The sequence below is a fragment of the Tenrec ecaudatus genome, chromosome 6, assembly GCF_050624435.1.
Source record: "Tenrec ecaudatus isolate mTenEca1 chromosome 6, mTenEca1.hap1, whole genome shotgun sequence".
Classification (NCBI taxonomy): domain Eukaryota; kingdom Metazoa; phylum Chordata; class Mammalia; order Afrosoricida; family Tenrecidae; genus Tenrec; species Tenrec ecaudatus.
Genome location: NC_134535.1, coordinates 20,094,572 through 20,156,142, shown reverse-complemented (window position 1 = coordinate 20,156,142; position 61,571 = coordinate 20,094,572). Strand labels below are relative to the sequence as shown.

At 44.5% G+C, this 61,571-nt stretch overlaps 2 long non-coding RNA genes across 2 annotated transcripts; both read left to right on the top strand.

The window, feature by feature from the left end:
- The first annotated feature begins 42,463 nt into the window (after positions 1–42,463).
- On the top strand, positions 42,464–43,895 carry LOC142450738 (uncharacterized). Its single transcript, XR_012784956.1, has 3 exons — positions 42,464–42,726; positions 43,111–43,196; positions 43,610–43,895. It is a non-coding gene; the product is annotated as an uncharacterized LOC142450738 (long non-coding RNA).
- Positions 43,896–53,578: 9,683 nt separating this feature from the next.
- LOC142450737 (uncharacterized) lies at positions 53,579–60,518 on the top strand. The gene is made up of 3 exons (XR_012784955.1): positions 53,579–53,787; positions 56,496–56,587; positions 60,223–60,518. It is a non-coding gene; the product is annotated as an uncharacterized LOC142450737 (long non-coding RNA).
- The last annotated feature ends 1,053 nt before the right edge of the window (positions 60,519–61,571 follow it).

Sequence of the window (61,571 nt, the reverse complement as noted above, 5' to 3'; positions counted from 1 at the left end):
CATGTTTCCCTATTGTATCCAGAACTTCTGAAGTGACCCCCTTCAGAATAGTTGCAAGTAGCAGCTTGGTACCATCTCATTCTTCTGATTTCAAAGTTGGGGAGAGTGATGTTCCCATCGTCCATATTGGACAAACTATTTCCAGGCGCTTTGATATTCAATGCTCTTGCTTCCAGGAGACACCAGTCATTGCACCTAGCTGGCCACTCATGAGCGTTAGGAGTCCATCCATCACTCACTGTAGAACATTGTCTTTGTGGTCGATGTTACGTCAGTTGACTTAGGTGCCCTCCGAGGGGATGGTCTGGAGCCCTCAGGCCCAGTGACTCATTCCCTCTAGGATTTTGCTTCTATCTGAGAAGTTTTCCTAAATTTGTCCCCGTATGTTTCCCCCACATTCGTGGATATATTTGCAGCCGGGTAGCCAATTCATCTTTCTTTTTAATAAGCTAACCATTTTTGGTTTTATGTTTTGGATTTGTGCCGTCCCTGAGTTTCGAACTGCAGGCCTTCTTCGACGAAAGGCCTGCATTTTCCTTTTCTCTCCTAAGACAGGCTAGCCCGCTCATGGCCTGGGCCACCATCAGGACAGCCCCCAGCACAGTCCCCTCGATAGGACTTCGTGCTTCTTTAGCAGTTGCCTGTTGTCTCGGCGTTCGTTCTGGTTTGTGTTGACACCATGCATGCCACAGCAGGGTTGCCAAGGGCTGAACTTGGGGAAGTAGGTTCTTAGACCTTTCTTTGGAGGCACCTCTAAGTAAATTCCAATCTCTGTCTTATGGGTTAGCGGCTGAGTACATCAATGGTTTGCACCACTCACCCCGATGTTTCCTGACAGGCTTCGGGACGGGTGGCATCGGATGGTTTCGGGCAGTTTCACGTTGCCGTGATGGTTTGGTTTGGGCAGTTGAAAAGGCATTCTTGAAAGCTGGTTGAAAATGAGATCTTTTCATTTCTCTAGCTCCATCTTGCCCTGCCGTGTCACTCACTTGAATTTTACCAGCGTTAGTCGGTACCGCCAATTGTGTGACATGTTGCTTAGGGGATAAGTTCGTCTACACAACTTCCTCCCTGAGCCTGTATGTGGCCTTTTGGGAAAATGGTCTACTGTTAAGTTTGAGCTGTTTCATTCCTACCACCTTTGCGTCACAGGGACCCTTGAAGACAGAGCAGAACTGCCCGTGGGCTTTCCAAGACTGTAAGTCTCGATGGAAGCAGACTGCCTCGTCTTTCTCCCAGGTAGCGGTTGGTGGGTTCAAGCCACTAGATTGACAACACGAGGCTGGCCTCACTGTTCCACCGGGATTGTCCAATAGCCTTGAGAACCAGTAAGTGCTTGGCTTTGGCAAACAAGAGCGCTTTGTCTTTTAAAACTGCATTTCGCTGAAGCTATTGCCACAGGTGCGAGTTGTTTGTCACACGGGCTGCACCCTGGAATAGGACAGCTGAGATCCCCAGCCAATGTCAAACCCACTGGCGGCAAGCTGCAAAGAGGGATGTTTTGTGTGGGCCAGCGGTTGCAGTCACGCAGTGAAATGACTCAGAAGATTGCAAGGCTTCATCATTACGCTTATCAGAACTGTTCCTACACACAGACTTGGAAAGCTCGTATGGAAACACAAACATGCAATAATGGCCAGGAAAATACTCAAAAAGGAAAACTTCAAGGGGAACAAACTAACCCTACCAGACATTGAAACATACTATAAAACCTTCTATAATTAGAGCAGTGCAGGACTGACACAGGAATAGATGAATTCCCATACAGAAGCAAAATAGAACGGAAGGCCCAGAAACAGACTCATGTGCTTGTGGAACTTGCATTTACAGGAAAAAGATGGCATCTCAAACCACTGGGGTAGACATGAACTTTTTAGAAAAACAATGCCAGGACAGTTAATATCAAGAGATGGGACTTTCAGAAGCCAGACAGTCTCCCCGAATTGGGGATCGGACCGTGGAAGAGAGATTGCTGCCGACAGGTGCTGGTAGCTTAGAGAGGGTCCATGAAGCTGTCCTGTTTCGATTGGCATGTGCTGTCAAATGGATTCTGACTCACAGCGACCCCAAAGCACAAGGTAGAACTTTTAGTGGTGCCAAAAGAAACCAGGAGGTGGATGAAGGAAATGGGAAGAAATAAGTCCCACTTAATTCCTTCCACCCACCCATCTGCCTTCTCTCCTTCCTTCCATGGTCTACTTTCCCACTAGGAAACCAACTGATACAGGAAAGCCCACTGGAAACAGGCAATATCTAGGTGGCAGTGTCTCAACAGTGGCATCACAGAGTTGTAAGAAGGTAGGTTTGGAGTTGAGCTTCGCATCGGACACAAATGTAAACTATGTGCACTTCGTGAGCGCACTCGGTCCTGTGCCTAAACCTGGATGGATCGTAACTATTCTACAACTGATCTTGGAAATAGTGCAGGCCCAGAGAAAGTTTGATGCCATTGGGCATGGACTCACTGTGAGCTGAGGGACAACTCTCTGGCTGCAAACAACAAGAACAGCATTGAGAGGAAGAAGCAAGGGCAAATGAGTCCACAGGCTGCGTAAGAGAGCGAATACTTCATTTCTCCCCAGTGTGAACTTAAGACAATGCCTCGCACTGAGAAGTCCAGAATAGCAGTATATAAACACTTTTTTTAACATATGATTTTTAAATGTTGGGGAGGGGACTTGAACATAGATTGAATTTTTAAACATAAGAATTAAGCCGAAGCATAACCACAAACAGGGAAAGACTGTAGCCCGAGGGTGACTTCTGTCATTTAAGAATATATAATCCAATATTAAAAGGTGCTCTTGTGTTTGGAAACAGAAAGGAAAAAGAAAAAAGAAAGAATTATAGTTTTTAGCACACTACTGGATGTAAAACTGAACACCTTCCCCTCCCCCCCCCCTTTTTTTTGCGATTGTGCCAGGTGAGAGATGGATAAGAAAATAGCTTGTTGGTTTTATAAGGACAGGTCCATTTTGCTCACTAATTGTGTCCAGAATCCACGAACCCAGAGGTGACAGAAAGCCTGAAGGAGACAGCACCCAACACAACAGAAAGAGAGGTCGCCCCCATTGGCATCAATACAAATCATCTTGAGGGATTCCCGAGTCCAAATGGCTTCCTTCCTGCCTTTGAATTTCTGGTTACAGATAGGTGAGCTGATGATCACAGTGCCGTGCAGTTGGAATTATTTCAGAACTGAGACGCAGGGGACCAGAGCAGGTATAGAAAATCACTCTGGCTGGCAGCAGCTGAAGGTGACCTTGAGGGTTGAGGAGTCATGGCTGGCCAGTCTTAAAGGAGGACTAAGAGATGGAGTGACACCATGGCTGCAACAATGGGCTCAAACACACCAAAGGCCATGAAGTTGGCCTGGGCTGGGCAGCCGTCCATCCTATGATACCCAAGTGTGCCAGCAGAGAGAGGAGTCTCCATGGGAACTAATAACAGCATGCCTCTACCAGGTCAGGGAAAGAGAGGGGAGAGAGTAGGAGAGGACCCGGGAGGGCATGGGCCCTGCTGTAGCCCAATGAGCGCTGCACCTCCCATGGAGGCCAAGCAGAAGGTGGAAGAAGATGTATGGTGGGCATTGAGACTAGAGAGAGAGCTAGATTTCAGCAGCATCCACTGAGTTGTATCCTGTCAGCAGTGGGGAACACACGGGAGAGGGGGCAGAAAAATCCATTTGTCCCATGTTTTAAAATGGAGGTGACATTCCCTCCATATAAAATGAGCTGGTTTAAGGTGAACCATCGTCCTTATGTCATTGTTCTGCCATCACTTCCATCCCGTTCCATGACACCCTCGTCACCCTCGAGGTCAGGTTTGTGTTTCAAGCAAGATCACTCTGATATGAGTGTGGAGGCCATGCCCAGAGCCAAAAGGACAGACATGAGGTCCCCAAAGGAACAACAGCGAGAACAACCATAAGACAAGAAACAAATGTTTGCTACATATTTAATGTGCCCCGGACTATGCTAAGGCTCTACCTGCTTTGTTTCATTTAATCCTGGTATTATGAGGTGAGATGGAAAGTTTTCATCCTGAATTTACAGACGGGGGATGCTGAAAAATACAAGGCGGGGTTTTTATGTAAGGACAAAAGTATTCTTTAACTGGGAAGCTTCTGATGTTTTCTGCCTGGGCAGGAACCAATCACCACACGAGGCTGGCCCACGTCCAGCAGGTGTGATCACCTGGCAGAACAGGAAGCGTTGGAGCAAGACTGAAGGCAGTTTCTGACAAGTGCAGAGTGACATGTATTGAGAGAGAAGTAGGGTCAATGCCTAAATATGGTGATTAAAGAGATGGTCAGAAATCTGATGTCAGAGACAGCCAACCAGCCTCCTGACATGCAGCCATCCCTATGTGCTGTCCATTCCAGCTCTGAGTTATTTAATCTCTCCATTAAGAACTAATCATTTCTTTCCGATAAATTGCCATATGTAAAAGCCCATGCATCCTATCTATTCAGTATATTTTCTTTTCTTTTGCTCACTCCCTGTTCCCTTGAATTCCCCCTCTCACTCTCAACATAGACATTCTCTCTAGTTGATGCAATTCATCATTCTTCTCCCCTTCCAAACCAGTGCCCCGTTCCAATTTCAATCATGACTTCACTATCCACCTACATATTAGCCAAGGGCAAGTTGCAATGGCATGTCGTTGTCAAGTCTGCCTCTTCCCTTTCTCCATCCTCAGTCATCAAGTTCGATGTTGATCTGAATTCCTGGTGTTTTTCCAGCCATACTCCCTTCTCATCCAATGCCCTCTGACTTATATGGTCATACAGACCTCTTTATGGGCTGTCCATCCACCAGTACTGCACATGCCTGCACAGCCTGCCTAAGCAGTTCCAAGGTTTACTTCTAAGATACACATCGGGTCACAGCAAGCTCTGCTTAAAAGCCCCACAATAATGAAAGCGATGTGTTCTCCGCTGCCATCAAGTCAGTTCTGATCCATGACCGCTCCATGCACAGTGGAAGGAAAAGGTGCTCGGTTCTGCACCATTCCCATAATTTGTTGTAGATTGGCCCATTGTTGCCAGAGGACTTTCATTCGTTGATTTTCCACCTTTATTCCAGTACATCTGACTCTAGAAGCTCTGCAGTAACCTATCCAACATCCTGGGCACACAGACACCTCCTCTGGCACATATGTACAGGTTACACATGATACACACTGGCCGAGAATCAAACCCAGGCCTCCCACATGGATGGCACGAATTCTACCACTGAACCCCTATTGCCCCTGTAAAAACGTAATAAGTTTTACTGAGCACCTAATGAGAGCCAGATACTCCACCTTCATGGTATCTTGCCTTTCAACACCCTTTGAAAGAAGGCATTAATTATCATTCCTCATTGCTCAGTTGAAGAAACTGTGCTTTTCAAAAAGCCATTTGCCAAGTTCACATGGGTAATAAGCAAAAAAATTAAATTTGAGGTTTGAGTCTCTTCATGTCCCAAAGTTAGTCAGGTTCAGCATTTGGTTTGTTTTCTCTGTAAAAGACCAGATAGAGAGTATTTTAAGTTTCGCGAACTGTATTATGTCAGTCCTAATACTACTCAGCTCTGCCATGTAGTAAAAAAGCAGTAACAGATAATATATAAATTAATAGATACAGCTGTGTTCCAATAAACTTTACTTACCTAAGCAGGTGGCAGATCAGGTTAGACCCACTGGCCAGAGTTTGCCAAACCTGGCACTACAGCGTTAGTTGTGGGATATAATCCCAGGTCCTGGACACACTGTTGTTAGGTGCTGTCCAGTCAATCAATTCCAACCCCATAGAAACCCTACACAACAGAATGAAATACTACCCAGACCCGCAGCACGTCCACGATCACTGTAGGGCTGGTCCCTGTGTCAATGCATAGATCATCGAGGGTCTTCCTCTTTTTATTGACCCTTTACTTTCAGAAGCATGATGGCCTTCTCCAGGGATCGGTCCCTCCTGCCAACCCCTCCGAAGTATGTGAGATGAAGTCTCACCATCCTCGCTTCTAAGAATCCCTCTGGCTGTACATCTTCCAAGATAGATTTGTTCATTCTTCTACGACACCATAATTCAAATGTGTCTACGACGCTTTGGTCTTTCTGATAAGTTGCCCAGCTTGCACTTGGCTAGAACGCAATTACAATGACCATGGGCCTGGATCAGGAACACGTTAGTCTTCAAAGTAACATCTTCACTTTCAATAGCCATTTTAAAGAGATCTTGCGCAAATTTTCCCATGAAACGCATCATTTGATTTCTTGATTATGCTGCCTCGGGTGTTGATTGTGTATATAATCATAGATCCTTTGACATAGTAAATATTAATCATCATGAGCTCATTGTATACCAGGTTGTGTTATCAATTTGTTCAAATCCCAACTATTATTAAACTTACTATAGATGACACATGCTTCTCAGGTCTCCCGGTTAATGTAAGAGGTGGGATTCGAAATTGGGCCAGCAAGCTTCAAAGTACATGATCTTTTAAAAAAAATCATTTTATTGGGGGCTCGTACAATACTTATCACAATCCGTACATACATCCATTGTGTCAAGCACACAAGTACATGATCTTATTGTCTACAGAGGCCTTCACGCCTTCCTCTGACCATGTAGCACACTGTGTTTCTCCACCTCCTCTCTTAACCAGACACCATGCCCTTCTTTGAGCAAGACCAGAGCTGAGGAGGGGTAATGGGGGAAGCTGACGGGGTGAACCCAATAGTCTGCTCTGAAATGAACATCTGGCCCAGGCCAAAGCACTGGCTTTCCCAGAGTTCTCACTGACAGTAGGAATAGAAAACAGGGAGTGGGAGGAGGGTGTGCCTACCTGCTTCACATGGTTGTTGTGAGAATTTAGGGAGATTAAGTTCAGTAACTGAAGTGAAAGTACCCGACACAGTGTTTGGCATTTTGCCTAAGCTTGTTTTTAAAATACATGTGTTACTCAACAAAATCAGAGCTGGTGTTGTAGCTACTTGCCTCCAACAACCAGCGTCTCCTTTTTTCTTAACAAATCCCTGATTTTACTTAGGGTGGAAGTGAGAGGGAACCGTGTGACACAATTCTGGTTAATGACACATAAACAAAAATCTGTTGGGGATAGCAAGGAAAGTTTTATCTGATATAAAAGCAGACAACAAATAACTGTCATCAAGTCCATTCTGACTCACAGCGACCCTCTAGGAGCTTTCCCTTAGGGTTCTGGGCTGTAAATCTTTCCTGGGGGAGACAGTCCCATCTTTCTCCCCTATGATATACAGTGCCTCCTTTGAGCTCAGCAGCAAACTGAAAGGCTGATCATTTTAATCTACCCAGAGGCTCATTGGAAGAAACACCTGGAGATCTACTTCCAAAAGGCCATTGAAAACAGTACGAAGCACAATTCTCCTCTGAAATGCATAAAGTGACCATGGTTGAGAAGCCTCTCACTGGCAACTGCTTTCACTTTGTGCTTATTTCTTCTTGCTTTCATTCTCCTACTTCTTTCTGCCTAGACCATGCACACAGCTCACAGCCTCAAGGGACCGTGAGAGTGAAGGCAGTCCGAGTAGAAGGGTAAAAGTCACTTGGTGTACAGATGAAATCACAGAGTGTCTACAGTCTGCATCCACACTCCCAGGCTCCAAATGTGAAGACATAAGAGAAAAAGAGCCCTCTCGACAATTGTCCTTGCATTGCCAATACACGTAGACTTCTGTAATCCTACCTGGGAGCCCTCAGCCACTAGTGCTATGACGGCTTGATTGTTGCTGCCATGTTTGGGTATTCAAATACCTCACAAGATCACCCAAGTTTCACAAGTTTTAGTATAGCTACTAGACTAAAGCAGACTGGGAAAAAGGAATAGGTAGACCACTTCCGGAAAAAGAGCGATGTAAACTTTATGAATGGCATCGGATCATTTTCTGGTAATAATGCCAGGCGATGAGCCCCTCAGATGGGGAGGCATTCAAAATGCCACTGAGGAGCAGCTGCCTCCTCAAAGTTGAGTGAATCTTAATGTCATGAATGAAGCAAAACTTTCAAGACATTCATTTGCTGATGACGCATGGCTCCAAAAGAGAAAAGGGAGCAGCAAAGATCACTGGCAATCAGAACAAAGGATGCATGAAGTATGAATCTAGGAAAATCAGAAGTCACCATAAATGAAATGGAACAATCAATGATCAATGACCTAGGTATTAGTGAGCTGAAATAAACCATCAACTGGCCGTTTCAATTGGACAATCATATGTCTTCCTATACCAGGTGTGCTAGTTATATAATCTGTTGTCAATTTGAGACTGAAGAGTCAAGGGGTAGAGTTTAGCCTGTCAATCAGGTCGCAGCTTGATGACCTTCTTTGGAGGCACTAAGGAGATAAATAGCTCGCTGGAGGCAGGACACACACTCACTCCCTGTGAGACATTCCTGCAGACAAGATACATATGAGTCTCCCTTGGATTTGTTTCTCTAGTCTACCCAGACCAACACATTATGGTATCTTGGGAATGAGGTACTAGAGAAACAAATCATAAAGATGGAGAGTGGGTGCTTGTTTGACCTTGACCTCAGGGTAGTTTTTTCTTTTTTTAGCTAGCCAAAACTCAGATATGTCCATGCAGTTTCCTGTGCTGTTTTCTGGAGAGAATATGGGAAGTTAACGTTTGGATTACTCTGTTTGGTTGTTGTCTTTGGCTATTCCTGTTTGAGATCATGGAAATGAATGTTCTTCGTGTATATTTTGAGCTCAGGGGTAGAAATTGCCCCCTGAGTTTCTCAGAAATCATGCTGCTTAGGGAAGATGGCTGACAGACGGTCAAAAGGCTGACAGAAAGCCTGGCTCTGTCTTGATGCTGTTAGAGGCCTCCTCCCATATTTTGTATCAATAGAACGGTTCATATAAGGATTAAGATAAACTGTGGTAGTTATATAACCTGTTGTCAATTTGAAAGGAGTAAGAGTGAAGGGGTGGAGTTTCACCTGTCAATCAGGTTGCAGCTTGATGACCTCATTTAGAGGCGCTAGGAGAGAAATCGCTCACTGGAGATGGGACACACACTCCCTCCCTGGGAGACATTACAGCTGACAGGACACGTGGAACGACACTGATGCCCTGAGCTGGACGAGCCACGTGGAGACCCCTGCCAGCACTGAGATGCTTACAACTCCACTAGATCCACAGATTTCCCACCCACTGGCCTGTGATCTACCTGCATTTGGCATCACTGCATGTGTTTCATGAGTCTGAAGAGGACTTTTTATAGTCTGTCATCAGACATATGGGCTAATATCGAATTTATGGACTTGATCTGGATTGGGCTGGGATATTTTTTCAACATACAATTACTTTTTATATAAAGCTCTTTCTTATATACATATGAGTCTCCCTGGATAAAACATGAGCCAAATAAGGATTGAACTGGACTGTTTTATGAATTGAGATTAATATCTGATTCTACCTTGTTTAAACTGATTTCTTCTGCATATTGTTGTTAATATAAGGCTTGATAGAAATTATTTTGGGGAAGTATGAAAATAGAGAGTTTATTAGCCTTGCCTTCGGTCATTAAAATTTTAATTTTTAAATGGGTTAGGATACAATTGCAAAGAAGGCTCTGAAAAGATAAACCCCACTCAAGACATCTGCATTCCAAGAGAATTGTCTAGGGGCTTGTTGACAGATTGAAGGGGGAAAAGGAGCTCTTTGGATTTTTGAATTTTGAGCAAATGGCTTGCACTTGAGGCTGGAAGAATATCTGGATCCATGAAGAAAATTCCTCTTAAGGACTAAAATTCCTCTTTAAAGGAAGCCTGTGGGCAGGCTGAAATGCTCGCTAGGTGACCACCTGGATCCATTTGTTGAGTGGAAGTGGAAGAAATGTAGCAATAAAGAGATGATTTGTGTCTGGCCACTGACACCGTGGACTTAGTTTACAGGAAAAAAAGGAGAAGATGAGAGCAGATTGACTGGTCTGAAGTTCATGACCTAGCACAAGGGGGCTAGAGTTGTTGAGAATTTGTGATGGGTCTGTGGTCTAAAGGCAAGGTGATCAATGTACATCCTGGTGAGGCTAAGTGAGGCAGCCTGCATTGAGTTGACCAGAACCCAACCAGATGAAGTAAAGATGGTGAGCCTGTGGACTGCTGCATATTGCTATAGACTTTATGGACAGCCTGTCCTGATTTGACTTTGCTTATGGATGCTGATTTCACAAGGTCCTAACTGGAATGAACATTCTTCACATCAAAGAATATGATTGTCTCCTCAGAGCACCGGGTTGATGTAAGTGAGCAGTATAGAAACTGGATACGTAAAATGGGGCGGATAAAGGCATGAAGTGGCTGGCTTACAAACTTGCAAAGATGGGGGAGTATATTCATAGGAATATGTTCATAGGATTATTGGTGTAGGTGTTCACATAAATATAGGATATTTTTGTTTTGTTCACTTATAGAAATGCTATGTTTAAATGGGGTGGCACATATTGAATTGTAAGATTTTTAGTTTTATCCTGTTAAGTAAAAATATGATTTTATTATTGTTTGTTTGAAAATTATATATGGCCAAAGAGTTAGATGAAATCATTAAATTGACACAGGGTGGTCTGTGGTAGTTGCATAATCTGTTGTCAATTTGAGATTTAAGTGTAAAGGGGTGGAGTTTAGCCTGTCAATCAGATCACAGCTTGATAACCTCATTTGGAGGCGCTAAGGAGATAAATAGCTTGCAGAAGGTGGGACACACATGCTCACACATGTGAGACATTCCTGTGGACAAGACACATATGAGTCTCTCTGGATTTGTTTCTCTAGTCTATCTGGACTAACACACCGGGAATGGCTAATTGAAGAGGAATGGGGCTTCATTCATCATCAACAGCAACATTGCAAGATCAAACTTGGTGCACAGTGCTGTGGCAGGACAATACTATATGTCTATAAGGAACAGCAGTTAACATGAAGATGACTCAAAGTTACACATCAACCATTAAGGCCAATGATAAATAAACTGTATTTGTCTACCAATTCTGCTGTCTTGAAATGGATTAAACAAGCATCAAGATGACAATTCGCTATTAATAATAAACAGTAACTTGGAGAATTGGAAACAAAGAGAAAGGATCAGTATTTGGAAAAATATAACCTTGGTGATAGAAATGAAGATAGAGATTGCATGATGTATTTTTTGAAAGTCCAATGAGTTGTTTATAGCAAATACTTTTGTTCAGCATTATAAATGGTGGCTATACATACAAGTGGATATGGCCAAATAGAAATCAAATCGACTACATCTGTGAAAGAGACCAAGGAAAATCTCAATATTATTAGTCAAAACAAGTTCAGTGCTAAATATGGAACAGATCATGGATTTCTCATTTGCAAGTTCAGGTTGAAGCTGAAGAATATTAAAACAAGTCCATGAGAGCCAACATATTCTCTTGAGTACATCTCACCAGTTTTTGAAATCATGTGAAGAAGAGACTTGACTCATTAAAAACCAATAATGACAGAAGACCTGATGAAGTTGTGGAATGACATCAAGAACATCATACATGAGAAAAGCAAAATGCCATTAAAAGACAAGAAAAAAGAAAAGATCAAATGCATGTCAGAAGAGATTCTGAAGCTTGTTCTTGAATATAGAACTGCTAAGTCAAGTGGAAGAAATGGTGAAGTAAAAAAGCTGAAAAAAAGTCCCAAAAGGCAGCTCAAGAACTCAAAGTAAAGTTTTATAATGAAATGTGCAGACTCAGAACTCCAAAAGGGGGAGAACACACTCAACATTTCTCAAAGAATTGATTGGAGAAAAAGTCTAGCCTCAAATCCCACTATTGAAGGATTTTATGAGCAAAATATTGCACAACACAGAAAGCATCAAGGTCAGATGAAAGGAATACAAAGAGTCACTGTACCAAAAAGAATTCGTTGGCAGTCAACATTGCAAGAGGTAGCAGCACATGATCAAGAATCAATGATATCGAAGGAAGAAGTTCTAGTTGCTTTTGGCATTAGTGAAAAACAAGGCTCCAGGAATTGACAGGATACCAACTGGAATGTTTTAACACAAGGATACAGTGCTAGAGGTACTCCATTGTCTGTGCCAAGAAATTTGGAAGACAGATACCTGGCTACCAGACTAACAGAGATACATTTTTTGTCCATTCCAAAGAAAGGTGACCCAAGAGAATGAACATACTATTGATATCATTAATACCACCTGAAATAAAATTTTGCTAAAAATAATTCAAAAATGACTGCAGCACTACATCAGCAGTGAGCTGCCAGAAATTCAAGCCCGATTCAGAAGGGGACGTGGAAGGGGGAGATCATTGCTGGCATCAGCTGGATCCATGCTGAAAGCAGAGAATACCAGAAAGATGCTCAGGTGTTTTACTGACTGTGCAAAGGCATGTGGATCATAAAAAAATAATTATGGAAAACATTTGGAAAATGGTGATGCCAAAAACTTAGCTGCGCTCATGTGGAAACTGTACATAGATTAAGAGGCAGTAGAGTGGTTTAAATTCAAGCAGGGACTGCCTCAAGGTTGTATCCTTTCCCCAGAGTTAGTCAATCTGTAGGCTGAGCAGACAATTCAGGAAGCTTGACAATCTGAAGAAGAACGTAGCGTCGTGACTGGAGGAAGACTCACTAAAAACCTACAAAATGCAGCTGGTACGACTGCTCGACGAAAGCAAAGAAGACTTACAGGACTTACGATGGTGGATGGAGTGCAACTCAACCAAAAATCCTCATAGCTAAGCCAATAAACAACATAAGGATAGCCAGAGAGAAGATGGAAGATGTCAGGGATTTTATTTTGCTTGGATCCAAAATCAACCTTCAAGGAAACAGCAGCCATATTACAGTGAGCAAATATGCTCCCAAATACCTCTTTAAAGTATCAAAGAGCAAAGATATCACTCTGAGGACTGGGGTGTGCCTGACTCAACTATGATATTTTCAATCTCCTCCAAACCAAAGACCTCCAAACCACTGCCATCATGTCAGTGCTGACTCATAGGACCCTCTAGGACAGGGTATAACTGTCCCTGTGGGTTTCTGTCACTCTTTTTTAAAAAAATAATTTTATTAAGGACTTTTATCATAATCCATATATACATCCATTGTGTAAAGCACATTTGTATATTTGTTGCCATCATCATTCTCAAAACATTGGCTTTCTACTTGAGCCCTTGATATCAGCTCCTCATTTTCCCCCTCCCATCCTGATCCTAACTCCCTCATGAAACCTTCATAATTCATAAATTATTATTATTTTTTCATATCTTGCACTGTCCAACATTTCCCATCACCCACTTTTCTGTTGTCCATCCCCAGGGAGGAGGTTATATGTAGATCCTTGTAATCAGTTCCTCCTTTCTACCCCATCTTTCTTTATTACTCCTGGTATCACCACACTCACCACTGGTCCTGAGGGGTTCATCTGTCCTGTATTCCCTGTGTCTCTAGTTTCTATCTGCACCAGTGTACATCCTCTGATCTAGCCGGACTTTTAAGGTAGAATTGGGATCATGATAGTGGGGGGAGGAAACATTTAAGAACTTGGGAGTAGAAAGCCCAATCTTTCACCCTTGGAGAGGCTGGTGCTCTTGACCTGCTAACCTTGTGGTTAGCAGCCAACTGCCACTAGACCCCCAGAGCTCCGCTCAATCTCCTCGGATGCAGGAAAGTTGTACTATTAGTACGGAAGTGCAGGGAAGAAGTAATACATTTGAATTATGGAGCTGACAAAGACTCCCGAGTACACTATGGACTGCCAGAAGAACAAAGGATTTGTCTTGGAAGAAAATGCAGGCAAAATGCTCCTTAGAAGCCAGGATGGTCAGACTTGCTCTCACAAACTTTGGACACCTTATCAAGACCAGGCCCAGGAGAAAAGTAGCATTCTTGGCAAAAAAAGAGGGCCAGGGGAAAAAAAGAAAACTCTTAATCAGATGGCTAACCACACTGATTGCAAAGGAGGGTGCAAGACGAGTGGGAAGTGTTTCATTCTGTTGTACGTGGGTCACGATGAGTTAGCACTGACTTGACAGCCCCTCACAACAACGGTGAGACGTGGTCAAGGTACTGGACACACTCTCTTCACCATGGCATCCTCAATTTAAAAATGAATTTTCAAAACATGATCCCAATATGTACGAGATGCTCAGTAAATGTTTAATGAATGAATCAATGAGTGAATGAATATTCTAACAATGAAGATGAAAGCCCTAGATTAGATTATAGAGAACAATGTTCCAAGAGGGCTGGTGGGGGCATCATAATTCTCACTCACTTGCTAAGAACTCAGTTCTCTCAATAACCTTCCTATCTCTTTGGAACTTTATGTTGGTATTCCCATTTCACAGGTCAGGCACTGAGGCTCCAGGAGTCTCAGCTAACTTGTCCCAGAGTCACAAATAGTAAGTCGGAAGACTACCATTTACATCTAGAACTGGCTGGTGTTAATTCCTATGCTCCTCCCCTTAGACCAAGACGCCTGTCACAATTAATCCTTCACTGGGCACTTGGACTAAGGCTAGTAGATGGTTACAGAGAGCCATGGGAACACAAATAATTCGTCCTCATTTATAGAAAGGTTAGCAGTAGTACCTCCCTCCCAGGCTCTCAACAGACTGCAACCCGGCAACCATCATCAAGATGGTGCAGGACTGGACACTGCTTCATTCTGTTACACAGAAGGTTACTCTGAGTCAGTGTCAGCTCCATGGCAACTAACGACAACATAGGCTTGGCCTATGTACTGAATGTGACATGTACTTCAGGCATTTATCAGTGTGCTTGTGAAGGCTCGACACATGTCAATCACTAGCATGGTTAGCATCATCATTTTACACAACACTTGAGAGGATCAAGGACAATAAGGGGGCTTGTCTTTCAGAATGGAGGCCTTTCAGAGCATGGGATTTGCAGTCGGTACATCTCGTGTGGTTCCTAATTTTGAAGAACTCATCCCCACTTCACACTACCTCCAGTCGTCATTACCTTTAGAGCACCGATCCCAACAGATCTCAGAAATGCATATGCGGCATTCTTCCTCCCTGGATACACAGATACTGCACCCTATGGGAGTGTCCGGGAGGCTGGAGGCTCACCCAGCCTCCTCCGCAGGTGTCAGACAATGCCCGTGGGTGGAGAACACTGCGCTCCTGTCTGGCTCTCTGCCTGCTCCATCTCCGCTCCACGGGAGCAGCTGGGAATTGGACAGGACTGAGGCGATATGCGGGGGTGGATTTGAGTCTGAGATGCTAATCTGACACACTGAAGGTTTCACAGCTGTCTTGGCACACCCACGAGCACACAGAGTCTAAAGAGAGTCGGTTTCAGCTTTCACCAGGTGAGATGGGCTCCTAGGCATAGAATACAGGTAGGGCTAGGTGTCTGCCTTGGTGAAGCAGGCTGGCAAACACCCCCCTCCCCCGAGATGCCCTGGGCCACTCAAGAGATTTAGTGTGGGAAAGAACGGAGCAGGAAAATGCTGCATACGTACAGTCTTTGGACTCGGGGCTTTGTTTGAATGCCAGATCTTGGGGTAATTAATTGTGTGGCTTTAAGCACATTACTTACTTTCTCTAGGACACTACTTTCTCATCTGTAACGTGGAAACATAAAAGTATCCACTGTTGCTATCAGGACCCCTGGTGGTGCAATGGTGCTAAACGGAAGCTCTGCAGGAGAAAAGACCTGGGGATCACAGCCTCTGGAGTGGGGCTACTCTTCCCTGCTGGGTTGCTAAGAGTTAGCACCATTGAGACATCACCACAGCAAGATTCTTGTGAGTATTTATGGAGCTAGTTTAATAAGGCTACTAGTACAGCCTTTGGAAATTAGTGGTGCTCCATAGAGCGGGGCCATGAGCAGCCTCCTGGGCTCGATGCCAAGGACTGTGAAGTGAGGATGGCAAGACTTCCTCTCACGGACTTCGGGCATCTTATCCGAAGGGTCCCGTTCCAGGAGAAGGACACTGTGCTTGGACAAGTCATGGGTAAGGGAAGGCACTCAGCAGTGGCTGCGACAAGGGGACGTAGCAATGCTTGCGGGGGTGGCACGGGCAGTGTGTTGTTCTGTGGTCTTTGGGGTCGCGATCAGTCAAGACCACCTCGGCATCAGCAGTACAACCTTCTGAACCACCAGGGAAAACCTGCTGCGTGCTCTGGAAAAGATATTGGATTGTGCATATAAATACATATGTATTCCTTGTTGCATATATATGCATATCTCTTCTAGTAGTGCTTACATCAATAGGTGCGGTATTGCTTTGGGATAGGAAGATGTATAAAATTTTTAAGTCCAAATATTGTCAATGCCAACTCTCTACTCAGCACCGCCTTTGGGTTTTGTTCTAAATGTTTAAAACTACTCAAAGCAGTCCCGAGCTTCAAAGGGCTTTCAATCTAATGGAAAAGGCAGCACACAGAGATAAACTCCTAGACTCATTCAAAACCCCACATAAGGTAGATAGAGAAATGTTCATGTGAGCAGCCAGTGCCCATAATCCCTGCGATCCTTCAGACAGGAGGGAGAGCCAGGTGGAGTGGGAGGGATCCCTTGCCTGTGATCAACACCTCAGCGAGGACCCGGCATCACTACAGCTTGGGGTGGATGAGGAATAAAGATCGTCCCGATGTGGCTAGCTGTCACTGAGTCAGCCCCCACCCATTATGACCACATGTCTGATAGAACAAAGCAGTGCCTGGTCCGGCACCATCCTCACGATCTTTAGTGTGGTTGTGTCCTTAGTTGCAGCCACTGTGTCAATCACTGGTGTCCCAGTGTTTTGCACACCAGCTGCTTGGCCAAGCGTCCTGTCCTCTGGCAGTTGCTCCCTCCGTATCCAAAGCAAGCAAGCCCCAGTCTCACCATTCTTACTTCTACAGAGCCTCTGCGTTGTGCTTCTTCCATGACTGATTGGTTCCTTCTTCTGGTCGCCTGTGGCATAGTTAATAGTCTTCTTCAGCACCTCAAGTCACCTGTGTCCATTCTTCTTAGGCCTTCCGTTGTCAGTGTCCAGGTTTCCCAGGCATAAGGGGTGATTGAAAACACCATGGTTCGGGTCAGGTGACCTTTAGTCATCCACATGATAGCTTTGCTTTTCAAAATGAGGTCGAGAAAGAGGTCTTTTGTAGGAGATCTTCCGGTGTAAGATATTGTTTGATTTCCCAGTTGTTGCTTCCAGGGACGTTGGTTGCTAATTCAAGGTAGGAGGAACTCCATGGCAATTTAATTTCTCTGCCCATGAGAGTTTCTCGTGGTAATTTTGATATTCTTTGCCAATTTTTCTCCAATCTGCTCGCTGATATTTGAAATACCTGTGGCAGAGCTTCCAGAGTCACATCAACATCAAAGCACCACAGTCGAGCAAAGTGACAAGCATGTCTAGAGAAGGTTGTACCCATTAGATTAGAATTATGGTCACAATGTGAAATGAGAATCCAAGGCTCAGAATGGTCAAGTATCCTGCCTAAGAACACACGGCAAGAAGTAGTGGGCCCCAAATTCACAGATTTCAAACACTCATGCTCCTGTTTTCTCTACTGGAACCTTAACCTGTATGGTCTATGAGGCTAACAACATGAACTCACATGTATTGAGGTTCTGTTATCTACAAAGTACCACGTAAAACTGCTAACTCTGAAGAAGTCTTGAAATAATCAGACTCTGACGAGGAATAGAAGGGGCTTCTCATTTTTCAACCCACCCCTGTCCACCACGTGAGATGGAACAAGGCATAATTATCTGTCTTGGGCATTTATAATTGAGTGGAATAAGACTGACTGGCCATCTTTGCAAGCTGGAAGCTTGCCTTTGACGGGGGGTTGGGGAGAGGATGAATCCCTCAATACATCTCCCATCTGTGGTCTTTCCATATCAAAGAAGTCCAAGACTGTCATTTCCATAAGACCTGCCTGAAGTTGGGGCAGTAACTGCCTCCTGGATGCTAGTGCATATCCGTGACCTGTGCTGTCCAGCAGCCATCCACTCACTGGGTATGACTGAGGAAAACTGTTCACTTGGACTTGATGGAAAATGTTATGTCCCAGATTGCCTTCGCAAAGGATCTTTGGATGCTTTCCATTGTCCAGCTCCATGCTGAGCAGATCCTGGGAGAAGGGCGTGCTTCTGCACAGACCAGTGAGGAGACTAGTGCAGGGTGGAATGAAGGCTTCACACTGCAGTACGGGGGCATCAGTGCATTGGAATGACTGTCTCCATGGGCATGCTGAGAATGTCTGCATGTTGCTTAATTGTGGCTTCTCTTACAAAAAGTCAGAATGATAACTTTGGATAGAAAACGTCTTTGTAAAAAAATGATCCTTTGATGACATCAGGTATACATACATTCAACGCTGGGTAAAAATGTCAAACAGCTCAGGGCACAGACACGGGGTCATGACAAGTACCACACACACATGATGTGGCAAGGAATTTGGAAAGATGCTGTAAATACATTTTTTTCCCGTGAAAAACAGAAAGCAAGAAAGGCCTGGTGATCCACACACATCCCTGAGCACCCCAATGGGTGCCGTTCTACTCTGTAAAGGGAGGGCTTGTCGTGAGTCAAAATCAACTCAACAGTAATGAGCTTGGTTATAGCAATCCAACGTGCTGGTGTTTTCAGAGCATTCCAGATTTGATATCTGTCATTTTATTCAACGGAGGGGCTTGTCACGCCATGCAGTCCCATACTAAGCTGGGGCGGGGGACCCCACAGATCTGCCCAAATAGCATAAACTCGTGTCACCAAAGTCGAGAGTTTCAGTATGAGCTTGAGCTTGCCCCCTGAGCTTTAATTTATGACTATTGCAGAGGGGCTGGTTTTTAACTTGCAGTTCGTGATCTCAGAGGCAGGCACCAACCCTTTCTCAGGATAACAGGTTGGTTTCAGGAATCAAGATTCCAAAGATTGAAGTGTCATCTCTGTTTTGTAGGCAGGTATCTACTTAATCACACACTCTGTTGCCCGAGGACAAAGCCATAACCCATGCATGTGCTCCAAAGGAATTTGGTTTCCCAGTTGGCAATAAATATCCTGCGTTTCCAAACTGGGCATGTAGAGGCATTTGACATATCACTCTGAAGATCTAAGAATAAGACAAAAGGTGGTTTCATGCCAGGCAAGAATGGTGAGGAAGCTAACGATATCCAAGGTTGTCTTGAATAAAAGATTCTGTAATACCTACGACCATTAAAATTCAAGCCCTTCCTGGAGGGGAATGCAACTCCAGCATGCCCACTGGGGGGGCTGAGCAGTTGCGCAGAGGGCAGGTACAGCGAATGAGTGCTACAGGAATTAATGGTACAGATAAGAAGAGGAGAAAGCACTTCCATGTCTCATCCTCCTGGTGAAATTGCTAAAGCTCTGCTCTCCTTGTGAAGTCCCTCGCCACTTCTTGGAGTCACTAGAACAGTGGTTCTCAGCCTTCCTTTCACACAGTTCCTCATGTGGTGGTGACAAACCCCACCCCCAACCATAAAATTATTTTTGTTGCTACTTCATCACTGTCACTTTGCTACTGTTACGATTCAGGCGACCTAAGTTTGAGAACCACTGCACTAGAAGGTCTTCGGTGTGTTAGAACATTAGGTGTGTTCAGGTAAGTCATAGAACCGAAAGATACCAGGTAGAGTGAGATTCCAGAAACTCCCTCTCCCCTGCCCCTGTGCTACTCATCTTTGTACCAGCTTCATTCCCAGACAGGCTCCTCTCTGGTAATGGCAAAATGGGGCGGTGACAGCCAGGACTGTTGGCTTCAAAGTTATACCACTACATAGCAGAAAGAGGCGAGAAGAAGAGATTTTTTAACTCAATAACTCTGGAGTAGATGCCCTGGGGAGGCCTTTGGTCACCTCCACTGTGTAACCAACTCATCCCTGAGTTAATCCCTATGACTCCAAACTAACTGCCCCACTGTCAAGTCAATCCTGACTCATTGTGACTCTATAGAACAGGGTAGGACCGGGCCATAGAGCGTTCATGGCTATAATCTTCATAGAAATAGGCTGCCCTCTCTTTCTCCCATTGAGGAGCTGGTTGGACTGCAGATCTTTGCATCTCCAGAGCTCCTGATTCCTGGGACAGGGGGAGATAAAGTTTATTTGGTCAAGCCTAGGTCATATGCCCACCCCTATGGATAAGCACAGGAGACCATGTGATACAAGTTGTTTTCAATCACCTGCTAACCTAAAGGTGAGCAGTTCAAATCCATCCACCATCTCTACAGGAGGAAGGACCTGGCAATATGTTCCCATGAAGATTTCAACCCAGGAAACTCATGAGACTGCTGGTTTCAGTCATACAGACTCACCATGAGGTGGAATTGACTCAAAGGCACTCAACACCAGGGCTGGGGAGATGGGGAACAGGGAGTAAATGAGGGGGCTGATTACTAAAAGGCAACAGAAAAAGATTGTGTTAGTCTGGGTATTTTGGAGAAACAAATCCACAGAAACTCATGTATAAGAGAGAGTTTTATATAAAGCTTAAGTGCACATCAAGAAAACATCCCAACCCTGTGCTGCCCAAGCCCACAAGTCCAACATTAATCCATTAACCCATTTGTCCAACACCAATCCACAAAGTCCTCCTCCATCTCATAACACACGCAATGACACTGACTGCAGGAGGAATGCCGAATAAGTGAATGTGTAAGCATCTCAGCACTGGCAAGGGTCTCTACACGGCTGCTCCAGCACCCAGGGCTGCATCAGAGTAGGTCCATGCAGCTTTTCCTTGGGGATGTCTTACAGGAAGTGAGTTTTGCCAGCTGAATCAGGGAACTGACTAAGGTAGCTGTACCCTGGTCCGACCATCACCAAGCAATAGACCCGAGAGCTAGAAAGGCAAGGCTCACTGAGCCATTTATCTCTCTGCCCTTCAATTAACCCTATGTGTGTTTATTGGCCAGGTTGGCACAATAAACCAACTACCTCAAAGATAAGGTTATGGAACTGGTTGTGTTGATGCTTTCATACTATGAGAATATTCTAGAAACTCTTGACCTGGACACTGTAAATGAGTGAATTGTATGATGTATGAATTTTACCTAGAAAGAAAAAGATGTTTTAAAGAAAATATGTAGTGCCTAAGATCAGATCAGCTGAAATACTCCTATTGTTTGTCACCTACAATTAATTATTCACAAGAAGATCTGTTACCTTTCTTGTCTGACGTCCCTTCCCCCTACTGGCGACAAATGTGCTATAATTTTGTTTCGGGGGGGAACCACTTCACACCCTCTTTCAGCCCCTGTGTTTCCTGGAACTGCTACCTCCGTCAAGTCTACCCCTCCAGTCTCCAGGGAAGGAAAACCTAAGTAGGTATTCCTAATCGGCTAAATCAACATGTCCCTCCTCTTGGTGATTGGGTTAGAGACAAACATAGGGCACTATGGGAGTTACATAATCTGGTGTCAATTTGAGGATTTGAAGCGAAGGGATGGAGTCTAGCCTGTCAATCAGGTAGTACCTTGATGGCCTCATTTGGAGGCACTAAGGAGATAAATAGCTCACTGGAGGCAGGATGCATGCTCACTCCCCGGGAGACATCCATGTGGAGAAGATACATGGAGAGAGGCTGATGGAGCGAAACCTCTGAAGCCAGAGAAGACACAGCTGGAGGAGTCACATGGAGACCCACCCCAGTGCTGAGGTGCTTACAATGCCACTGGATCCACAAGACTTCCCACCCACTGGCCTGTGATCTTCCTCCATTCAACATCATTGTATGTGTTTAGTGAGTCTGAAGAGGAATTTATAAATTGGTATTGGACATGTGGGCTAATATTGGACTTATGGACTTGATCTAGACTAGACTGGGATGTTTTCTCAATATTCGCCTGCTCTTGTATATAAAGCTCTTTCTTATATACATATGAGTGTCTGTGAATTTGTTTTTCTAGTCTCCCCAGGTGAACATAGGTACTGCACATGAATTGCTTAGGCACACGGTTCAAATAGGACCTCTTGGGGCTAGTAAGAAGCAACTTCTGAGGCTGGCCTCGGGGGTCTCAGAGACCCCGGCCTTCAGCTCCTCTGAAGGGGCAGAGCAATTAGCGGCCCCTCATTAGCAGCTCCTTGCATCCACGAGGGAAAGCAGGTGGCTGGGAAGGAAAGTCACACAGAATTAGGGAGAGAAGAAAGGCGGCTGGTGGCACAGGGATGAAAGTGCTTGGCTATCATCAGAAGGTCAGGCCTTTGAATCCCCCAATGGCTCTGCCAGAGAAAGATGTGGCAGTCTGCCTCTGTGAAGATTGCCGCATTGGAGACCCCTCGGGGGGCCTTCTACCCTGCCCTGGAGGGTCGCAATGACTCGGAAGTCACTCTGTGGCAATGTTTGTTCTGTGCTTGCTTGCTTGTTTTTAACAAAGACATAGAAGATGCGTTCTGACTGGTATCATTTGAGCCCGGATTCCTGCCGTGCCTGCAGCCAGTTCTCTGAATTATTCTGGTCCAGAAGCCATAGAAGCTTCTTTTCTGCCTGAACCAAGAGGAGTTGGATTTCTCTATCACTTGCAACCAACCGAATTCTAAGTGACAGAAAGCAGGAGTGAGCGATTCTTCTAAGCAGATACTGGGGCTACATCTGGGTTAAGCAAAGCAGTGTTGAACTGATCAGAAATGCCTGTCTTTGGGAGAAGACCAGGGTTGGGACAGAGAGTGCTGGGAACTCTGCCACATAATACTCAAGACTGTCCAGTCATTCCAACCCACAGGTACCCATAGCATTTCCAAGACTGTCAGTCTTCACAGAAAGCAGTCTGCCTCATCTTTCTCTGAAGGAGCAGCTGGTGGGTTCAAACTGCCCATCTTCTGGTTAGCAGCCAAGCACTTTCGTCAGCACTCCTAATAGTGGATGGAATTAACAACCCCGACTCTGTGGGGCAACAAATATCTCTGATGTCACGGGTTGCTGATCATTCACCACAATCTAAACTTCAGTCCCAAAAGAGAAAATGGATTTAAAAGCCTCACCAACTCCCATTGCCCAGTCAGATGGAGTTGGCCAATGTGCTTTTTCCCAGTATATCAGGGAGGTCAGGGAAGGGAGACTCCATCTGATTTGCAAAGCAGCAGGCCCCGTGAGCATTAACGTGCTGATCAGCTTTCCAGGAGCCAACCAAGCCTCAAGCCTGAATCAGGAGACTTGCATGGGTTCCTTTGGATCAGTTATCTTTCTGATTAGTATTTAGTTGCACGGTAAGGATTAGTTCCTTTAATACAAGGGTGCGCCCTGGTAATGCATATGAATATACTTACCCTTTGAAGAGTCTTATAGTAAGCTAAGTACCTGGCATGCTCATGAGATTGTGAAATGCAACCCCCTTCCCCAAATGAACAATCAAGGTCTTGTATCCAGCTGGGGAGATAAAGCCCCTCAAAGGCCTTCATTGAGGTATGAAGGCCAAGGTCTTATTCACCTTTGGGTTCGAGATTTAACTCACCTTAAAGGTGCAAAGTTGTTCAACAGTTGGATTCGAGAACCACTGTTCTTACAATGACCTAGGAGCCTGGTTTTACTTACTTATTTTCTCTGGAAGAAAACCCAATGGCCTAAAAGTCTGTTCCCATCAGGCTGCTCTATTATTATCGTCTAAGAAACAGAATTCCAACAATAAAGAAAGGTCGGAGCTCATGTAACTGAATGTTTAAAAAACCCAAACTCACTGCCATCGAGTTGATGCCAATTCCTAGGGGTCTCGTAGGACGGGTCCTTATGGAACTGCTCCTGTGGGTTTCCAAGACTGTACATGTTTATGGGAGTAGAAAACCCTGTCTTTCTCCATGGGAGTGGCTGGTGGTTTTGATCTGTTGACCTTGGGGATCACAGCCCAGCATGTAACCACCACACCACCAGAGCTCCTCATGGAATATCTAGCCTTCAAGTAAATGCTGGGGCCCCCAATTCTATTTCTTCTAGGCATGATAAGGAATCGCAGAGTTCCAAAAACTGTTGTCTGTCTTCTTGACACCGGGAGGGAAGAGATGGACTGAGAATGGTGGGCAACACTGGAAAAAATGGGCTAATAAACTTTAAGAAATGGGGAGAAGAAAACCAAGGCCTTACCTCAAATTGTGAACGCAGGATCAAGCTTTACCTGAAGGTTAGACTGACCTTTCTGAACCTGACGCGATGGTAATGGAGAATGCAACATGCTTATTGGACCGGAGTTCATCCTTGGAGTCTGGTGCTAGGGAGCCTGTCATTCTCACGCAGACCACACAGCTGGGAAACGTGGGGCATCTGCTGTAGGGGAATGGGGAGGGTGGTGGGTGACAATCCAGAGCAGCGATTCCATCCCTCAGTTTCCACAGGACGAAACAGACAACCAGAGAGGTGACATTAGTCACTCAGAATCACAGGGCGCTTAGTGAGAGAGAAAATAGATCTTAAATCTACAACCAACATTCTTCCCTCTCTGCATTCAATTCACTCCCAACTAAAATGGTACCAAAGCCATCCTGCCTTTGTTATGTCTACACATACAGACTCAAAACCAAACGCACTGCCAGTGAGTCGATGCCAGGCAGCGCAAGCCTGTAGCGACCCCACGGGACAGGGTAGAACTGCCCCTGGGGGCTTTTGAGACTGGAACTATTTGGGGGAATAGAAAGCCTCATCTTTTTTCTGTGGGGAACCTAGTGGTTTCAAACTGCTGTTCTTGCAGTTACAGGGAAGGGGATAAGAAATGATATGTATGGGCGGTAATGGTGGGATGGCTGGTGTATGGGGGGATGGGTTTCACATTGGCTTATTCTGGCTCGGCCACCTGCTGAGAATTTGCATTTCCACCCAGACATACCACATCAGAATCTTGCAAGAATCAGGATTCTTGCTAAAATGTGGGTTCTGACACAGTGTGTCTGGGGTGCAAATGTATATATTCTCACAGAGGGCTGGACCTCAATGAATCAATTCAAAGCCCAGGAACACAAAGCAAAACAAAAACCCAGAAACCTTCTACTCTCTGAGTACATTACATACCAGTGGCCTCCACCCCTCCTTGTGAGCAGGCTCAATGACTTTCAAGAAGGAAAAAAGAAAAATGTCACAGAACCCTGATCCAGAGATCAAGGAAGTCAGCCTGGCCGAAGCACCACAAGAGGCAGGGCAGGGGGAGTAAAGGAGAAAGTCCCTACTGGGACCCTGGGGCTGTCTCCAAAGCAGAAGGCTGCGGCTGGGGGCCAGGGACGCCTTGCCTTTGTTCCCAGTTCTCCCTGGGCTATTTGCATTTCATTTTGGTCCTGGATGATTTAAGAAGCCCAGCGAAAGCCCTTGGATGTGGTTGGGACGTTCATGCTCCAGTGATAAATAATGTGGCCAATGTGTATGGCCTCCAGTCACTGCATTATCAAAGAGCTCCTTGGAAACTGGGGGATTGGTAGGGCTTTTTTTTTTTTCCCACAAACACCACTCCCTCCTTCTCTGTGTTTCACTCATTTTTTTTCTTAATCCCCTTGATGAATTGATTTCTTATCCCGTTCCAAACATTTCATACCATCCTAGGAACTGACACTCGCCCTGTCTTTACAACCAGATTTTTTTAATAGTGCTGTCCAGCCGGAGCTTTGATCAGCCGTCAGAGTTAAAAGGGAAGAATGAAGGACACCAGGCCCCTTCCTCATCCTTTTCTCTCAGCCTTCCTCTCCAGACTCCCCCCACCCCTCCCTCACCCCACCCCCAAAAATCTCCTGGTTGACTTCAAAGGGAGCTCTGCCTCCCAAAGAGATAATGCTGATGGGGAGGAGGGACAGAGAGGAGAGTATTTCAAGGGATTAAACAAATAGGGACTCTGCACAGGGAAGGCTGCAGGCTGGGCCAGGCCTGGAGAACTCGGACCTGCGTCTGGTCTGGCAGAAGGCGTAAGAGGGAGAGCACAGAAGCCTGGGCTTGTCTGTGCTGGCACTTGAGCTTGGGCAGACCTGAAGGGAATGACTACTGGCAACACTCACAGCTTCTTAGATCTGCTCCCATATCTGTCTGCCACGGTGGTGAAGAGCTTGGGTTTGCCATCTTGCAGCTCTGAGATCAAGTTCCCCTGGCTGCCACTTTGTAAGTGCCCAACTGGGCAGGTTTGTGAAGCTCTCTAAGCCTCTGAGTCCTCACCTGTTACGTGCGAGTGTGCAGGACTGTGCTTTACCCCCACTGCCATCGTAGGCCAGCAGCGGAGCCAGAAAGGGCAAATGGAGTGTGCTGCCTCCCAAGGCAAGATGGGGCTCACCATCAGGACCCCTATGCGGTCATGGGAACAGGCAGACAAGAATCTGTGCCTCACTCAAAGGCCAGGCATTTTCAAAGTCACAAGTTGCTAAGGGAGTGTTGATACAGGAATCGATCGGGAACTGTCCGCCAAAGGAAGAGCCGTATCATAAGGGATATTTGCACGTGGGCGAGGATGGAGATAGTTCAGAGACTTGAGTGGTGGTTTACAGATGACACGTGTGAATTCCCATCAATTCTCCTATGACTTCATTGGCTATCAGAGGAAAAGGATGAGCCGAATTAGATTCAGGGTGTGTGGTTGCCCTTGGAAACAGCAGAAGACTAGACCACCAGCTTTCCAACCATGAGCAAGTACCTGGGACAGCGTGGGGGCAGGGAGGGGAAGCCCCATATAACGGACACCTGTTGAGACCCATTTCCTTGGTGGTCTTCCGTCTTACAGGTAGAAATACTTCTGCGGGTCAGAGATAAGGTGACTGGTGCTCAGGGCACTGGATCATTGACTCATGGAGATTCAATGACTGTCAGAGTAGAACTGTGCCGCTCAGGTTTTCAATGACTGATCTTTCAGAAGCAGATCACTAGGCGTTTCTGCGGTGTCTGAGGGTGGACTTGAACTTCCAACCTTTCAGTTGACACCCAGGCACATTAACCATTTGCACTACCCAGGGACCTATGTCCAGGGTACAAAGATCTTGATAGCACTCCTCTCTTACAGTTGTTAACGCCTAGTAAGATTGTGTGTGTAAAAGACGTGTATATGTAAAACAACCCAAAAATGAGACTTTCTACTCCCCAAAGAGCTACAGTCTCAGAAACCCACAGGGGCAGTTCGATTCTGTCCTATTGGGGTGGGGATGTCTCTGAATCACAATGGACTTCATGGCGGTGAGTTTTGAGGGTTTATTGTTGTTGTTAATATTATCAGATCTCAAGAGCTTCTTCGTTGGTCCATGTAGATTGGAAATTCCTTCAGAAGGTCCTCTTTTCAAGATGGAAAAATGAGAACACGATTTCACATGCCACCCGCACCCCCATTTTGCAGGGTGACTTTGGGGGCACAGAGGCGGACAATGTTTTCTTTTTCACTGTTCCACCACCAAAAAATTTGGCTCAATGACATCATAAACGTCCTCCGTGCCAGGACAACCAATTAGGCACTCATGCAGTGTAGAACCTTCAACTGTAAGGCTCACGTTTTCCATTTGTCTTCCAGAGCCACGGCGGCTCCAACCCTAAAACAAAGTCATTTACAGATATCTCTTCAGGCTTCCTTTGTCCACTTGGTGAGTTTAGTGCTGCCTAAATTATGTTGACTTTTCTTTCTGTCATTTGTCATGCACCTGGACCCTCTGTGTCCTTGCTTGAAGCTGTCATCCTGTGGTTACTCAGGAACTGCCAACTGGTTTTTCATATCAACCCAAGAAAAACATCATTAGGAAGAAGCCTGTGGCCAGATCCATTGCTTAATGGCCTGCAAAACCAAACAGAAGTAAATTGGGAGGTATCTGAACTGGCTCTACTAACAAGGACAGTGAAACTTTACTCTCTAAACAGACAGGCGGTGGGGTGACCATTCATGCATTGCAGCGTTTCCCCTAAGTGAAAACACTGGTAGAAATGTTTCCTTTCTCCTCAGATTTTCTTGCACACAAAAAAATGTACTTGGAAGGAAAGCCTTCTTTTCCTAGTTAAAAAAACAAAGCCACAATATTCTTACTTTTCATGAAAATTCTCATCCCCCGTGGAATGGATTCTTCAGAAAATGGCTCGATTTCTTCCCATTGGAACTGAGCCATTATAGAGAAAGTGTTGCATCATTCTCTCCTGCTTGTTGTTAGGTGCCGTGGAGGAGATTCCAACTCAGCCACCCTGTACCACAGAGCCAATCCCCGCCCTGGTCCTGGGCCCTCCCAGTCATTGTTGTGCGTGAGTTCGTTGTAGCCACTCTGTCGACCCATCTCTTTTTCGCTCATACTTAATTTTGCCACACATGATGTCCTTTGACCGGAGTGGAGCCCTCCTGACAATGTGTCTAACGTACATGAGCTGAAGTCTCACTAGTCTCCCTTCTAAAGGGTGTGCTGGCTGAACTTCACCCACGACAGATTGGTTGCTTCTTCAGACAGTCCAAGGGGACTTCAAGGTTCTTGGCCAACACCATAGATCAAAGGCATCAATTCTTCTGTGGTCTTACATATTCTTTGGTAAGTTTTTATATGCATATGAGGCAATTGAGAATACCATGGCTTGAGTCAGGCACACCTTAGTCCTCAAAGTGACCTCCCTGTTCTTTAACACTTTAAAGAGGTCTTGTGCTGCAGGCATGCCAAATGCAATATGCCCCTTGACTCTTTAAATGCTACTTCTATGAACATTGGTTGTAGACACAAGTAAAATGAAATCCTGGATAATTTTCTATCTTTTCTATGTTTATAATGATGTTTATGGGTCCATGTGGTAGTTATATAACCTGTTGTCAATTTAAGACTTAAGAGCGAAGGAATGGAGTTTTAGCCTGTCAATCAGGTCGCAGCTTGATGACCTCATTTGAGGGGCCTAAGGAGATAAATAGCTCATTGGAGGCAGACACATGCTCACTCCCTGGGAGATATCCCAGCTGAGAAGACACATGGAGCTACACTAGAGCCCAGGAGCTGAAGGAGCCACATGGAGACCCCTGCCAGCAGTGTGCCACACACTGTCATTGGACCCATAAGATTTCCCACCCACTGTCCTATGATCTTGCTGCATTTAACATCATTGCATGTGTTTCATGAGTCTGAAGAGGACTTTATGGATTGGTATTGGACTTATAGACTAGGTTGGGATGTTTTCTCAAGATGCAATATCATTGTAAATGTGTGCGTGCAGATTGGAAACTCAAAGCCCATTGGCAGCCAACCGGACACCCCTTACTGAAGGGTTGTGGGGAGGAGATGAGCCAGTCAGGGTGCAGGGTAGCAACGATGAAACATAAAACTTTCCTCTAATTCCTAAATGCTTCCCTCCCCCCCACTATCATGATCCCAATTCTACCTTGCAAATCTGGTTAGACCAGAGGATGTACACTGGTACAGATAGGAATTGGAAACACAGGGAATCCAGGACAGATGACTCCTCCAGGACCAGTGGTGAGAGTGGCGATCCCTAGAGGGTGGAGGGAACGTGAGATAGAAAGGGGGAACTGATTACAAGAATCTACGTATAGCCTCCTCCCTGGGGGGTGGACAGCAGAGAAGAGGGTAAGGGGAGACATCAGACAGTGTAGCATATGACAAAATAATAACAATTTATGAATGATGAAGGGTTCATGAGGTAGGGGGAGTGGGGACGGAGGGGGAAAATGAGCAGCTGATATTAAGGGCTCAAGTGGAAGGCAAATGTTTTGAGAACGATGATGGCAACAAATGTACATAGGCACTTGACACAATGGATGGATGGATGGATAGTGATAAGAACTGTACGAGCCCCCAATAAAATGATTAAAAACTATTCAATGGCTCTTGTATACAAAACTCTTTCTTTTATACATACATGTCTCCCTGGATTTGTTTCTTAGTCTACCTGGACTAACACAGTCCATCCGTGAGGATTGTTGTTTTCTTCACATTAAATTGCAATACATACTAAAGACTGTAGTCCTTGATCTTCACCAAGTGCTGTAAGTTATCCTTGTTTTCGGCAAGCAAGATAGTGTCACCTACATATTATCGGCTGTTAATGTGCTTTCTTCCAATCCTACTACTGTGTTCTTCTTCAAATAGTTCAACTTCTCAGGGTACTTGCTCAACATACAGATTGAATAAGTATGGCGAAAGGATACAACTCTGCCCTACATGTTTCCTGATTTTCTACCACTCGCTATTTCTTTGTTCTGCTTGAACGACGGACTACCCCTTGGTTCGTGTCCAGGTTCTGCAAGACCACTATTAAGTGCTCTGGAATTCCTTTTTCTCACAATGGTATCAATAGTTTGTTACAATCCACACAGTCCAATACTTTTGTGTAGTCAATCAGACACCAATGAAAATCGTTCTGGTGTTCGCTACTTTCATTAAGACCCATGTGATGTCAGCGATACTATTCCTCATTCTGCCTCCTCTTCTAAATCTGGCTGAAATAGCTGGCAAGTACCCTGTTAACAGACCAACGGAGTCATTTTCAAATTATCTCCAGCAAAATCTTACTTGCATGTGATACTAATGATATTGTTTGATAATGTCTGCATTCTGTCGGGTCACTGTCTTTGGAATGGACATAAGTGTCTTCCAGTGTGATAGCTGTGTTAGAGCTGTCTTGGCATACACGAGGGAGCGCTTTCAGTGCTGCATCAGTTGGCTGACACATGTCCGTTAGTGTCTGGTCAGTCCCCTGATCCTCACTGTCACCAGTGTCCTCAGTGCGGGGGACTTCTTCCTTCAATACCATGAGCAATGGATCATACGCTACCTCTTGAAATGATTAAATGTCAACCAATTCCTTTTGGTACATTGATTCTGTGTATTCCTTCCGTTTTCTTTTGTTTACTTTTTGAGGTCAAAAGAACATTTATTACAGCATTCATGGGCCTACTTCCTCCATAAATGAATCTGCACAGACTTAGGAAGTGGGACTGTGATATAAACAGGACAGGAGAGAGCACGGGGATCAGTATGTCACTAGGCTCAATGTCCACCCATTTCCATGGGCATGAACAAGACTGTTGGGAAGCTCCATCGAAGTGAAACCAGAAGACTCTCAGAATCTGGGGGCTTGGCCAAGGTCCAACCTATAACAGGGATCCAAAAGTCCCAGCTTTTTTTGCCACCTCCAGAAGGTGCTGGAGTACTTGGACAACCTTGCTAATTACCCAGTGTCCTCTCCACTCAGCAGGTCATGCCTCATCCTCAGTGAGAAGCTCATGCAGGCCCCCATGATTCACTTACTCTCTGCGATCAGCTCACAGCTCTCTCCTGAACAGGGCAGCTCATGCATTGAGATGTTGGAGATAGACACGTTCAAAATTCACTGCTTCCATTTTTTTATACTTCCCACATAGCTTAATCATTTGGAGATCAAATCCTCCAAGAATTCAGCTCAAGGCTTGAATTTTTTTCTTTGGTTCTATATCTTTTTTACAAGTGAAACCTTTCCTCAGAACTCAACCCCTAATGCCAATCACCACCACCACCCTATCTCTGCCGCACTACCCTACCTTGACCACACCGCCACCCTATCTCTACCGCACTACCCTACCTCTATCATCTCACCCCTATTTACCACATCCACTCCTACCATGGCTCTCTCCCTCTCACCCCATACATGCTTCCACTACCACTCCATCCCATGGACACCTGAGGAAAAAAAAGCTACCTACAAAAGTAAAGCATGGGTTAACATCAAACCAAGCTCTCAATAACCTCAGATCTGGGATCATAAATCTTGAGGAAAGAGATGGTGTCCCATGTGCAAGGAAGCTGCTCTTCAAATACAAAGACAACCAACCCAAAATATTCAAAAATTTGAAGATCAGAGCATATAAGTATTCATTAGTGCATATATTTCTACTATATAAATATAAATACATTAATATTTATATGTAATGCTAAATATCATATTATATATGTATATGAATACATAATTTATACATGTATCCTTGCATATAAATTCAGCCAACTAAAACTTAATCTAAATAAAGAACATAGCCAATGAGAAACCATGGTTAAAATAAAAGAGAAGAATATTTGGTGGATATTAATATATCACAATATAAAACAAAAACTATTTAACTAGAAAATATCAATTTCAAAATACTATGTAAAATGACAATATAGTAAAAATGATCAATCATGACATATTAGGAAGTTTATAGATATGTCTATAGTCATTTAAAACACATTTTGAAAATGCACAATGACTTCAACCTGTGAATTTTTAATACTCTTTTAAGTTTATCTCTAGTAGAATCATTCAGGAACTTCTCTTTAGGGGAAATAAATATTTATTTGAGGTTTTAGCAATACCTTCATCTTCCCTTGCTTCTATGAGATTTTATAGTATTTTGCTTATTTTAAAGACATACATGGAATATTCCAAATTTTCTAGATACTCTTTTCAATACAAATAAGCAAGGATGTGATATAATCATAAATCTCAAAGGCGGTTATTTTGACCCAGTGAGATTGGAGAATGCCTTTCGTTTTAGTTTTCTTGTTTGCCTTTTTATGTTTTGTGTAACTTCTTTTCATCATGATTACTTATCATTCTACAGAGAAAATGTTATTAAAGAAAATGAAACTTCTAAACTTTAACCAAAAAGAGTAGGCAGGGCCTTCTTCCAGGCATATTAGCCCTCTCTCTGAAGACTGGAAGGGGCCCCAGGAGTGATTATGGTTGTCAGGATAAGGGATGCTCTGTCTGAAGGTCTCCTGCATGATTTTCTATCTGCCTCAGAGATAGATTTCCTAGCAACCTAACTCATCATCTCCCCCGTGGAAGCACCAACAGGAACCAGGAAGAATGAGTGGCTAATGTTCTAAAGAGCAAGAACCTGGCGTGAATATAAGCAACCCTTCAAAGAGGATACAGGGAATAGCAGAGGCTGGAGTCCATATCTTCGGAGTCTACACCTAGATCTAGAGTAGAAGGCAAGAGCAAAGGCAAATGATTTCAACCACTAGGACCAATTTCTTTGTTCCTGAATTCCCCAAGAACTTTAAGAGAAAGCAAGTTCTAAAGGAAATTAATGAAAGCAGAAGAAGACTTGTTCCAAAGGTCTTTAGAACCCGCCATATGTGCATCTCAGCAGAATGGGGCAGGTGGAAGCAGCTTACCACCTACTTATAGGACCATTTTTCACTTGTGCCAAGAATTTTTTTAATGCATGTTCATTATAGAATTTATGGGTAGTGCAAATGAGTAAGTGATCAGCTACTCACTGAGAGTCTGGCAGTTCAAGTCCACTCGGAGGCACCTTCTGAAAGGCATCAGAGAGAGCCAAGACAGGTAGACATGTGGGCTACAAATTGCATTGTTCTCCAATTTGCATCCAATACTGCAAAGATGCATTTAGGCAATCTGATGTGTAGAGTAGAGGTACCTTACTGATCACAGCAACTCTATTGCCAGAGGGATGGCAGAGTTCTGAATCTGAAGCCACCTCTGATGAGACAGAGACCAATATTCTCATATGTGACCTGGAAGGCCTCTTGGATATTCTGGAAGTAAAATTCTTGAATGGAATTCCACATGCACTTGTCTTAAATTAAGCTTCATACAAGTAGCATAAATATATGGTAGTGAAACCCTGGTGGTGCAATGGTTACATGTTGGGCTGCAGTTGTAAACCACCAGCCACGCTGCAGGAAAAGGATGGGGCTTTCTACTCCTAGAGTTACCGTCTCAAAAACCTACAGGATAAGTTCTACTCTGCTTTATAGGGTGGCTATGAGTCAGAACTGACGCAGTGGCAGTGAGTTTCGTTTGGTGCGGGACACTTAAGACGAAGCTGACTCATGAAGACAAGATAGTTACTCTCCATTTTCACAGTTCGTTGCAGTATCCAATTGCATTACTGAAAGGCATTCTCTATCTGTTTGCTATGCCTTCTGCGGCCCCTTCTCTCTAGTAGCCGAAGCATCTTGCTCTCCATACTCACACTTGAGCACATGGAGCACTAGGAGTCAACCCTGAGAAGACAAGTCCAACTGGGGCCAAGCATCTCCTACTTGCTGATGGAACATCTGTACTCCAAGGAGGCCACCTGGTCTATGCATTGTACAATTCCAGGGGGTGCCATGCACAGTCAATACTGTAAGCAGTGCCTTTGTGGTTGTGCAATGTGACAACCCTGCTTTGCCTCCCTTATCTGCAAACCAACCTCTGGTCATCCTTGGTGACTGCTCAGGCATGACTTCTTCTCAGAACTGTTCCCCAGCTTCCACCACTAAGTAGGAATAATAAGGGCAACAACTAGCATCCACTGTGCACTAGATTGCTAAAAGAAAGGTCGCAGGTTCAAATCTACCCGAAAGCTTCTCATAAGGTCTACTTCTGAAACTTCAGCCCTGGAAAGCCCTGTGGAGCACAGCTCTCCTCTGACACCCATGGGTCAGCATGAGTAGGAATCAACTCAATGGCACCTGATGACCTTCCATCACTATCATGAGCTATGTTGCTGTTGTTGTTGTTGTTAGGTGCCATCTAGGTGGTTCTGACCCATATGCACAAATGAATAAAGCCCTGCCTGGCCCTGCACCATCCTCACAACTGTTCCTGGACTTGAGCCCATTGTTGCTGACCCCGTGTCAGTCCATCTCCTTGAAGACCTTCCTTGCCTTCACTGACCTCTACTTTACCAAACACGATGTCCTTCTCCAGAGACTGGTCTCTCCTGATCGCATGTGCAAGGCATGTAAGATGAAGCTTACGCACAAGTTATAGATACCAATATTAGCACCGTGTGATAAATGAGGAAAGCAGATCATTAACGACTTAGTTTACTGCTTGCTCAAAGTTTCAGCCTGAATGAAGACAGTCTGACACCAGAATCTAAGCCCTCAACATGTGTGGGTCATGTTTTTTTGTGTGTGCCTCCAAATACCTAGAGCCCCCCCCCCCCCTCATAGCACGTGCAATAAACTCATTCATTCATTGTAGGTCTCTCCCAGTAGAGAGCAGGCTGCTTGAGAGGAAGGGTCTTGTCTTATTCACTCGGATACACTCTGGGCATCCATTAAGGTGCTGGAACTCAATGTTTGTTGGATGGATGTATATGTGATTAATGAACACTGGTCATAGGCAGTTTTAACTCTGCCTCAAACCTGGGCTCTGGCTCCCAGATTGCCTCACAAGAGGCACATTCAGGTCTGCTCACGGGCTGACTGTGGGCAGGAGGAAGCAGGAAGCAAGGCTCGTGGCCTAATTACTTGAGGAACGGTCGGCTGTTAACTCTGCAACCAATGGCAGCACTTTCTGAGCCAAGAATCACCCCTTCTCAGAGTCCTGAGATGAAGGCTCCCCAAGACTGAGAGTGAGCATTGCAATGTTAGTGGTGCAAGCCCGCTCAGATGTACCATGGTAGAAAGTCCTGGAGAACTGCTTTGCTTCTGTTACATTTACAGCCAAGAAAACCCTATGTACTCTGTAACACATGTGGTCGCCATGATTCAGAATTGACTGGATGGCAATTCACAAGAACATTGTTTTGTTATATGACTTATTATTTATTATAAGATATTTTATATTTAACATACATAGCTCAATATTTACATCAGATAAAAGAGGAGGGCTGTGGGCATGGAGTTGACCAGCTCAGCCTCCTCTTTGCCTATCCCCTGTAAGAATTACTGAGGCACCTTAGTAAAACCTCCAGGGCCTCTCCAAACATGGAGTGAGCCCACTGATTTCTCCCAACTACAGCGCCTTACAGATGAAGCCAGAGAGGACCAGAGAGGTGAAGAGACTCGCTTTCCCTGCAGGTAGATGATGCCGCTACGTGAGAATTAGAAGGTTTGTCAGTGAAATAGCAATCTGAAGCTGAAAAACAACGTTGATAATATCCCAGAGAATCTACAGAATGTGTCCAGGTCACTTCAAGGAAAAGGAAAAGGCAAACCTTCAGGCCATGGTGGAAGGAATGTTGGGTAATGCGGTACAAGTTTCAGAGCCGGTCTTAAAGGAGACTTCCAAGCACTAGACCCTGGTGTGAATTGTAAACTTGAGTGAAGCCAGTTGTCATGAGTTCGACTTCAGGGGTGCCAAGTCTGAGCACACTGAAATTGAGCTGGTTCTTTCATTCCTGTGTGCCCCTTTGCTACATGTTGAACTTCTTCTGAACACCTACTTTGTACCTGGGGCACCTGTGTTCTCCACGAGGCAGTGAGGGCCTTGAGGATACAAACCACTAAAGTGCAGTAAAAGCCCAAGTTTCAGCATCAAACAGACCTGAGCTTATGCCCCAACTCTGCCATTTAAGACTAATATAACCTAATGCAGGTTACACGGAACTAAAAACAATAGTGTGTATTTTAATAATAGTATTAAATTATTTAATAATAATATTTTATTATATCATTTATAACAGCTAGAGGGTTCTTCTATATTAAATTATAAACTCCTGTGAGTTACTTACTGCAGGAGATAAATTCAGTTTATGTTGATTGTAATTATTATTACTATTTCAATAGTGATAATTATCATTTGCAATTATTGAAACTATTATTATTTGCAATATCTTAAGGAAGGTAAATTTATACCTAACCCCAGAAAACAAAATCAAGAAACCATATGGACATTACAGTTGAAGAAGGGTTGATGTTATCTCTTATTTTTGGTTATCCTTGCCTACAAGCAGCCCTGTGGCACCATGAGTAAGCACTTGGCTGCTAACCTAAAGGCTGGAAGTTCAAACCCACCGGGCTGCTCCATAGGAGAAAGACCTGAAAACTGAAAGTATAACCTAGGGAACCTCTAGGGAGGTTCTACTCTGTAACACATGGGTTTTCCAACAGTCAAATTCGTTCAGGAGCATCTGGGAACAATAGCAAGACTCTTGTATGTGCTTAAATGAATACTAACATGTTGTGAGGGCTTATTGTGTCCCGAGCACTATGGTTTTTTAAGAATTGCATAAAAAGACCTGATTTGATCTGTAAATCTTCACCCAGTTGATGATAAAGAATTAAGAAGGGAGGTGGAGGTGGGAGAGAAATAAACTTGTAAATACTTCCTAAGGGGCGGGGGTAGGGGAAGCCACCTTCCCTCCCACATACTAGTCATATCTTATTCTTATTTTATTTAATTTTTATTACTTCCCCTTTCTTCCCCTGCCCCTCAACCATCAGAGTCTGTTTGTTTCTTTGGGTATGAAAACCTTGAATCTTTTTATCTCTGATAACAGTGGTCTCATACAATCTTTGTCTGTTTGCACGCAGCATAATGTCTTGCAAAGGCGTCCATCGCATGGGGGTGCATTGGACAGCATCATTGTTCTCCAGTGACATGCAGCACCCATCGGATGCATGCACCTAAGTGTATTTATCCGTCCCTCCACTGGTCGGTACTTGGGTTGTTTCTACTTCTTTCCAGGCACGGCTCTGAGTGCTTCACTTCAAGCAGGAACCTTAGCAGGTGAGCAGTCCTTTGTACATTTTACAGAAAAGGAAAACAAGGCACAGGGCAAATAATGGTGTCACCCAAGATCACACATCCAGGAATGGTGGGGCTGGGCTCGTAGCAAAGGGAATCTACCTCAAGAGCCTGCAACTTAACCGTCCACCATCTGACCCTCCTAATGCAGACTGGCCAACATCTCTAGCTATATCCGCTTCCAGGCGTGTGGGAGCTACATAATCTGGTGCCACCTGAAGACTATTAAGAGGGAAGGGGTGGAGTGTAGCCTGTCAATCAGGTCGCAGCACGATGACCTCATTTAGAGGCACCACAGAGATAAGTAGCTCACTGGAGGCGGACACACACTCTGTTTCATCTTCCTGATGACAAGACACATGGAGCTACGCTAGATCTCTGGAGCTGGAGGAGCCATGTGTAGACCCATGCCAGTCCTGGGATGCTTACACCGTCACTGGATCTACAAGACTTTCCACCCACTGGCCTGTGATCTTCCTGCATCAGTGTCATTGCATGTGTTGCGTGAGTCTGAAGAGAAATTAACAAACTGGCATCAGCCCAATGGGCCAGACTTATGGATTTGATCTGGACTGGGCTGTGATGTTTTCTTAATATGCAATTACTCCTTGATATAAAGTTCTCTCTTACACACATGAGTGTCTATGAATTTGTTTCTCTAGTCAACCCTGGACTAACCCAAGGAGTTTCCAAAGAACTATCAGCAGAACTTTTTAACTGACAATCTGATCTGATTAATCCCTCCTGAAACAGTGCTGATTGATCCATTTGCTGAAGTTCATGGATTGTCCGAAGTCCTCAAGCTGGTCAGGAAAGGATCAGTTTGAGTGGTACTAGGTTTGTACGCCAAGCTGAAAGACCAGCCCTAAGCGCCATGACTGGTAACTGTGAATGGACAGACAAATCAAAATGGTAAGGACAGGGAGACACCACGGGTTTCACTGGACTGCCATGGACTGAGAAAAGTTAGGCTTCAGGTGAGTCTACGTAAGTGTAGGAATAGGAAAGCTAGGGTAGGGCCATTTGCAAGATACGAACGAGGTCCTTAATGAGTATAAGTTTCAGAAAATGGGTGTATCCATGAATTTATTGGTAGACTACATTGTTGAGGTAGACATTTCATTTCCATACCAACTCTTTATTTTTTATGTATTTTATTATATTTGTATTATTATTATTATTTAAATCATTTTATTGGGGGCTCTCACAGCTCTTATAACAACCCAAACATCCATTGTGTCAAGCAAATTTGTACATATGTTGCTGTCATCTTTTCCAAAACATTTTCTTTCTGCTTGAACCCTTGGTATCAGCGCCTCATTTTTTTCCCTCCCTCCCAGCACCCTCCCACCTTCAGTAACCTTTGATAAATTATAAATTACTATTATTTTTATAGCTTACACCATACCATACCAACTCTTAATCAAATCACTAAGATAGCAAAGACACCTGCATGATTTCCCAGACAAGAAGCTAAGTTAGATCCATGTTTGTACACAAGGGTGCTTCAAATACATCATGGAAAAATTCCATTCTTTTTTCATTCCATTTTTCCATAAAGTTTTTGAAGTTCACTTCTACAGTGAGCATGGAAGTGCCAAGCTTAGAACTACACTTCCCAGCTGACCTCTCCTCTCCGTAGCCTCCCCATCATCAGGTTTGAAGGCCTGGAGACAGTTCCAACGGGCTGGAAGGCAAGGGAGCAATGGAGAGCAGCAGGACAGGAGAGGCACACAAGGGAGCCAACTCACAAAGGGCCTTAATGCACAGGGAGGAAGTCTGGATTCTACCACAAGAGCATTTCAGAAAAAGCCGTTGTCAATGAGTTGACCCCAACTCATGGCGACCCTATGTGTGTCACAGCAGAACTGAATCCCATGGGGTTTCCAATGGCTCCCTTTGGAGTGGATCCAAGTCCCCTCTGGATGAAAGCTAACCTCCAAGCTTTCAGTTAGCTGTAGAGCAGCTTCACCATCTGCCCCACTAGAGATCCCATGAACCCTAAAGAGATTCACGTAAGTGACTCAAGCAAGGAAAGGAGATTCTACTAACGGAATAGCCCTGCACAAGACCCCCACGACGGCTAACACTCTGGGTGGGAGTTTTCCTCCTACAGGAAAGGTGTCTGAGAAAACAACATTCCTGATGTTTTTGACTGTGAGAGCTCTTCGTGACACATGCTGAGAAATAGAAGGGCTTCTTCTTGTTTGTGTTTGTTGTTAAAGGAGAACTATACTTAAGAGAGTGGGTTGGTTCATCTCTGTTTTGATTCCTCGTTCTTGAAAAGTCAGGCAGCGACAGTGGGAGGTAGGGGTTCTTTGGCCTCAGCAATTAAGTCCCACCAGTAAATGGGGGCTCAGCCTGCCAGCCAGAATTCACTAGGACCCGTGGAACCACTAAGTCCAAAATCCAACTCAAGCACACAATTTCAATAGCAAAGTCCTCTGCTATCCACGGAAAGCCTAGGGATCACCATAGTCCAATCGGCAATGCATCATGGGATTGGTGCAAGATATTTGGATCACCGTGAGTTGTGAGCCAATGCAGTGGAAGCTAACAGCCCAAAGTCACATCAACTATGACTATCCATGTCATCATTTACTGACACTCTGAATTCACCAGCCCCTGGAAGTGGCCGGTCTCAACCCGTCACCTCAAAAATTAGCCTGGGTAGACTAGAGAAACAAATTCATAAACACACATATGTGTCTAAGAAAGAGGTTTATATATAAGAGCAATTGAATATTGAGGAAATGTCCCAGCCCAGTCCAGATAAAGTCTATAGGTCCGATATTAGTCCATATGCCCGATACCAATCTGTAAAGTCCTCTTCTGACTCACGAAACACATGCAGTGACACCGAATGCAGGAAGATCACAGGCCATTAGGTGGGAAGTCCTATAGATCCAGTGGCGTTGTCATTTTCTCATCACTGACTGGGGTCTCCATGTGGCTTCTCCAGCACCAGGGCTGCATCAGGATGGGTCCATGTGGCTTCTCCTCAGGGATGTCTCAAAGGGAGTCAGTCTTATCAGTATAGTCTCTAAGGGAGTAAAGCAAAAGAGAGAAGTGCCTTCCACCTCCAAGGAGGAAAAACAGCAGTTCTCAGGAGAAAGCCATGCCCACACAGAGGCCTCATTGGTTATATCTTGATTGACTCCACCCCTTCATGCATCATCCTCTCAATTTGATCCCAGATTATGTAAACATCACACATAACAAGCCTCAGGTGCCAATACTGCTATGAATTTCCATTTTGCAAAATGAAGAAAGTGAGATGCAGAGCACCCAAATAATTTGATCAAGGAAAAACAGTTAGAAATTAGCAAACCAGTCATGTGAACCCAAGTCTTCTTGACCCCAAACTTTAAGTTCCATATCACAGTCTTCATTTGGTCACACACGCAGTTGTGTGAGGCCCGGTGGTCTAGAGAAACAAACCAGTGACACTCAACTATGAACAAGAAAGAACTTCCTATCAAGAAGCAACTTCACATCATGAGGTGCCTCAGCCCAAATCCAACTTGACTCCACAGCTCCAATGCTAGCCAGGCCCTCTAAACCCACGTAGCTGATGTGGCAGAAAAGTGAAGCGGAAGCAGAGAGTTCCCAGGCTGGTGTGTGGAGCCACGTGGATCTAAGGTCGCTAGAAGCCTGACAGGGTGCTGACAACTCTCGGGGGACGGCTCCCACATGGGGCTGCTCTTGGCAAGGAGGAAGGAGAAGTGACATCTGTTGGATCTTGTACAAAAGACCACACCCCCAAGGAGGTGTCATCAAGTTACCAGTTGATTGGCAGGTTCAACTCCACCCCTAGCCAGCAGTGTCTAGCTGACATACAGCATGTTTGGCTGGTAACCAAAAGATTGGAAGATTTCCTCAAAGAAAAATGTATCTCCTTCTGAAAAATCAGTTATTGGAAGCCAAGTTGTGGCAGTTACATAATCTCCTGTCAACTTGAGCGAAGGGTTAGAATCTAGCTTGTCAATCAGGTCATAGCCAATGAGGCCTCTGTGTGGGCATGGCCTTCTCCTGAAGATTCTGGGAATTCCTTTCTTCCTCCCTGGAGGCGGAACACACACTCTCTGCTTCACCAGCCACATGGAGCGATGCTGATGGCAGCCAGAGCCCTGGAGCTGGAGGAACCACATGGAGACCCATGGCAGTGCTGAGATGCTTCTACTGTCACTGAATCTACAAGACTTTCCACCCACTAGCCTGTGATCTTCCTGCATTCAGCATCATTGCATGACTATGTGAGTCTAAAGAGGAATCTATGGACTACTATCGGACATATAGGGTACTATTAGACTTATGGGCTTTATCTGGCCTGGGGTGGGGTGTTTTTTAATATATTATTGCTCTTTGATATAAAGTTCTTTCTTACCTATATATGAGTGCCAATGAACTTGTTTCTCTGGTCTCCTCAGACTAACTCACAGCCATGGAGCAAAGTTGTACTCTGACACAATTGAGGCCAACATGAGTCCATGTCAACTTCCTAGCAACCAGCGTGGTCTCGTCTACTTCAGCAAGACCTCATGGGAACTAATAACATCTCCAAAGAACCAATTCCCAAGCAAGGTGACATTCACATCTGCTTAAATATATCTTCTGTGGCAGCACAAGTCAACCGTGACCTTTACAACGAGCTGAAACACCATGTCCAAATGTGATGTACGCAATATGCACAGAGTGTCGATTGGCACACAAAAGCCCCACCTATTTCCTGCATTCAGAACTCAGAGAATGCCTCACAGAGGCAGTGAGATCAGGATTTAGTCTTGAAGGATAAGAAGAGGCAGAACTACAGGAGAAGACATCCTGGAGAGGGGAATATTTTTAAAATCAAAAGTGTAGACACAAGTTTTTAAAATAAGTGCAACATGCCCCAAAAAGTTCATGGGAAAATTCTATTATCTTTTTATTCCCTTTTTCCATGGAATGTTTTGAAGGCCTCGTGTATTATGGAATCTGTGAGTCTGGAGACCTGTGAGAAACTGAGTATTTCTGGAATGTAGAATGCAAACAGAGACTTTGCCAGGAAAAGAGGCAGGACCCAGATTATGGGGGACCTTGATAATGAGATTGGACTTGATCTTGTGGGTTAGGAAGAACCACTGGAGAGTTCTGAAAGTAGTGAGAGTAACCATTTGGGAGCATATTTTTGGCAGTTTGTACGGTTTTCGGGGTGGAGGCTGGACTGGAAGGTAGAAAATTGATGAGCGTAGAAGGGTATTTAGGAGGCTGCTTTATAGTACTGTGAATTGATGACAAGGGACTAAATCCTGGCAATGGAGAGGGAAGGAGGAAGAGGGATGGTCATAGATGGATATGTCCGGGGATGAATAGGCCACATTTGGTAAGTAATTGGACTGGGAGATAAGAGAGCAAAGCAGCATCATTGAAAACCCGACAGACTCTAGCTTTTGTGAGCGAGGTGGATGGATAATAACGTCATGATCAAGCGAGGAAACCCAGGAGAAATGAGGGTGGGGAGGGGAACATGAATAGGCTCTGTTTGAAATGCGTTCAACTTGAGACATTGCAGAACAGACACAAATTGGAAAGCAGTAGAAAAGTAGAAGTCTGAATCTCTGAACAGAGAGATAGAAATGTGTAAGTCATCGGTATTTACTGGTTGTTGAAGTTCTAGGAGAAAAGACTTCCCAGAGAATACAGAAATTGCTAGGAGAGCAACTTGTGTAAATGGGAGTTGGTATTGAGGACAGGTTTGTCTTTACAGGGCGGCTAGAAGAAGAGGAGAAAGGCAACGAGAAAGCCTTGGCCAAGGAATGGGAGGAAAAAGGAGGAGGACAAAGGTGTTCCCAGGTCTGTATGAAATGCTTCAGAGTACAAACATCAATAGTCCAATGTAGCACTTGGGAATCTTGGTAAAATGCAGATTTTGATTCAGTAAGTCTTGGGTGGTGTCTAAGATTCTGCATTTATAACACATTTCCAGTTGATGTTCTTAATGTGAGTTCTTAGATGACACTTTGAATCAGCAAAGAGTTCAGTGAAGATCAAGGAGCCCTGGGGACTCAGTGGCTAAGCACTCCCTTGGTGTGGCCATTGCATCATGTCCTGTCAACTTGCGAAAGGGTGGAGTCTAACCTGTCTATCGGGTCATAACCAATGAGGCGTCTGTGTGGGCATGGCCTTTTCCTAAGGATTCTGGGAACTCCTGTCTTCCCCATGGGAAGCCAAACACACTCTCTCTGCTTTGTGTTCCTGATGACAAGCCACATGGAGCTATGCTTATGGAGCCAGAGCGCTGGAGCTGGAGGAGCCACATGGAGACCCACCCCAGTGCTGAGATGCTTCTACCAACGACTGGATCCATAAGACTTTTCACCCACTGGCCTGTTATCTTCCTGTATTCAGCATCATTGCATGGCTGCCTGAGTCTAAAGAGGAATTTATGGACTGGTATCAAACATATGGGGTAATATTGTACTTATGGACTTGATCTGGACAGGGCTGGGATGTTTTCTTAATTTACAATTGCTCTTTGATATAAAGTTCTCTCTTACACAAATATGAGTCTCCCTAGATTTGTTTTTCTCATCTACCTGGGATAACACACTTGCTAAGCAGAAGGTCAGCAGTTCAAATGCACCAGCCACTCCACAGGGAAAAGATATGGCAGTCTGCTTCTGGGAAACATTATGGTCACTTAGAAGGGCGGTTCTTTACTGTACTTTAGGATTCATCTGAGTCAAAATTGACTTAATGGCAATGTATTGGATGGGTTGGAATGAAGACTGAGAAAAAAAAAACCATAGAATATAGCAAGTCAGAGGGCACTGATAACCTTTGGGGGAATTTCATAAAGTGTAGGTTGAAGACCGATAATAGACAAAGGTGAAGAGTGATTAGTCCTTGAGAAGTCAAGTCGGGAAAGCAACCAGAAGCTTTCAGACATTCCACAGGGAAGGAGAAACATGGGCCAAGTGATTATAGTGAGAAGCAAAGTCAAAGCTTTGAAGATGGGAGGAATTGAAACCTGTTTTTGAGAGACGAGGGAGTCAGTGAAGAAGAGATGAATGATCAAACTACAGGCGGTATGATGTGGCTAATCCTCATCCCTTATATCCTGCAAAGAAACACAGATGAGATCCAATGGGGCAAGGGAACAAATTTCAAAGTAATGTCTTTCCTTTACATTTTAAAGTGAGGATTCCAACTGTTGAGCAAACCCGTCTTACGCCCATATTGCTGCTGGTGATTTTGAACTGCTGACTAGGTAAATCGCAGCCCACCATGGGTGGGATTTATTCTGAGGTCCTATTTGACTCTAGGGTGTGCCTCCAGTCACCGCCCTTAGTTTCCTTGGGGTGTGATATGCAGACGTGCCCATATATCAGAAGGCAAAACCACACCTCCAACAAAGCCCTATGGACAAGACACCACCTTTGTGATCACTTCCCAAATGAGCAATTGTAGAAGACTAATATTGAGGTACCAGTGATGAACATCAACAGACACCAGGTACCACCCAAAAAGAATTCAGATAGCCATCTTGATGCAGTTCCTAGCGTGCTCTTTTGCCTGGCTAAGCAAGTGAAACCTGTACTCTTTGCTTTGTATCTGAATCTTGCATCTGACTTCCCTCTGCCTGGCCACTGATTCTTGAGTTTTGAGTTGAAGCCTAGCAACTTGTCTTACTCACCTGCTTCTGTAGCCTCGAGGCTAAGGAGGATCTTCTGGGCGGACAACTGGACTTCACAGCCTTGTCTGCCATTACCTCCATGAGCTCTGTCAGATGTTTCACCAGATTATGGAACCCTGGGACATGAGGAAATACACTAGGGAGGGGAGTTTGGGAATTGGTTTATCTCAGAGATAATGGAGAGTATAGCACTGGAAAAAAAGCCAAATACTTGAGACATCTTCAACCTCTATCTCATTGGGATCATTCTTATATTAAAATTTCTAAAAGAAAGAACCCAACCTAAATCTTCAGCTGCTGGAACTCCTGACAGAGCAAGAACAGGCTGATTTGGGCTCGAATGTCTTAGATTCCAGGGATAAGAATGTCCTCTACCACTTCATTTTGTCAAACTGAATTTAGATGGAAGCCATGCCAATTTCCACTCCTTCTGCTATCTTACAAAAGATAAACATCATTCCTCTTTGATTTTTTTCAGAGAAAATTGACTTATTATTAAGCAGAATTACTGGTGACCAGGTCTGTGGCCCAAGGACTCATAGGAAAGGGCTTGATCCCGAAGACCATGTGGCAGAGGCCAGAAGTTCTCTCAGACCTTGCCACTGTGTTCCATAGGGACCTACAGAGCACTGTGTGAGCCCAAGCACACACACACACACACACATACACACACATACACACATACACACATACACACACATACACACATACACACACACATACACACACACATACACACAGACACACACACGTGTGTGTGTGTCCCTTAGAAGACCCTGCAATCATGTGGCTCCAGATTGAGTCCCCTGCCAAAACAACAGGCCCCTCTGTCTCATCCTTCCCTAAAACCAACGTTAATGGAAGTTTGTTGCCTAAGTCAGAATTAATCCTACCAGGCTTATCCAACATATAAAGTAAAAATCATAGCTAGCTAGCTAGATGTTTTTTCTGATTGAATGAATATTTGAATTTCTTATGGGGGACTCAGGGCTGTGTGGGAGAGCTGGAGCAATCAGAACTCAAAGCTGAAATTGAAGCTAAAGGCAAACTTTAAACTTGTTCCAACAAGTGCATTTAAGAGGTCCAGAAAGATTAAGGATGAGTGAGAAGTAAGAGCCAAGAAACTTGTGTTGGACACTGTTTAAAATGCTTATTGTTTTAGATCCATTGTACCATCTCCTCTTCCAAATGAGGTTTAATAAGCAAACAGAAATAGGAGCTAGTGTGTGTGTGTTGTGCTGACAGTAGTGTGCACAGTCAATGAGCAGGAGGAAGACAGAGCAGGGAGGAGTGGAAAGGCCACTCAGCGCTTCAAGGTGTCTTCAGCTACCTTTGGGGTAGCAGGCTGTGTTTAATTGCACATATGCATGCCCATACATACCCACCCTCCCTCAAATATACACACATATACACCCCAACTCTTGTACCCCTCCCCTATCTCTGCCATTTCCTGTCTGTGAAGGAGGAAAGGGGGAACCTAAAAGGAAGGGTGCCTTACAGTTGTTTGGATTCCTTCTTCCAGGCAGCATTCACGAGCACTCACTCCTCCTTGTTGCTAGAGGAGTGGTTGTTAGGTGTTGTTGAATAGGTTCTGGCTCATGGTTTTCCTCTGCACAACCGAAGGAGACGCTGCCGGATCTTGCATCATCATCACCGTTGTTACGATGGAGCTCATTGTTCCAGCCACTGTGTCCATCCGTCTTGTCAACTGTCTTCCTCTTTTTCACAACCAAAGTTGCATAAAAACAATTTTGATCTGTACTGGCATCTCTTGAAGAGTATGACTATCCAATTCTTAGATCTCAGTAACATGTCTTAGCACCTCCTTTATCATGTCTATCGCTTGCATTTGAATGATGCTGCTGGCGGAGAATGATGAAAGGGCCATGGACTGTCATAAGAACGAACAAACCTGTCTTGGAAGGAGTACAGCCAGAATGCTCCTTAAAGGCACAGATGGAAACTCGTCATCTCGTCATCCTTTGGTCATTAGCAGGAGAGACCAGTCCCTGGAAAAGGACATCCTGTCTGGTAAAGTAGATGGGCAACAAAAAAGAGAAAGGCCCTCAGCAGATGGATTGACGCAATGGCTGCAAAAGTGGGCCCAAACATCAGAACAATTGTGAGGATGGCACAGACGGAGTGGTATTTCATGGTGTTGTAATTAGGGTCACTGTGCATGGGAAATGGTTGACAGCACCTGACAACAGCATCACTCGCATGAGCTCCCAAATTTCACACTGTCACCAAGCCCATCCTCACGTCCCTTTACTTTCTTCAAAACATGCTCCTGGTTCTGTGCCCTCTCCTCTGCTAAATCTTGGGTGCACGTGGCTAACATGTCCAGTGATAACCAAAAAAATCAGGGTCCCCTTAGAAGCACGTCAGAAGAAAGGCCTGGAAATCTACTTCTGAAAAACTTAGCCATTGAAAATTCTATGGAAAATAGTTCTACTTTGATGCACGTGGAGGTCACCGTTAGGCAGGGTTGGTTAGATGGTGACTGCCATGCTGCTAAAATCACAATGATGTGGCTCTTGTCCTTTTCTCTCTTTCCCCCAGGCTTTAGTTAGGTCTTTTAAACTTTCTAGTCTCTCTTGATCCAGGTTTGACATTTATTTACTTCTTTTTTGTATGTTCTTACCCTGGCTGGTTATCCTGACCAGCATAATTATCCCAGGAACTCAACCGACACAGTCACGATATCTATTAGACAAGGTAGGTAAGATGCTGAATGGCCAAAGTAAGAGTGTTTTGCTTACCTTCCTTGCTGTGTGCTCCCTCCCTGTCAGGAACTGTTCATTTGAAAAGTGACTCCAATTTCACAGGAAGGTGTGGTAGTTACATCATCTGGTGTCAATTGAGGACTTGAAAGGATTAAGAGCGAAGGGTTAGAGTCTAGTCTGTCAATTGAATCATAGCCAACGAGACCTCTGTTTGGACATGATTTCTCCTGAGAATTCAGGGAATTCTTAGAATTTTCCTCCTTGGATTAGGGAGACATGGCAGCTGACAAGACACATGGAACTACCTAGTGTCCTGAGCTGGAGAAGTCACATGGACCTACCCTAAGGCAGCCCTGGGTGCTGGAGAAGCCATGTGGAGACCCCTGCCAGTGCCAGAAGCCACTGGACCCAGAAGACTTCCATCCCACTGGTCTGTGATCTTCCTGCATTCAGCATCACTGTATATGTTTCATGAGTCAGAAGAGGACTTTATAGATTGGTATCAGACATATAGGCTAATATTGGACTTATGGGCTTGGACTGGACTGGGTTGGGATGCTTTCTTAATGTACAATCACCCTTTATATAAAACCCTCTCTTATACACATATGAGTTTCTATGAATTTGTTTCTCTAGTCTACCCAGATTAGCACAGAAGACACTGTAAGAATGTGCTCTGCTGAGCTAGCTGCTTGAAGTTGAGGAAAGAGAAGGACCAAATATCATGATTCTTGTGCTCAGTCTCAATAGGGAATTAGGATGGACAATTCAGGACAAAAAGAATTACACCCAATGAGTGCTCTAGAAAACAGTGCTAAGGCACTTAGGAGGAGATGAAATTTGCAGCAGGCCCAAAGGATGCTCAGTGTTGGCACAGAGGACAGCCCTGTGGTTTGGCAAATGAGCAAGAGACTCAGGACACTGATAGAGCTCTGGGCTGATGCAGCCTGTGGTGCAGCAAGAGGGGCCTTGCTGACACAGTGTAGAGCTGGAAGAAGAAGAAGGCAGTCACCTTTCGAAGTCATATCTTCAATGGGGTTAAAAAATAAGTACAACTATTCACTAAAGATTAGGAAGTAAGCACAAATAAGCCCATGCTAATCTTACTTATGGGATTTTGTGACACTGTGGAGCACATACTGTTTTCTGCTGTGGCTTAGTTACAGTGTGTTTGTTTCCCATGTTCTCCATCTGACTGTGACCCCTTGAGGGTAGGGGTCATTCTGATCAATCTCTGGGGATTGATAACCCCTGACCAGACATGACCCCTGTCCTCACTATGTGGTTGGTGAACTAACAGTCCAGCAAGCATGGGAAAAGGCCTTAGAGACCCACTTGTTAAACTTCCTCATTTTACTGAAGCCCAGGGGATGTGTGGCCTTGGATGATATCTCTAACCCTTTGTGATAAATCAAGGACTAAGCCCAAGCTCACTTCCTCTGGGAGCCTCTCTGATCTCTCCTACTGTTACACATATCCAACCTCAAGTCCATTAACAACTTGAGCGTCCCATTGTTTTAGCCCTGGTTTCTCAGTGGTGTGACCACCAATGTCTTTTTTTGTCCTCAAGCTACATAAAGGAATTTTTCTAGCCAGTCATGGTGTCTTGTTGATCTGATTCTCCTTCTAGCAGCTGTGCAAAGATCTGGTATTAGAAAACCAAAATGAGAGAACATTGCTCTACATATCCCAAGTGGGAAGAACTGATGAAAAAGTCATGTCTTTAGATGCAATGTTATAGGAATTCATTGGTAAAATATTGAACAATGCAGGAAGCATGAAAAGAAGATGGAAGGAATGCACTGTCCCTGTATGTATTACAACACAATGTAAAGAAAACCAAAATCCTCACAACTGATTCGATAGAACATCATGATAAATGGAGAAAATATTGAAATTGTCTAAGATTTTATTTTTCTTGGATAGATAATCAATGCTCATGGAAGCAGCAGTCAGTGGATCAAAGGATGCGTTGCATTTAGTTAATCTGCTGCCCAAGACCTTTTAAAAGTGTTGAAGAGCAAAGATGTCACTTTGAGGTGTGCCTGACCCGAGCAATGATAGTTTCAGTAGCTTCATGTGCATGTAGAGTTAGACAGTGAATACGGACGACCCAAGAAGAGTTGTTGAATATGAATTGTAGTGTTGGCGAATAATATTAAAATCACCATGGACTGCCAGAAGAACAAGTCTGTCTTGGAAGAAGTACAGCCAGAAAGCCCCTTAGATGCAAGGATGGTGAGATTTCATCCCACAGATTTTGAACATGGTGTCCGGAGAGACCATTCGTTGGAAAGTGACATCATGCTTGGTGCAATAGAGGGTCAACCAAAAAAGGAGGAAGGCCCTCAATAAGATGGACGGACACCGTGGCTCAACAATGGGCTCCACCAAAACAACAATTGTGGGGATGAGGCAGGAACAGGCAGTATTTCCTTTTATTGTATGTTGTCACTATGAGTTGAAACTGAATCTGTGTCACCTGAAAATATGGTTGTCATTCTTACTTTACCTGCCCCCGCCCCCAACAAAAGCCATTGCTGTCAAGTGGATTCCAAGTCACAGTGATGCTACAGAACAGAGTAGAACTTCCGCATAGTATTTCCATGGCTGGAATTCTTTAAAGACGCTGACTACCTTTTCTTTTCTCCCCACAGAGCAGCTGGTTGGTTTCAACTGCCGAGTTTTCAGTTAGCAGGCCATGAGCAGCCAAGTAATTCAGCCACTGTGCCAACAAGTCTCCTCTTATTCGACCACAGTCTACATAAGCAAGGGACGCTATCAGTGTCTGGAGTGTCTTGCTCATTCCCCAAACCACATGTGGTCCTCTGTACCAGCATCGAGCATCCTTTGGGGCCTGCTGCAAGCCTCACCTCTTCCTAAGTGCCTTAGCACTGCTGCCTAGAGCACTCATTGCGGGCTGATTCTTTCTGTCATGTGTTGTCCATCCTGCTTCCCCAATGAGACTGAAACTCTGTTCTGAGCACAAGAATCATGGTCTTTGGTCCTTCTCTTTCTTCAACCCCAAGCAGCTCAGCAGAGCACATTCTGAACATGGAGTCACCTTTGAATAGTATGGACAGGAATGAGGTGAACCACTTTATAGACGTTTAGCTTTCATATCAATATGCTCACTCTTGGCCTGCAGGTTATTTTCAACTATCCTGTTGTCAAACCCAAGGAATGGCCAGACTCTATCCTCCAGAAAGTTTTAAAACTTTCAATAAGTATTACTAGGGCATTATAACTCTGGCAACATTTCATCTTACGCTCCATAAGCTGATTAAATATTACCCAGGTTTCAAAGTCTTTCAAAGAGTTAAAGGCAGTGTGACGTATTAGAAAGAACTGTGAGCTAAAAGTATTTCTCTGAGTAATCTTTCCCCAATGGGCAGATGAATTAGTATCTCTGAATCTTCAGTTTTTCAGCTATAAAAAAATGTGTGCATAAGCAAATGTGGTGAAGAAAGCAGATGGTACCCAGATATTAAAAGGTATTGCATCTGAGGTCTTGAAGGCTTGAAATAGCAGATAGTTAAGGTTTGTTGTGCCAACCTGGCTGATAAACACATGTGGAATTAATTGAAGGGTGGAGAGATAAATGGCTCCTTGAGCCTTGCCTTTCTTGTTCTCGGGTCTCTTGCTCTCTGATGGTCGGACCAGGGTGCAGCTGCCTGAGCCAGTTCCCTGCTTCAGCTGGCAAGGCCCACTTCCTGTGAGACATTCCTGAGGAGAAACCACATATACTTACCCTGATGCAGCCCTCCCTGGGTGCTGGAGAAACCACGTGGAGATCCCTGCCAGTGCTGAGATGCTTACACTGCCACTGGATTCAAAGACTTTCTACCCACTGGCCTGTGATCGTCCTGCATTTGGCATCATTATGTGTGTTTTGTGAGTTTGAGGAAGACTTTGCAGATCGGTGTCAGACATATGGGCTAGTCAGACTTATGGGCTTGGACTGGATGGGGTTGGGATGCTTTCTGAATGTACACTTACCCTTTATATAAAATTCTCTCTTATCTATATAAGAACTTCCCTAGTTTACCCAGACTAACACAAAATTAAACAAGTGGCTATCTAGCAGAGAAGCAACAAGCCCACATGGAAGAAGTAAACCATTGGTGCAATTATGAGGTGTCATTGGGACCAGGCAAAAGGCATCAGAAGACCCATAATGACCAAACAAACAAACAAAAACATATTGTTGAGAAATGAGGGGGGTCAGAGTAGAGACCCAAAGCTCATCTGTAGACAATGGGACATCCCCTCACAGAGGGGTCACAGGGAAGGAACGAGTCAACCAGGTTGCAGTAAAGCATTGATGAAGCACACTATAGTCCTATGGTTCCTTGAGGCTTCTTCACCCCCAGTGTCATGACCCCAGTGCTGTCCCTCACTTCAGACTAGACTGGAGCATGCGCACAGGTAGAGATAAGCGATAAGAGCTCACAACACATGGGATCCAGGAATAGGAAGGGAACTAGCAATACCAGAAGGGTAGGGGAAATGGCAGGGAGAGTGTGGGTGGAAGTGGAAACTGATCACAGTGGTCAACACATAACCACACACCGCTTCCAGGGGGGAAGAATAACAGAAACCATAGGGGAAGGGAGACAGTGGTCAGTGTGAGATATGAAAATAACAATAATTTACAATCTATCAAGGAGTCACAAGGAGGTAAGGGAAGGGAAAAAGCTGATAACCAGGGCTCCATAGAAAGTAAATGTCTAGAAAATAATCATGGCAACATATGTACAAATATGCCTGATACAATTGATGTTTGGATTGTAACAAAAGTTATAAGAGCCCCCAATAAAGTGATCTTTTAATTTAAAAATTATTCTAAATTGGGAAGGGGGAGGGGAGATCCCATCATAAAAAATAAACCAAAAAGTATATATATATAATGGTTGTGGTGGTAGTAGTAGGTCTAGTAAATAATGTTTCTGACTCAAAGCAACGCTTTGTAACACAGCAGAACTTCCCTATAGATTTTCTAGGTTATACTCTTTACAAAAGCAAATTGCCAAGACTTTTCTCCTGTAGAGCTGCTGGGTGGATTTGAACCACCAACTTTTCAGTTAGCCACCAGCACTACACCAAACACTGTATGTCTATCTAGAAATGACAACCAACTACTCTGAAAAGGATCATGAGAAGGTCCTGGCAAGAGTGGGAAAAAATATGGAACAGAATTCAATATCATCAAAGCAATGGCTTATTAGTTGGATTGAGACTGGTGGGGAGCCCCATCCCCAAGATTATGGTCCTCGGTTTCCCTTGTAGTCTGGAGTTAAACTCAAGCATGAACTAGAATACTCAGCCGTTCAAGATCCAAAGGCATCATTTATTTAAAGATAGGGGGTTTGTAATGCCGAATGGGAACCAGAAACACTGGAAGCAGGATCAGTAATGGTACAATGTGGAGCTTGGAATGGATGAGCTCAAACGAAATGTGAACAAATTATTGATGGGAAAACTCATAATCTGCTTGGTAAGCATTCACCTAAATCACAATGAAAGTTTTTAAAAGTTAAAAAAGAAAACACCACATATACATACTGATTTTTAAAATCATTTTATTGGGGGCTCGTACAATTCTTATCACAATCCATACATACATTCATTGTGTCAAGAACATATGTACATTTGTTGCCATCACCATTCTCAAAACATTTGCCTTCTACTTGAGCCCTTAATATCTGCTGTTCATTTTCCTCCTCCCTCCCCCTTCACCCCATCTCGTGAATCCTTCATCATTCATATATTATTATTATTTTGTCATATATTACACTGTCTGATGTCCCCCCCACCCTCTTCTCTGCTGTCCCTCCCCCAGGGAGGAGGCTATACGTAGATTCCTGTAATCAGTTCCCCCTTTCTACCCCACATTCTCTCCACCCTCCAGGCATCGCCACTCTCACCACTGGTTCTGGAGGAGTCATCTGTCCTGGATTCCCTGTATTTCCAGTTCCTCTCTGTACCAATGTACATCCTCTGGTCTAGCCCGATTTGCAAGGTAGTATTGGGACCATGATAGTGGGGCGGGGGGAGGAGGGAGTATTTAAGAACTAGAGGAAAGTTATATGTTTCATCGTTGCTCCCCTGATGTTTTATATATACCTGCCTCTGTCAAATGTCAGCCCATCACTATCAAGGGAACAGAAAGGAGCCTCATACTTAGGACCTTGGTGTCTTTGTTTTGTATTTAGTTTTTTGTCCATAAGTCTCTGTATGTATACCTTTATATCTATATGAGTTGGAACCCACTGGACAGCACCTAACAACAGATATATACATATATATAGTATATATATATATATATATATATATATATATATATATATATATATATATATATATATATATATATATATATATACACCTTGCCAAAAATATAGGGAGATCACAATTTAACAGTGGCTACTGTGGGTAGAAGGAAGAGGGAGTGGGGGAATTGCTTAGAAAGCCAAGAGGAGTGTGATAGGTTAAGCATTCAACTATTAGCCAGAAGGTTGGCTGTTCAAACTCTCCCCAGAACACTCGAGAAGACAGACCTGGCATTCTGCTTCTGAAAAGTTGCAGCCTTAGAAAGCGATGGAGCAGTTCCCCTCGGGGTCCCCAGGAGTCAACACGAGCTCGAGGACAAATAACAACGGCAGCGTTGCTTAGGCATCCTGGAGTTCTTGTTTCTGGGGCTGGACAATGTAGGGGAGGGATACTGGTGATGGATGCTCAGGACGGATGCAGCCGATCTCACTGAACTCTACATGTGAAGAACCTTGGCTCTCAAATGTGTTCTCTGTGGTTTGACGGGAATAAAAAAATAGAGCTGGAAAAAAAAAGTCTTGTCATAGACTCATTAGTCAGATAGAAAAATGTCCTATGTGGGAGATGTCTTTGAAAATATTCCACATCCCAATTTAGTTATTCTTCCTATCATTGGTTTAAGAATCTGCCAGCGGGAGAAGGCCTTTGAGAATGACCTTCCAGCCTGTGTTAGGTCTACTTAACATTCTCCCAGAGAGATTCCGAGACTGGAGAAATGGAAGGACCGGAGGAGGTGGGGGAGGCGGGTGAGAGGAAGAGCTGATGGGGAAGAAAGAAAATCTGATCATTTGCTAAAAGCAGGGCCCCTAGCTTAAGAACACACAAGCAAACAGTGACGCGCGGTGACCTTGAGGCCAGCTGCGGGAGTCTTGTGCATACAAGCAAAGGACAATAGTGCTTTCAGCTCGCTGCCCTGGAGGGCCAGCTCCACTGAAGGCTGCTGGTGAATGGCACTGCAGTCTCATGGTCAAATGTCAGCCCATCAATACCAAGTAAGCAGAAAGGCCCTTATGCTTAGGGCCTTGGTGTCTTTGTTTTTATTTAACTGGTCTTTTGTTCACCATCTGACAAGTCCAGAAATCTCATCTCCAGTCCTTTCAAAATCCAGCTCCCGACATGTACCCACATTTGTGAAAACAAAATAAAATCCGTGGTTTGGGCTCATTGCCTCGGCCACTCTTCAAATAGCCCTTTAAAGAGGTACTTATACATTTTTTGTTGTTGTTTGTTTATTGAGTGACTGCTATTCATTCAGTAAACATGTAATGGGTGCCTACTGAGCTCCTGGCCCTATGCTTCATGATGGGGACGCAGAGACCAATGAAACCTAGAACTCAACAAGCCCAATGAGAGGTCAGAGACGGAGGTCAGTTAACACCATGCCTGGAGGCAGCTCTCATTGCCTAGTCACTGAGCTGGCTGAGCGCTGGGGAGGAAAGAGAACGCTTCTCTGGGGCAAGAGCAGAAGCGCTTGATTCCTGGTGGCGTTTGATCATCTGACAATTTGGACATGCATTCTTCCATGTTTCCCATGATCTCAACAAAGGAGGGCAGGCCGTCCCTCCCACCTTAGGCTCTCCAAAGCAACCCCTTCTTTGTCTCTGCGTCTCTGCTGTTCTGCACAATTCCTAACACTGGATGAACGTTGAAAAGGCTGCCTAACTGTTGAACCGAACCGCCTGCAGGCCGATGCTGAGCTCCCAGCATGCTTTGTGTGAGCGATTGGCAAGTCCGAACAGCCTCTGCCCTACTGGAGGGCGCAAGGCGAGGTGGGCAGAACGAAGGCTGGTGTGGTTTGGGCGGGGAGAAGCAAAGACACAAGCACATTATTTCCCAAAGTCTAGCTTGCGGCTTCTCAGAGGCCAGGGTTGGGAGCAGAGCTGGAATTTAGGAAGTGGAGGCCCCCATCTTTCATGATTCCATGCAAGTGCTACATCTCCTCTAGGCACAGACCTGCCCTCGGGTGCACTTTTGTGGCTTGGGGGATGGGACTTGGGCTTTCGATAATAATCGCATAGATTTGCTTAGTAAACACAAGGCAGCCGTAGGATAATTGCACGTTGTTACCAAGATGGGGTTCCATAATTACCTTGCGTGGCCCCAAAGTATTAGTTAACACAAATTCTGGTTTATAAAACAGAAATAATGATAAATTTGCTGGGTAAGTACCCAGCACTTAGCCCACTACGTAGCCTGCCAGTAGCTGATACTTAGCCCATCATTAAGGGCTAGCAGTTGCTCTAGTCAATAAGAAGTCCTTCTTAGTTTGGGTCGCTAAGTACCTCAAGTGTTATTAAAACACCATTAGTGACATTTCTCCACAGAGCCCATGTGCAAGTCTGTCGTGAGAAGCCAACTTTCCTTGGGCTAAATGTTTTATTTTTATCTCTCTGACAGGAGAACTAAAATGGAATCCTACTCTAATCCAGTCCCTGCTGGTGCCTCCTTGATGTCACTGAACAAGCGAAGCACTATCTTGCCTGGTTCAGGTGATGGGAGGGGAGTCGCAACCCTTTTCAATACGAAGATTATTCTTCCGCTCCCCAAAATGGCCCTGCCCAGTTTAGAAGGAGCCCAGGTCTGGCGCCACCACCCCTGTGGTGGGCTGGGTCAGCGTATTGAGTGCCAAAGCAAACCACTGCCTTCAGATGGGTCTCGCTGGCAGCATCTCTGTGGGGCTGTTCAAGAATACTCCAAGGATGGAGCCTGAGAGGCCAGTGAGCATGAATTCTGGGGCAAAGATAACCCCGATTCTCAGGCCATTTGGAACACACAATGGGGAAGGAACATTCACATATCAGATACTAAACAGATACAAGTTCAAAACTAGCCTCTTTGTCCTTGAGGAAGACCTCTGGGAAAGCTGCCCGGCATACTTACTCTGGAAGGCAGTAATTTGGAGCCCCCGGCTCAGCTCTAACTGCCCTTGGCTCAGCCACTTGCATCAGAAGAAATCAACTCCTTGTAATCAATAGGGGGCTTAAGGAGAGTGGTCAACCATTACGGCTGTGGGCAGGACGGGGAGTGGGCCCTCTGGAGGAGACAGCGCGCTTATTACCATTCCATTCCAACCCACCCCATTTCTGGAGGGAACAATTCAGCACCATATATGAACTCAATCCCAGGTCCCCAAAGCCAAGGCAAATGGCCAGTTACAGTGGTCTCTTTTTTTCTGGAATAAATTCTAGGACTCTGAATTTTGGATTTGCACATGACATTGGTTGTCATCAATCAATTTCAGCTCTTGGCAACTCATTAAGAAATCTTTAATTTCTCCATCTTTGGCATTTGTAGTTAGTGCTTAAATTCAAACATGGGGTTATTAGCTTGTAGACATATATAGGTGTTCACTTGTCCTTGACAATTTTGTATTTCAGAATAACCTTCAAATGTTCACTTTGACAGTGAATACAATGCCATTCTTCATTCATTCAATAGGTTTTGTGTCGACTTGATCAGGATTCTCAGGGCTTTGGCAGGTAAAGCCTTGTAACCCTCCAGGATGTTACATAACACAGTGTAACCAACTCCATCATGGGATCTGCTGCGAGCATCCACTAAGTTGTAAGATTAGTGGGGGAGTGCAAACCCCTTATTCAGGTCAGAGCTCTGATGTAGTCTGGAAGGAAATTTCCTCAGGAGTGTGGCCTAATTCCTGTACAATAGACTCTATGGAATACTTGCTGGCTTCCTGCTGGTCTGGATCCTGCGTCAACTTCCAATCCTTTGGACTTGAATCAGTGGCCCTGCTGACACTGCTGACCCTGGGAGTCCTAAGTAGCATGTCATGCTGACCTTGGAGTCATCCGCAAGGCATATACTAGCCTGTGGTCTTCCTGCTTCCTGGTTGGTGCTTCCTGGTTTATCAGTCCCCACAGCCACAAGGGTCAGGAGAAGCCTTCACCTTCCATTACACCTGTGGGCTTGAACTGGACTCGCAATAGCAACTTCTACAGCTGTGTTAGTCATTTCCATGATATGAACTTCTGTATATACAGATAGACATCGATTAAGATAAATGTAGATATAGATCACTGATTTTGCTTCTCTAGAGAATCTAGCCTAACACACCTGGCATAGTTGACCTTATGATTATTATATTCAAAATGGCCAATAACAGCTCATTTCAGCTCATTAACACCATGAAAATTGATTTTCAAAGGAGCTTGTGGTGTAGTGGGTTACACATTGCACTGCTAACCACAAGATCAGCAGTTCAGAACCACTCAGTGCTCCTTGAGAGAAAGATGAGGCTTTCTGTTCCCATGAAGATTTATATCTTCAGAAACCCCAAGTTCTACTAGGTCCTATAGGATCACTTTGAGTTGAAATCAGCTCAGGCCGTGAGTTTGGTTTGGGTTTAAATCCATCTTCAGGTATTCCATTTCATTTTTGTTAACTCCCGATTTTCTTTGATCCAAACTTTGTAATTCTATGTTGCAATTAACAATAGATGTTTGCAGCTGATAATGCTCATTCTGGGTTGTCCTACATCCGCAAATACAGGTTCTGAAGGCTTGAGTCCCTCCTCGTGAGAAGGAAACTTTCTCTAGTCTTCCAACCCGAGTGGCTCATCTTCCAACACTATATTAGACATTATTCTGTGGTTAGTCACAAAATTTTCATTGACTAATTTTTGGAATTAGATCATCAGACCTTTCTTCCTAGTCTATCTTGGTTCTGCTGAAACCTGTCCAACATGGGTGACCCTAATGGTATTTCAAATACCAGGCACACCTTCTGTCATGATAGCAACATGAAATTCACCCCAATATGACAAACTGACAAATGGGTAATTACCATGGAAGACAGTAGGAGTGGCAGGGGGAAGCTAAAGGTTAAAGTCAGAAGACTTGGGTTCAAGTCTAGCCTTGATCCTTACCACCTGTGCAACCTTTGTCAGTCACCTCTTTGAACTTTGGTTTCATCATCTGTAAAACTGACACAACAACAATCTGCAAAGACTATAAGTTGCATTAGGCCAAGTGTATTAGACTGGGTTCTCTGAAAAAGTAAAACCAGTCACCTCTCTCTCTCTCTCTCTCTCTCTCTCTCTCTCTCTCTCTCTCTCTCTCTCTCTCTCTCGTGGTTAGTTATATATTCTATAAATGTATATATATACTCATAGAAATTTACAATAACTAAGTCCAGTGCATCACCGTGTGGATAGATGAAACAGGAAGCCGGCCGGCCAACCTGGCATCAGGAAAACAAAGCAGGAATACCATAGACTGGTGGATGAATCTAAGGTCAACAGGTAGGCTTGTGAGTGCGGAATCTAATGAATCCAACCCAGGTCAGCAGGTGAGCTGGCAGGCTGCGGATGGCTCCCCGCGTCAGCAGGCAATATGGTTGATAATATGACCACAATCAAACCATTGTTCACGGAAGCAGCAGTCAGGAGATCCAAAGATGTAGTGCATTAGGTAAATATGCTGCACCAGACCTTTTTAGAGCATTGACGAGCAAGGAAGTTACTCTGAAGATGAAGGTGCGCCTGACCCAAGCCATGATAACTCTCATTGCATCATTTACATGTGAAAGTTGGACATTAAATAAGGAAGGCCAAAGAAGAAATGATGCATTTGAATTGTGGTGTTGGCGAAGAATATTACAAGTACCATAGACTGTTAAAAAGACAAATCTCTGTGTTTTGGATGAAGTAAAGCCAGAGTGCACCTTGCAGTCAAGGATGGAAAGACTTTGTCTTACATATTTGGGGCATGTTGACAGGAGAGACCAGTCCCTGGAGTAGGTCAGCTTGTTTGGTAAAGTGGAAGGGTAGTGTAAAAGAGGAAGGTCCTCAAGAAGATGGATGGACACATGGCTGCCTCAATGGGCTCGGACATAGGCACAATTTTGAGGATGGCACAGGTCTGCGTAGTGTTTCATTCTGTTGTGCAAAAGGTCACTATGTTTGGAGCCAACACAATGGCCCTGTGGTAGATATCTAATCATTTGTCAATTTGCAGATCAAGAGTGTAGGGGTGGAGTCTAAGCTATTGATTTGGGGATAGCCAATGAGACTTCATTGTGGGCATGGGCTTCTCCTGAGAATTCTGGGGAATCTGGTACTTCCTTCTTGGAGGCGGGAGACACACACTCTCTCTGTTCACTCCCTTAGAGACTCTCTACTGACAAGACTGACTTCCTGCGAGGCATCCCTAAGGAGATGGCGCATGGACCCACCCTAATGCAGCCCTGGGAGCTGGAATGGCCATGTGGAGACCCCTGCCAGCGCTGAGATGCTTCAACCACCAAAGACTTTCTACCCACTGGCCTGTGATCTTCTACATTCGGTGTTATTACATGTGTTTCGTGAGTCTGAAGAGGACTTGCTTTATAGATTGCTGTCAGACATATGCCCTAATATCGGACTTATGACCTAGGATTGGACTGGGCTGGGATGTTTTCTCAATGTTCAATTGCTCTTGTATATAAATCTCTTTCTTATACACATATGTGTGTCCATGGATTTGTTTCTCTAGTCTACCCAGACTAACACAGTCACTTAAAAACAACAATATGGTCAACATGACATATAATATGGTCATTGGCTCAAATCCAAAGAATGAGAAGTTGATGAGTCAGATACCAGGTCCAGTAAGAATCGAGCTGTCTTCCCCACAGTGTCAACTTATATAGGAAGTAGGTCACACCCCTGAGCCAACTCCCTTCCCATTGCATCAGGGTTGTGGCCTGAGTAAAAGGCTGGCCCTTCTCCCCAATCTCCCCATAACTGCTCGGCTGCTCAGAGAAGATCCCATCATGGAGTGGTTTATGTTATGTTAGCTCGCACTGTGGAGGATTACTGCCAAGCTGAGGAGACTAGCGCAGCCAAGTTGACACTAAACCTACCACACCAGGAGACATGCCTATCTGATTCACTCTTACTTCTCCTGCACTCAACCCAATGCCAGGGATAGGTCTAAATCTATAATGAATACTTCTTATTAAGCCATACAGGGGGAATGTATCACACAGTTAATTTTCATGAATTCAATCATCTTTTCTCAGCGAAAAACAAAGAGAAAATTAGGAAATTTTAATGTGGCAAAAATTTTACTTGATAATTTGCTTGGCGCATGTGTGCAATGAGCTTAAGGTTGAAGACATGGAATTACTCTTTTCTCCCCTCCTGTTTGTGGGCATCTGGCTGTTCTGAGACCACCAATGTCTGTGCTTTACTATTGTATTCCTACTACATCATACGTGATCCATTGTGGTATTTATCACCTGTAATTCATAAATAGTATTATAATTGATTATAATCACAAAACTTTTAGAATGATTTATAGGAGTTTCCAGGGAAGTTATGACTCTACCCAATTTTTGCCTTCTGCTTTGTCTAGGCATTAGCTAAGCTTACAAATGACATTTACATTATTTCACAGGGTCCTTGTGAGTAAACTGTGTGTACAAGGACTGTGAATTCAAGACACTCAACAAAAATAGCTGTTATCTTGCTCAGTG